Source organism: Schistocerca serialis, chromosome 1 (genome assembly GCF_023864345.2).
Source record: "Schistocerca serialis cubense isolate TAMUIC-IGC-003099 chromosome 1, iqSchSeri2.2, whole genome shotgun sequence".
In the NCBI taxonomy this organism is placed as follows: domain Eukaryota; kingdom Metazoa; phylum Arthropoda; class Insecta; order Orthoptera; family Acrididae; genus Schistocerca; species Schistocerca serialis.
The window spans coordinates 10,786,166-10,858,254 of record NC_064638.1 but is presented as its reverse complement, the minus strand read 5'-3'; the positions used below and the strand labels follow the sequence as shown (position 1 = coordinate 10,858,254).

At 39.9% G+C, this 72,089-nt stretch overlaps 1 protein-coding gene across 1 annotated transcript; it reads left to right on the top strand.

The window, feature by feature from the left end:
• Positions 1 to 19,852: 19,852 nt before the first annotated feature.
• On the top strand, positions 19,853 to 38,130 carry LOC126460300 (molybdenum cofactor biosynthesis protein 1-like). The gene is made up of 3 exons (XM_050095910.1): positions 19,853 to 20,062; positions 29,265 to 29,410; positions 38,046 to 38,130. The coding sequence occupies exons 1-3, from the start codon at positions 19,853 to 19,855 to the stop codon at positions 38,128 to 38,130; spliced, it is 441 nt and encodes a 146-aa protein (XP_049951867.1).
• The last annotated feature ends 33,959 nt before the right edge of the window (positions 38,131 to 72,089 follow it).

Below are 72,089 nucleotides of genomic sequence, written 5' to 3'. Positions count from 1 at the left end.
CTCTCTCTCTCTCTCTCTCTCTCTCTCTCTCTCTCTCTCTCTCTCTCCCTCTCATTTGTAATAACTTACCGCTGTTATTTTGTATTGGTATTGCAGTCATTACATTAAAATTGGCTATATTGATTCTGCAATTTATACTATTATGTTATTGCTAAGAATTGATTTAAAGAATAAACGTATATATTTAATTGTAAGATATTGTAAATTTATACCACTGGAACTCTTTCAAAATATTTGAATGCGTAATACTGCCAATAAATACAATGACTTTCTTTCATCTGTTTATAATTGTAATAGATGTTGGACACTTTGACTCCAAGTATGTTATACAGAAACGCAGTAATTTTTTACAAAAGGCAAAACTATGTGTTCGAAGAATTGTGGAGAGGAGGGTACGTGATGTATTTTAAGTAGGTTATAAAGAGTAACTATAACAACAAAAACAATAAATTATTGATAAATTTATTTAATTGAATAGATAAAAAATCTACTCACCAAGCGGCAGCAGAACATACACATAAAAGACAGTGGCTCTTCCAGACAGAAGCATTGAAGGGGAAGGAAGAAGGGTAAAGGAAAAGGCCGGGAGAGTTCCAGGAAAAGGTGTAGATTTTGGGAAAGTCACACAGAACTGCGGATCAGGCAAGAAATAGATACGACACATGTCATATACCAGCTATTATGTAACCACTTTTAAGCTTTCTACATCTGCATGACTACCACTAAATTATCAGTTAGGATAAATGGGCATAGGCGTAGTGTATATACTGGGAACTTGCAATATCCTGTTGCAGAGCATGCTCTTCAACATGGCATACGTGACCTCGGCACTTGTTTCACCATACATGCCACCTGTATTCTTCCGCCAGACACCAGTTTCTCAGAACTCCGCAGGTGGGAACTAGCACTAAAACATGTCCTTGGTTCTCACCACCCACCTCGCCTTAATTTACGTTAATTTCTCCTGTCTCAGCTATTCTTCACTGTAATTACTCTTTGCTTCACTCCGTTTTAACTTTCTACATCTTTCATTGTCTTTCCCGTCTGTTTTCACTGCCCCCTCCCACAGCTGTTGCATACAATACACTTAGCTTCTCACTCTTATTAACTCATGTACAGTTTTAGTAGTAATCTCTGTCTTGCATATTACCCTGTCTTCCACCTTTAAGCTCTCAGGTTTCCGAATCTTGCCCGATGCAGTCCCCAACAATTAGTCTCTCCTTCTCATCCTGTACGGTAAGTCACCCATGACCCATGTTTCTGGGTAACTTTACCAAAACCTACCCCTTTTTTTAGACCTCTCCAGTCCTTTTCCTTCACCCTTCTTGCTTCCCCTGCAACCCTTCAGCCTGAAGAAGGAGTCACTGGCTCCAAACTCTTGCCTATCACAACAGTGTTTTATGTGTGTGTTCTGCCATTGCTTGGTGAGTAGATTTTTTATCTATCGAATTAAATGATTTTATAAAGAGTACCTGTGTGTGATGTTTTTATTGGTATACAACTTGTTATAAACAAAACTTATTTTTACCATTTAATATGTTTCCAGATATTTACCAGTGGTGAAGATGAAATTGGGTTGATTGTACTTGGTTCTGACAAGACACAGAATCCACTTGGTTACCCAAATGTGAGTGTGGAATTTCCTCTTGCACTGCCTACATGGCAGATGATATCCTTTGTGGAGAAAGCTTTACATGAAAGTGAAATAAAAACAGATTGGATAGATGGTGTTGTTGTTGGCATGCAAGTCTTGAAAGATGAGCTAGAGTAAGTATTTAAAGCTGTCTGTTTCATGGCATTCCTGGAACATGTTCCAGAATGTGTGTTACACAAATCACAGTGACATAGTTGTGACTTTATAAACTTGAATCAATATGTTTTTGTAATGAAAAAGAAACAGAAGGCACAATACCTGCAGAAATAGGAATTTTTTTTGTGTGCATTTACTGTATGATGTTTTTTACAGTTTTTCAGCTCAATAATTAAGGAGGTATTGATACAAGGCTTTGCCAAAAACCCGTCTGTCACCTACAATTCCAGCCCTGTCACTGGCATTCCGTACCCCACAATATGACTGGGCCACTATGAAAGCAGCCACATCGTTGTCAAATTCACTGAAACTACTGCATATCAATTTGCTTGAGTATGGCTGCAGTTGTGGTCTTCTGTTTGGTTTAAGCACTGCATCAATACCTTCTCTTTATAGCACTCAGAGGTCGCGATCTGCTACTGTTTTTACAAGTGGCAAGAGAACTTTTCCTCTAGTTGCTTGTTTTGTCACTGAAAGATGCAAATATTTTAGAATGTAGTGCCCTATGTATATCTGTTAGAATAGCCACAAGGTCTGAAAGTTATTTTCAAATGATTGAGCTCTTCTACAGAGTATTGAAATTCACAGATACTTCCAACCTGGTCCACCAATGTCTTACATACTTCTCTTCCTCCATGGATTGTTTCCAGCATTTGGAGATGAAACATTAGGAAGCAAAACGTGCCTTATAACCAAAATCTAATGAACATATAATTAAATTAACCAAAGATGTAATGTTGCACTCTCAGGTAAGACTGATCTTGAATGCAAAGCCAAAGTGGAAATTAAATGTACGCTACAACATTCATCTCAGTTTTTGTTATTGAAATTATTCACAGTGCCATAGGGAGAACTGAGTTTATGTGTTTTATAGAGTCAGATACACACTGTGGCACAGGGTGCTGTCCGTTATTCTCCTGACTATGATGTCCAGGAATGGTAGTCTTCCTTCTTCTTTGGTCTCCATAGTGAATTTGATTTTGTGGCGTGTGGAGTTCAGATGTACAAAGAAGTCAAGAAGTTTGTCTCTTCCATGAGGCCAGATGACAAGTGTGTTATCCACATAACAGAAGAAGAAGAAGAAGAAGATGGATTTCCATTTGGATGACATCAGGGCCTCTTCCTCGAAGTGCACCGTAAACATATTCACAATCTCTGGTCAGAGTGGGCTGCCTATTGCGACTCCATCTGTTAGCGGGAGGGGGGTGTGCCACGAGTCAGTGAAGTGGGAAAGTTGACCAAGTAATATGCGTGACGTGTCATACCTTGACCGATATTGAGAACAGAATAAAAAATTCAGAGGCATTACTTTTCAGCACTCCCATGCATATTCTGAATGCAAGAAAGCAGGTTTCTCATTCAGAAATTCTATTTCAGTGTTGGTTGTGTACACAAAGATCGTGTTAAGCATAATGGAAGAAGGAGAAATGTTTATCAGCATTCCAGATTTGGTAGTGGCAGGCTCATGGTCTGGTGAGACTCTGGGTTATTGTTTCACTATATTGCTGCTTGCATTGCTCAGATCCTCATTTTGTGCGAACATAGAATTGGTAGGTTCAGGAGGGCCATGCTAAATGCCTTGCAGGGCCTCCATAGTGCCATCCAACTAGCACCTGAGAGGGCAGACAAGTGTTCGCTCATGCGTACATGATCCTGCAGTGAAGTTGTGTACATTTAGTCAGGAAGCGGGCTTGTATACAGTGAGACAAGTATCCACACATACAATGTGATGGCATCTGGAGCAGCACAGACTGTCAAGCCATTAATGCAGCTTTAGAGAGAGTTGAACTGACAGCGGTGCAACAGACAACAATGCCAGACACAGGAATGGCACTGTGTCATTGTATCAGATGAGTCTCGGTTCTGCAACATCGTCACAATTGATGTACTTGTGTGTGGAGGCTCTGATGCCAACAGACCTGGCCAGATTGTACCTGTCATTCACATGCAGGTCCAGCATGTGATGTGATGGTATGGGGTGCAACTGGATACATGTCACAACCTCTGGTTCACATAGCCAGTAATTTGGACAGCAGCCATTGCATTTGTGTTTTGTTAAGGCCTATCGCTGTACCCTATTTTCAAGGGCTCCGTGATGTTATCTTTTAACAGGATAATGCAAGACTTTACATCACCTGAGCTGTACTGAGCTACCTCGATACAGAGAGTGTTCCACTGTTGCCGTATCCAGCATTTTCTTCAAATCTGTCACCTGTGGAGAACGTCTGTTCACAGGATGCCAAGAGATGGGTATGCCACCAGTCGCCAGCCACCAGTCACCAGCCACTACAGTTGAAGAACTCTGACATATGACATACAGTTGAGTAGCATGAAATGATGTACCCACGGCTGTAATCCAACCTCGATTTGATATCCAGTGTGATGAGAGCTGTTCTGCTGTTCCAGTTTCAATAATGAAATTCTTATATTATTTTTGTGCTGTCCTAACCAGACTGGACTGTGGTGTCATACAGCATGAAATATCTTACAATGTGTTGAATCAGTGATGAGAAGTGTAGAACAGCCAGCAGGGGAAAGATGTTGACAATGAGACAGCTTTTATGTAGAACAGCAGTACAGTGTTTCACAGTGCATAATGCTTCCGCAGATTGAGAACAAAATGTGTGGTTTGCTTTCATCCATTTTCACAAACATAGCCTTGAAAAATAATGTTGACATTACTGTGCATTTCACTCTGAGGCATATTGCACTCTGAGAATGTTCATCGAATTCAGTTACTTTGTATTATATTTCAGCAACAGTGACATAATAGCAAATTGGACTGTATGAGTTTTTATGGATTATTTTTCCAGAGACACACTACCATTTCTTCAGATTTATTTAATTTGGGTATAAATCCTTTCCAGCATATATCCTGTACACAAAATGTTGAACATAAAATGTAGCTATCTGCTGATTTAACATCTTGCTGAGTATACCAGTACAATGTTTTGTTGTAACAAATAGTTCAATGTATTTTACACACTTATAAACTTATTTATACAGTTATAGTAATTTATACTATTACATTAATGTTGTACCTTAATGTTCTGGAAGATGGTATTATAAGGAATGTCATACTTTTCCTGGATGATAGAGTTGTCTATAATGAATTATTGCCTGAAAAAAATCTGCACAAATTTGAGTCAGATCATAACATTTCAAATTGCTCCAAAGATAGGCAACTGAGTTTAAGTTTTCAGAAATGTAAATTGGAGCACATCACAAAACAAATAAAAGACAGTATTGTATGACTACATTATCAAATAATCACAGTTTTAATTGGTCAACTCATACAAATATCTGGATGAAATGAAATGGTGACATAGACTCACTTGTAGGCAAAGCAGAATGCAGACTTCAATTCATTGGTAAGATACTGGAAAATGCAATCAGTCTATAGAGGACATTGCTTACAAAATACTTGTGTGGCCCATTCTAGAATATTGCTTAAGTACGACCCATAACAAATAAGGCTAATGGCAGACATTGAATGTATACAAAATAGTGTAGCATGATTGATCATAGATTTATTTGATGCATGGGAGAGCATCAAGAAGCTACTAAAAATTGGAAATGCCAGACAAGTGAAGATAGACGCTAAATATATGACAAAACCCAACTTATGAAATTTCAGGAACCTGTATTAAGCAAGGTATTTAGGGATTATACAATAACTACATATGTATCACTCCTATAGGGACCATGAAGGCAAGATTAATTACAGCATGCACAGAACCATTTAAAGAATCATTCTTCCCACACTCCACATGAGCATTGAATGGGGATAAACCATAATGTGTGGTACAACAATGTACTTTGTCGGACAAACCCACAGTGGTTTATACGGTGTGCATGGAGACATGGAATCAGTTGACAGTAGCTGGGCAATGGTTCATATTGATTCCCATTTCCCTGTTGCAGTAGGTGATCTTATGCCTCTAATTATTTTTTCATTGCTATCTTAACTTGCATTCTCCAATTCAGTTTATTAACCCTTCTTATCTCTTTGTATTAGGGCAAATGTACAGTTAACTTTTAAGGAATTTGTATTTTCAATTTATCAACTGGAGTTTTGTTTCATATGCAGCAACAATGTTACAAATTATTTGTTTCAGTTTCTTTAGAATAATTTGCTGTTTCAAGGGTGCCTTGAAGAAAATAAAAGATCTCGAAAGTGTCTTAATGACAACCGATGGCCTCATGTTGACAAGACAGCTGGTTGCCTTGCAGAGGGCAGGGCTTGACGGTCTGAACATCAGCTTAGACACCCTGCAGTCCCAACGCTACAACCAGATCATGAGGAGGAAAGGCTGGGAGCGTGTCATGGCTGGCATAGAGCTAGCCTTGCAACTTGAATACGAACCTGTGAAGGTATTACTAGTGCAGCTGTCATCGCATGCAGACTTTCATAAACAAAAGATATAAATCTGTTGTTAAGAATATCAATACAAGAATCTTCATTTTAAAGCAGTACGCCCTCACCCTCACCCCCATCCCCGCTCCCACCCTCACCGCTGTCTCCACACTGCAGCTGTAAGTGAAGGAAGGTATATTAAGACAGAAGAAGTAAATTTTAGCTGACGATGCTAACAGTTTCGTAGTTTATACAACATAAAAAAGTATGGCTTGCAAGTTTACCAATTATTGTCAACATGAGGCCATCGGTTGTGATTAAGACACTTTTGAGATCTTTTATTTTCTTCAAGGCACCTGTGAAACAGGAAATTATTCTAAAGGAACTGAAACAAATAATTTGTAATTGGTATCTTATATTTTACTCCCAAGAGAGCATTATGAAACTCAAGATCTTTACAGTTTCTCTTTTTGTCTTTTGTGTCTTTAGTTTAAAATAAGTATCCTCTATTGTGGTGCCATTTTGAAAAAAATACTCGATTGTTTGGAAAAATTATTCTTAATTCTATAGTCACACTTTTGTTGTATCTAAGTACTACTGGTTTCAGTAGCAAGTACCAGCATCAGTTCATCTTATTATCAAAAATTTCTTTGCAAAATAAAAGCTGACCACTGTGGCCAAGCGGTTCTAGGCACTTCAGTCCGGAACCGTGCTGCTGCTACAGTCGCAGGTTCGAATCCTGCCTCAGGCAGGGATGTCCTTAGGTTAGTTAGGTTTAAGTAGTTCTAAGTTTGGGGGACTGATGATCTCAGATGTTAAGTCCCATATTGCTTAGAGCCATTTGAACCATTTTGCAAAATAAAAAGCTTCTGTACAACTGCAAACTAGACATACCATTTTCAGGGTGCAGTTCACATCTATTGAAAGCACAACAGTGACCTTTACTTTTAGTAGATAAGACACCTACTGGGGTAAGTGACTTGATGACTGCACACAAGAAGTTGTCATTTATTCCATATGTAGCTACCATGTAGACTCATATATTGTATTTGTTTGTCCTTACTCTTCCAAAAGGTTAAACCTTGTCTCTGCAGCCACAGCTTCCTCTCTTCAGCAGTTGTCTTCATCTCCATGTGTGAAGAAAATCCCATTCATTGATCACATTGTTTAAGTAGGATGTTCTCAGTCATCCCCTTGTTTTCTTACCTACGATCTTGCCTTCAGAAATGTTTTTTAAAAGATTATCGTCTCCAGTTAAGTGTCCAGTGTGTTTTGCTTTGCCCTGGCCTATAACTTTCAGTGGTTTTTTCTTCTCTCCTATTTCCTTTAATTTTTCTGTCAATGCAGCTAGTTCTTGTACTTCTCCTCCAGAACCACATTTCAGCAGGTTTGAGGCAAGCGTCCTTTGGCTTTTCTAATGTACAGATTTTGCATCTGTGTGTCAGAACACTCCACACAAAGGTCTTTACAAATATTTTGTTAATGTGGAAGCTGATATGTTTATTCAGTTGCAGCTTCTTCTTATTTTGGAAGGAACTCTTCACCTGTGCTATTCTTTTCTTGAATGCCTTGAAATATTGATTGTTTTCTTGCAAAAAGCTACTGAGATATTGAATTTCAGTTGCTTTCTTGAGTTGCTCATTGCCTGTTCTTGTGTCAGTCCTACCTCCACCTCCTTTCTTGTCTGTAGCCATAACTTTTGTCTTCTTTGTATTCATTTTTATCTTTAGTTTTACCATTTCTAGATTTAAGGCCTGAAACATTTTATTTAGTTCCTACTTTGATTTACTATTGTGATGTCATCAATCTGCAGTGTATATGCATGCAATTAAGTTTCCATATCGACATCATGCTCCAAAAACCACCTAACTGTGTGTGGCAGGGGGTACGTCTCATGCCACCAACTGGTCCCCTCTGCCTTGTTCCACTTGTGAACAGTGCTTGAGAAGAATGACTGTCAGTACGCTTCTGTATTATCTCTAACTTCTCAAATTTTCTTCTCGTGATCATTTCGTGAATTGTATATGAGAGAAACTATTATGTTGTCAGACTCTTCTCGGAAACTACTCTCTCGAAATTTGGGTAGTAAATCTTTCCGTGATGCACAACTGCTCTCTTATGGCATCTACCACTGGAGTTGCTGAGCATCTCTGTAATGATCTCACAGTGACTAAATGATCCTGTGACAAAACACTCCGCACTTCGTTGGATCTTCTTTCTCTCTTCTGTCAGTCCTACTGGGTAAGGACACAGGGGTAATTTACATTCACTTAAGATTCTTCCTGTGGATGTTAGTCTGGCATCTGCTTTTCTATTGCAGTTTTATGTGGTCATTCCACTTTAAGGTTGCTCTGGATAGTTACTTCTAGATATTTTATGGTAGATTCTGTTTCCAGCAATTTGTCATTAATAGTGTAGTTGTACAGTATTGGATTTCTTTTCCTGTGTGTGTGTGTGTGTGTGTGTGTGTGTGTGTGTGTGTGTGTGTGTGTGTGTGAGTGATATGTTACATTTATTTATGTGCAGGGTCAACTGCCAGAGCCTGCATCATTCACCAATCCTCTGCAGGTCATTGTGCAAATTGATACTGCCTTCTGTTGTTGCTACTTTCTGATGGACAAGTGAGAGTACCTGTGAACAATATTAAGGAGCCTCTGACACTTTCTACTGGATCATTTATATTCATTGTAAATGTAATGGTCCTATCACATTTCCTTGGCGTATTCCAGAAATTACCTTTTGATTCTGGTCATCTTTTCTTTGTTGTTGTTATTACTTCCTTGATGAAAATATTAAGGAAGTAAGGCGATAGAAGGCACCCGTCTCTCACTGCCCTTCTGGTTTTCCTTCTTTCATATCCGGTTCAGTACTCTGACTTTTGTATATACTCAAAATTAATCATCTGTCCTTCCACTTTGGACATTACTTTAAGGAATGATGATATAATGGTAATCTGTTTAATAAACAATATTTTAACGATACACTATGCTTTCCAATCATATAGTGGCTTGATGATGGAATTTGATACTGAAATTAGTAATCATTAGACAAAATAAAAGTGAAGCTATAATAAAAAAAGTAATATTTTGGATCATGTCAGTTGTTGTTCCAAACAACAGCATGTCAGGAATAGGTTAAAATGGCTCTGAGCACTATGCGACTTAACTTCTGAGGTCATCAGTCACCTAGAACTTAGAACTAATTAAACCTAACTAACCTAAGGACATCAGACACATCCATGCCCGAGGCAGGATTCGAACCTGCGAACGTAGCGGTCACTCAGTTCCAGACTGTAGCGCCTAGAACCACACGGCCACTCCAGCTGTCCAGGAATAGGTACTAAATTATTTGTCCGCTGATAACTTCACAGCTTAGAACACTAAAACGCAAATGTTAATTGTTTGTTATGTGCCCTGGTAGAGTTCACAACTGTTTACAGTTCACGATTGGTTGTTGGAGTTTGGGCGTTACTCACATAGTGTATTTAGTGCACAGTGCAGAAAAAGGCAGTGTCCAGAAAAAAAAAAACAAGTGTAAAGGCAAAAGTTTCATGACAGGATGTTGTGTCACCATACTTGGAAGACAATTATAGCCAAAGACAGAAATTTAAAAGAAACTGGCTCATTTGAGCTGCGGAGACCTAGTCGAGGATTCTCAGTAGATAATTGTTAGCACAGTAGAATTTATAAAGAGACAATGTCAGTTCATGTGAGGGAAGGTTGATTGGTAAGTACCTATCAGCTTTCTCATAAAACTCACAATTTGAAGAATACACATCAAGGAAAAGGTAGAAGTCCAACAGTGTCAAATCTAGACAATAATATCGATCATCCAGCAGTTTTGCAAAATCCCCAGTTGTACTTACTTTACTTACTTACTTACTTACTTACTAACTTACTCAGATTTGCTGTGTACCATACAAGGAACTGGTTTCACAGAGTTCACTCAATCAGCTGCCAAGTTCTCACCTTCCTCCAAGTTTGTGTCCATGCATTGAAGATTCATTGCAAAAGTTCCAGGTGTTAAAAGGTCTTCCTGTACATCTGTATCTGTCCATTGATTTCCACAACAGTGTTGATTTTGGGATTCTTCCACCTTACATGCGTAGAACATAACCTGCAATATTCAGTCTTCTTTCAACATTAATTTTGTGCAGGCTGTGTAGACCTCGTATTCTCAGCACTTCATCGTTTGTAACTTGGTTGGGTTAACATCTTCAGAATTCATCTCTAGCATTGTTGGTGAAAAATATGGAGACTGTGTGCTGATTTTACTGATATTTTCCAAGTCTCACACATATAAATGATAAAGGAGTACAGTCAAAGCTTTGTTGACATATTACAGACCTAATTACCATATGGACTGATTTTCCAGTTCTGCTGGTGATTTCTACATCTGTGACCTCATTATTACATATAAAGCTACCGAGATATGGCAGTCTGTCAACATCTTGTAGTATCTTCTATTGCACTGTAATCAGGGAAGAGACGAGTAATTTCCACTTACTTTGCACATTCTGTTTGTGCAATTGAAAGGATACCAAATAAATTAAAAGGGTGGTGCACAAAATATGTCAAAACTCAGCTGCAGAAGCAATGAAAAAAAGCATGTCAAAATTTAAAAGAATGCAAAATCTCCAAGATTAGCAATGTTTTACGGAAGCTCGAAACTTAGGGTGGGTTTCAGTGTAAGATGTGTTTAATAGTTCCCATAGTGAAACTTCATTTTGAAATCTGGAAGAAAATCCAAAGAGGTTCTGGTTGCATGTGTAGTACACCAATGGCAAGACACAACCAATACCTTCACTGCTCAATAGCTGTGGTAATGTTACTGATGACAGTGCTACTAAAGCAGGGTTACTAAACATGGATTTCTGAAATTTCTTCACCAAAGACAACAAAGTAAATATTGCAGTATTCAAATCAAGAACAACTGCAACTGTGAGTAACTTAGTAGTAGCTCTCCTCAGTGTAATAAAGCAGTTATGTTTCTTTCAGAGAATGCTGACACAATAGCTCCATTAGAAATCATATATAGCCGCTCATTTGATAAAGATCCATACTTAGAGACTGAAAAGTTGCACAGGTCACACCAATGCTCAAGAAAGAAAAGAGGAGTAATCTATTAAATAACAGACTCATATCACAAATGTTGATTTGCATTAGGATTTTGGAACATATATTGTGTTTGAATATTATGAATTATCTCAAAGATAATGATTCATTGATAAATAGCCAAGATAGATTCAGAAATATCGACCTTTTAAAACACAGCTAGCTCTTTAGTCACACAAAGTAATAAGTGCTGTCGACTGGGAATCTCAAATTTATTCCATATTTGTAGATTTCCAGAAGACTTCTTGAAACAGTTCCTCACAAGCATTTTCTAATCATATTGTGTGCCTATGGCGTATTGTCTCAGTTGTGCAACTGGATGTGTGGTTTCCTGTCAGAAAGGTCACAGTTCATAGTAATTGATGGAAAATCATCAAGTAAAACAGAAGTGATATCTGAAATTCCTCAAGGAAGTGTTATAGACCACCTGCTGTTGCCGATCTACATTAACAATTTAAGAGAGAATCTGAGCAGTCCTCTTAGATGATGCTATCATTTACAGTCTTGCAAATCATTAACTGTCTTGTAAAGTGATCAGATGATCAAAATGAACTGCAAAATGATTTAGGCTACGTATCCATATGATGCAAAAAGTGGTAACTGACCTTAAATAATAAAAATTGTTATGTCATCCGCATGAGTAGTAAAAGGCATCTACTAAATTTTGGTTACATGATAATTCACGCAGATCTAAAGGCTGTGAAGTCTACTGAATACTTAGGAATTACATTTACAAATAACTTAAATTGGAATGCTTACATAGATAATGCGGTGGGAAAGCAAACAAAAGACTGTGATTTAATAGTAAAACATTTAGAAGATTAGGATTACTAAAGAGACTATCTACAACTATACTTGTCTGTCCTCTTTTGGAGTATTCTGCATGGTGTGGGATCCTTACCAGATAGGACTGACAGAGGACATCATTTAAAAGTTCAAAGAAGGGCAGCTCATTTTGTATTATTGGCAAACAGGAAAGTGCATGCCACAGATATCGCATGTGAATTGGGGTAGCAGTCATTAAAGCAAAAGCATTTTGCTGGAGCAGGTTCTTAAAATTTCAATCATCAACTTTCTCCTCCGAATGTGAAAATATTTTGTTAGAGCCCTCTTACATAGGGAGAAATGATCATTGTAATAAAATAGAGAAATCAGAGCTTGTACCGAAATATTGAAGTGTTTGTTTTTCCTCAAATGCTGTAGGGGAGTGGAATGGTAGATAAAGAGGTTGAGGGTGGTTCTCTGAACCCTCTGCCAGCATTTAATTGTGAATTACAGACTAGTCATGCAGATATAGATTATGTGCATAGGTTTTCAATGTTGTGCACTGATTCTCTAATTTTATACATTGCTCAAATACTTTCGTGGCGCTTTGGAGTGACCCCTTTAAAATAACACTTTACCAGTGTTCTTAATATGTATTTTGGTAACCAGGTTGATAAGAAGTTACAACAATACTCTCTTATTACTCCCCAGTTTCGGGTTTTATTAATGAACAAAATCGCCACAGTGTTCCATAACAATTACGGGCTGAAGTTTCCTGCTGATGGAACCAATATGATTTTCTGTGTTTCTGAGCATACAGGTTGTGTACGCTGTTTGGAGTCTGGTGTATGCTGAATCAAATGTTTTTATTGTTGTGATCTTCCATCTGAAGATTGGTTTCATGGAGTTGACCATGCTAGCCTATCCTGTGTGACCCTCTTCCCCTCTGCATAACTACTGCAGCGTACAATAACTTGAACTTGCTTACTGCAGTCAGTTTTTGGTCTCCTACAGTTGTTACCCCCATTATATTCACAGAGGACCACATATTGTGGAAATTGCGTATTGTAATGTAGGATGCAATAATAACGTACGGAAAGTTTCTGTTGAAAATTACGAATTATTTAGAAATAAAGGAGATGGCTCACCAAAAGGCAGAAGCACTGTCTCATCGATAGGCACATGAACAAAAGGTATGTAGAATGAGATTTTCACTGTGCAGTGGAGTGTGCACTGATATGAAAATTTCCTGGCAGATTAAAACTGTGTGCCGGACCAAGAGTCGAACTTGGGACCTTTGCCTTTCATGGGCAAGTGCTCTACCATCTGAGCTATCCATGCACGACTCACGACCCGTACTCACAGCTTTACTTCCACCAGTACCTCGTCTTCTACATTCCAAACTAAAAGGTACGTTGCTTGGCGAGCTTCCAGAATGCACTCTCTTTTTCTAGCTGTAGGGAAAACATGCGCACGCGCACACACACACACACACACACACACACACACACACACACACACACACACTCACATGCGCATGCACGTCTCCTTATTTTGTGACCGCTCAACTGCCAGCTCTTTACTGGCCCACGGTGAGTGTTCTGGAGTGGGGTGGGGCTTTAGAGTGGGGTAGGATGGGGTGGGTTGAGGCAATGTGAGGGATGGAGAGAGATGGGAGGGGTTTGGAGGGAAGCATTTAGTGGCTCGTGGGAGAGTGGGGAGCCATCTGTGGGCTAGCTAGGGGTGCAGGTAGAGGGGTCAGGTGACAGACAGCTGGGTACTCATAGACTAGGGTGTGACGTGAGATAACAGCACACAATTAGCTGATTGGGAGGGGGGGGGGGGAGAGGGGGGGAGGGGCGTGTGTGTGTGTGGGGGGGGGGGGGGGAGGGGGCTGGGAGTTAACTTGGATTTAGACCAGGAAGCAAAGGATGTGCTGTAAGTATGGCTACGAAAGTTGAGTATTCTTAAATAAGATCAGCTGGTGCCAATGTATTGGAAAGTAACTGGCACACAAAGTGCAATTGTGGCTCCTTTTTCTTTATGTATTTTAAATAGTCTGCAGAGCAAATTGAATTAGGAGGATCAGGCATTTGTGTGGGTCTAGGAAAGTAAATTGTAGGGCCAGATAAAAGGCGCGCAAGACAGGAGGGGTACTACTGCTCATCACTGCTGTATCGTGCTACTAGTACGTGTCTGTGTGAGTGCACCGAGAGTGGTGTTGCCGTACTTGCGTCTTTAAATTGGTCACCGACTGATCATTGCAGGCTGGCTGCTGGAGGCCGTCTCTGGGAGCCAAGCGTGCCGTGCGGTCCCTGCCATGCCATCTCCTGGCGACTTGCACATATGTAAGTGTGGAACAGTGCTGACTGACTCTCTGTGTGATTCTAGTTTGTAATGTGCACATCAGCGTTCTGTGTCTTGTTGAGTCCTTAGAGGCATATTGTTCGGAGGTTATTATTAAAGCCATATTTGTGCGACTTGGATCACACTTCAGTATTACTTGGTTAGTACATCACCACAAACATAAGGACCGGGGATGTACATGCTTTGACAGTTTGCTACGTCTCTTTCTTCTAGGACTGACATGGTAGCTGCCTTGCATTTCTTAATGACTCTGACCTTGTCAACCACAAACCGAATCTTAGTACAGTCATGATTTCCCTGAAGAGATTATATGACAGCAGAGACTTGTAAAATTGTGTTACCCATTTCTCTAGCCAGTGAAGATTCATTCTATACCTTCAGATACAGTGTCATGTAGGAGTAGAACAGCAAGAAATACGTAGCTCCTCTAACAGTAATGACAGTTTATCACCTCCCAACACTACATGTGCCAATGTTTCAGTGCATTTTTGAATATGTTTGTTAACAGATTCATCAACACAAGAAAAATTTATGATCTCAGTAGCATCTTATTTCTTAACTCATACTTTACTATTCATCAGAATCTTCAACGCTGCTCTTTGTTTCATCAGAGCTCCCTGCTGTACTTTGTTTTATTTCATAGTCAGAATTAGTTGAAATACCACCTATCTTATTTACTCAAATCTAAGCCGCACTCAAACCTGAAAAATGAGACTCGAAATAAAGGAAGGAAAAAAAAAAATTCCCGAATCTAAGCCGCACCTGAAATTTGAGACTCGAAGTTCAAGGGGAGAGAAAAGTTTTAGGCCGCACCTCCAAATCGAAACAAAGTCAGTCCATTGTAATATGAGACACAATTTAGTTCGAGTGAATGACGATACAGCTACAGTAGTTTGGTTCAAGTCGTAAGCGTAGCACTTAAGCTTTACCAGGTAGCCATTGCTATGCGTCAGGCGCTCCGTCCGTATTTATACTGGTACCCTTCCTTTTTCACGTGCTTCATCTGGTTGGAATCGATTGCTTATTTTGCTTTGATCTGATAAGTGCCATTTTCCTTGTTATAGGCGTTTATGTCACTCTAAGCTGAAAATGCATTACTGTACTGTGTCATGCATTGTTTGTCGCATTCTGATAGTGCGTGTTTGCAGCCTTTCGTCGCTCGCGGCATGGCTTGCTTTTGTGCACGCTACCGCCGCTTACAATTTAAAAAAAAAAAAAAAAAAAAAAAAAGAAGAGAGAGAGAGAGAGAAATTGTAAGAACCAAATAATAGACTGCGTATGATAGAACATGTTCTGAACGAGAGTTAGGCGAAAATTTTTCTCCATTTGAAAATCTTTGCGGCCGCTTCTTTAGTACATCAAATTCTGCACAGAAATTAGAGTCATCTTAGATATAAAAATCTAGTCAGTTGCCATGCTTCATTTCTGACTGTATCACTATTAGGCATAAGAATAATACGAATATAAACATGACACGATACGTATATTCTTCCGCATTTGCTGTTGTCTCACTCTAGTTTCGTAGTTTATTAGGCAGACAGGATTTAAATAAGATAGCAGCAAACACGAAAGAATACGTGGCAAAATGTTTATATTTGTATTACTCTTATGATGAAGAGAATACTGCATGTGATTCACATTTCATCAGGTTCCTATTAGCAACCATCTCTTCTCACAGGTAGGAAAACATTCAGAACGTAGAGTTGGCCATATTGACAAACATCCCAAACAGTCTTGCCAGTCGGATTTTCGTAATACATTGAAGTTCTGCTACATTCGAAGATGAACAATACGGAATTTGTATTTACTTCTTTGGATAATGTATGAAAATTGTCTTCCACCTTTTTTTTTTTAATTTATTTACTGACGCAGAGGTTTTGGCGCCAGTATTTATCTTTGTGCCTATGAAGCATGCCTGTGTAGCGCTACATATATTCGACGGCAGAAGTTAGTTGTTTCAGCACCTACTGACATTTTTCAGAACTTCCACTTGCTTTGCACTCGATTCTAAGCCGCAGGCGGTTTTTTGGATTACAAAAACCGGAAAAAAGTGCGGCTTGGATTTGAGTAAATACTTCTTAAGTATTATCTTTCAAGTCAACACCTGCTAATCTGTGAGACCGAAATGATGAGCCATACTACTCTATTTCACTGTGCCTGTTTGTTTCATTTGTATAACATTTTATTCCATCATAGATGCTGCACTTACAGTTTCATATATGCATTGCAGCAGCAGACACAATAAAAGTAACAATCAGCAGTGCTTAGTTTGTTGAATGGGTAAAAAATATGCCATTGTTCCAGTTCCACATATCCCCAAAATTTGATTCTGCCAAATTCTGTACTCTCTGATATCGAATGTTTAATCCAAAGATGAAAGTGAACAAGTTTGATGCAGTATTGCTAATATTGTTTATTACACATCTTGCTGAATGAAGAGCATACCGTGTCTTTTCTGAAAGGTTTGGAGAAGTATTGCACATACCAGTTTTCTAAAAACTTACATTGAGATTGTGCTCTCCTTCCTCTTGTACAAATTAGTAGAGCCCTTCGGATTACTCCACAATATGCCTCTTGGCAAGGTGGTAACGACAGTATTATGAAAAGGATAGATTGGCACTCACTGTATAGTGTAGATGTTGTGTTGCTGGCAGGGTGGGGGTGGGGGGGGGAAACACCACCTATTGAGCACGTAAGCTTTTGGTGCAAACCCCCCCCCCCCATTCCCACACACACACACACACACACACACACACACACACACACACACGCGCACACACGCGCAAATGCAGATCACACATACATGACCACTGTCTCTGGCTGCTAGGGCCAGACTGGGAGCAACTGCGCATAATGGGAGAAACAACGGTCATGGGTGTGTGTGTGTGTGTGTGTGTGTGTGTGTGTGTGTGTGTGTGTGTGTGTGTGTGTGTTTTGTCCACTTTGGAAGAAGACTTTCTGATCGAAAGCTTACTTGTTTAGTAGTCTTTTTGTTGTGCTTGTCTGTGACCTAACATTTCCTGTATACAGTGAATAGCAATGTATCTTTTTTATAATATGGTCATTATTCCAGCCTAGATTTTCTATTGTTTGTTTCCTTTTAAGACCTTATAAAGACAGTTACTGACAATTTCTTTTTTTCTTATTGGAGAAAAGTAAAACCATATGGGGGCCAGACGTAGATTGTAAATGAATATGGAATAGAGTATTTTTATTCTCCCTGTATGCAGTGTCAATAACGTCACCTCACACACTTCATTTCTGGCAGCACCTCCTTCTCAACACATGACTGTCCCCCACCACCTCACCATAGTCTTCAAGTTATATCCTATAGCACTTCTGGGTGGACAAATAGATGAAGGATGTAGTTTAAAACAGTATAACTAAACTTAAAAGTCAAACTGCCCTTTTATAGAGACTGCCATCATTATTTAAACATACTAAACAACATCAAAACAGTCAAAAGAAATTTTTTTTCAAAAGAGCAGAAAATTGTAGTGAAATTCATGAAAGGATTGTTTTAAATTGTTATATCTTAAATCAATAAGTATGTCAGCATTTCCCAGGATTTTCTGGCTTAATTAAGACTAGGTCATGCCACCACAGTGGTCAGACAGTGGACTTGCCTTCGAGAGGACAACGGACCCGAGACCCATCGGGCCACCAAAATTTGGGTTTCCCTTGATTTCCCTAATTGATTTAAGGCAAATGCTGGGATGGTTCCTTTGAAAAAGATGACATTCGGTTGAGGAAGCTAATTTCTGTGGCAGGTCTGATGACACAGTGCTGGTGGAAGCACGAGTATTTCAGAGCACACCATTCATTGCACATTGTTAAACATAGGGCTCTGCTGTAGACAACCCCTGTATGTTCCCATGTTGACAACACTGTTGAATTACAATTTCTGTGGCTCAGGAGCATTGAGATTGGGCAGTGAATCAATAGAAATGTGTCATCTGGTTGAATCATTCGTGTTTCGCATTACACCTGCTTGACGGTTTTGTGCACATACACTGTCAACAGAGTGAATTGGTGCTTGAAAGGTGCACTTTGCTACAGACTTAGGCTAGTGGGAGCAATATTATGCTATGGAGGACATTCACCTGGTCTTCTATGGGTCCTGTGGTAGTAACTGAAGGCTCCATAACAGCTTTGTTCTGTGTGAACATTATTGTGCACTGTCCGCACTCTGTCCCTAATGAAGGTGACATGTTTCAACAATATGACTTTCAGTGTCACGAGGCCAGAATCAAATTCACCCCTTCTGAATCTGATGGAATACATCTGCGATGCTATCAGATACCAGTTCTGCACCCAGAAACCACTGATCTCCAATTTATGGGAATTACATGACCTGTGCTTAGACATGCGGTGCTGCATAATGCTGGGAACATACCTCACATAATGCTGGGAACATACCTGAAATTTATTGAACTTGTCCCACACAAAATCACTGCTGTATTGTGTTCCAACAGTGGACAAACACATTATCAAACAGGAGGTCATAGTGTTTTGTCTCATCAGTTTATATATTCAATGCTTGAATGAAAGGTGTGCTCTTTTCCTTTTTTCTGCCATTGCGTGTATGTGTAAAGCAGGATGTTCTACCATATGGGCTTGTTTATATGAAGGCTGTCAGTGTTACTACCTGCACAGATACTAAATGCTCCTTTTGTGAAGACCTTTTATCTTGAGAACACTTTTAACTTTGTTTCACAAATGGCAGCACAGTTTCAAGAAAGCTTCATAATTTAATGTAATAGTTAAAATAATACCTTCAGCAAAAGATGTGTGCGTTGGAGTGGAAAAAAGGATTGGAGATGTATGTAGTTTAATTTTCTTAAATTGTTAAGAAGGTTAACAGTTTGGCATGCTAAGATAAATTCCCACATTCTCTAAAAAGAGAGAAAAAGATTAATTTAACAGAATCAGTGAGGTATACAAATATAACAACAGACTTGTAGAACCATTATTTTGTAGGTTAGATTAGATTAGATTCAGCTTTTGTTCCAAGACCCAAAACATGAGATGATTCTCATGGGTGAGTAACATGCCAGAAAGTATAACATAAAAAATATAAAACATTTGAATACCCTGATCATTTGTCAGGAGATTGTCAAACTAGGTGAATACAATACAAACTGTAACAGCTAATATTTTCAGAATTGATACGCTGTCAGACCGAAACATTGTTATGCACTATTCATAAATTTATCAAACAAAAAGCACATAATCTTGACTGTTATGACAAAGTGCTCTCAGAACTGAAATCTAACAGACATTCTTATTTAAGCTGGCCTAACAGCCACTGTTAAGATATTCATGTATAGAGTAGGATGAGTTGCCTATCAAAAAGTCTTTCAAACTCTGTTTAAACCATGCTTTACCTGATACCAAGTTTTTAATGGTGTCTTTCTTCCACAGATAATTTGTGTTGTAATGCGAGGTTTTAATGAAGATGAAGTGTGCAGTTTTGTGGAGTTAACAAAAGAGAAAAATGTTGATGTAAGATTTATCGAGTGCATGCCTTTCAGCGGCAACAAATGGAATGATGGGAAGATGGTCTCCTTTAGTGAAATGCTCCAAATAATTAGAAAGCAGTGGCCTGATTTTGATCCTCTTCCCAATGGGCCCAATGATACCTCAAAGGTACGTACAGTATTACATATGAACATACATTGAAAATAATTTAATGTTTATGACTTACTACCGATCACAAGAATACTTCACATCTGCTGGTGGTATGAGAGATGGACTGGTTTAGTTACATATTTCTCATCCCATTCAGTAAGTCTGTCCTGGCCTGGGTTTCTCTGCAGCTTCTCTGCAACTCTCCCCATTTCCTAAACCTTGACAATCCTTTTATTTCTTCCCTTTTCCTTCCCCTTCATTGTTTCTGCCAGAAGAAGAAGCCACTGACTCCAAAAGCTTGCACATTTCCATAACTTTAAGGGGAGTTAGAAGGGGAAAACATTCTTTTTCACTTTTTTGGGTTTTTATCTGATTATAAAATTTGCAATTCTCCAACTAAAATGATATGTATATTACTTATAAACTTGTGTGGGAAGTATTTTATTTTATTTTCTAAAATATAATCTACACCAGTTGAAAATGTTAAAATTTTTACATGCATTACATCAAGACCTAATAAAATCGGTAATTTCTTATATACAGGGTAGTCCATTGATTGTGACCGGGCCAAATATCTCACGAAATAAGTGTCAAACGAGAAAACTACAAAGAAAGAAATTTGTCTAGCTCGAAGGGGGAAACCAGCTGGCGCAGTGGTTGGCCTGCTATAAGGCGCTGCCATAGCTCAAACTGATATCATCTGTGTTTTTTAAAAATAGGAACCCCATTTTTTATTACATATTCGTGTAATACGTAAAGAAATATGAATGTTTTAGTTGGACCACTTTCTTCGCTTTGTGATAGATGTCGCTGTAATAGTCACAAACATATGTTTCATAATTTTAGACGAACAGTTGGTAACAGGTAGGTTTTTTAAATTAAAATACAGAATGTAGGTACATTTGAACATTTTATTTCGGTTGTTCCAATGTGATACATGTACCTTTGTGAACTTATCATTTCTGAGAACGCATGCTGTTATGGCGTGATTACCTGTGAATACCACATTAATGCAATAAATGCTCAAAATGATTTCTGTCAACCTCAATGCCTTTGGCAATACGTGTAATGACATTCCTCTCAACAGTGAGTAGCTCGCCTTCCGTAATGTTCGCACATGCATTGACAATGCACTGACGCATGTTGTCAGGCATTGTCGGTGGATCACGATATCAAATATCCTTCAACTTTCCCCACAGAAAGAAATCCGGGGACGTCAGATCCAGTGAATGTGCGGGCCATGGTATGGTGCTTTGACGACCAATCCACCTTTCATGAAATATGCTATTCAATACTGCTTCAACCGCACGCAAACTATGTGCCGGACATCCATCATGTTGGAAGTACATCACCATTCTGTCATGCAGTGAAACATCTTGTAGTAACATTGGTAGAACATTACGCAGAAAATCAGCATACATTGCACCATTTAGATTGCCATCGATAAAATGGGGGCCAATTATCCTTCCTCTCTTAATGCCACACCATACATTAACCTGCCAAGGTCGCTGCTGTTCCACTTGTCGCTGCCATCGTAGATTTTCCGTTGCCCAATAGTGCATATTATGGCGGTTTAGGTTACCGCTGTTGGTGAATGATGCTTCATCGCTAAGTAGAACGCATGCAAAAAATCTTTCATCGTCCCGTAATTTCTCTTGTGCCCTGTGGCAGAACTGTATATGACGTTCAAAGTCATCGTCATGCAATTCATAGTGCATAGAAATATGGTACGGGTGCAATCGATGTTGATGTAGCATTCTCAACACCGACGTTTTTGAGATTCCCAATTCTCGCGCAATTTGTCTGCTACTGATGTGAGGATTAGCTGCCCCAGCAGCTAAGACATCTACTAGGGCATCATCATTTGTTGCAGGTTGTGGTTGGTGTTCCACATGTGGCTGGACACTTCCTGTTTCCTTAAATAATGTAACTATCCGGCGAATGGTTCGGACACTTCGATGATGTCGTCCAGGATACCGAGCAGCATACATAGCACACGCCCCTTGGGCATTTTGATCACAATAGCCATACATCAACATGATATCGACCTTTTCCGCAATTGGTAAACGGTCCATTTTAAAACGGGTAATGTATCATGAAGCAAATACCGTCCGCACTGGCGGAATGTTATGTGATACCACATACTTATATGTTTGTGACTATTACAGCAGCTGGCCAGAGTTGCCGAGCGGTGCTAGGCGCTACAGTCTGGAAACGTGCGACCGCTACGTTCGCAGGTTCGAATCCTGCCTCGGGCATGGATGTGTGTGATGTCCTTAGGTTAGTTAGGTTTAAGTAGTTCTAAGTTCTAGGGGACTGATGACCTCAGAAGTTAAGTCCCATAGTGCTCAGAGCCATTTGAACCATTTTTGACTATTACAGCCCCATCTATCACAAAGCGAAAAAAGTGGTCCAGCTAAAACATTCATATTTCTTTACGTACTACATGAATATGTAATAAAAAATGGGGGTTCCTATTTTTAAAAAATGCAGTTGATATGAGTTTGACCTATGGCAGTGCCATCTAGCAGGCCAACCATAGCGCTATCTGGTTTCTCCCTTCAAGCTAGACGAATTTCATTCTTTGTAGTTTTTTCATTTGATGCTTATTTCGTGAGATATTTGGCCCGGTCACTATCAATGGACCACCCTGTAGAAAGCTGTGGATTACTGTGTTATAAATGTTAAATTATGTGTTTGTATTGGTAGCACTGTCAAAAATAGTATCGTATCTTTTCATACTATAAACATGCTTTGTATATCGAAGTGCTAACGTTCTGCCGAGGAAAAGTGACGAATAGACTGGTAAATCTCTCAAAAAGTATGACTCCAAAATGAAGTGTTTTTAAGAAATGTGGGTTTCATGGCAATAAATTTTTGTATAAAGAGAAACTTTGCGTTCAGCATGTGGTGTGTGAAGTTACAGACAACGAAATACTGGCAAACTCATGAGTATCTAGCGAAACACCCATTAGTGCTTCGAAGATTGAAATGAAACGTAGTGATAACACAGTTATCTCAAAACAAAACTCATGTAAACGGTAGGTTAGGTTATATTCTGATACATTTACACAACCTAACAGGGGTGTTATGTGAATGTGTGTGCTGTATGTATGTGGAGGGCCAGTTAGTTTACATGAAGACATTGAGGTATCAAATGGACTAGCCAGGAAACGTATCATTAATTCTGCCAGTTGTAAATATACTCATTCATTTTGGAATTCTGATAAGTGTAAAGATAATTATTTTGAAATAAATGTTAGGTGGTTTTATGGATTGAGAGCTATTGGCAAAGGTTACACTGCAGCAGAAACAATGTGTGTCATGATGTATATGCCACGCCCACTTTGTAAAATGGACAAGTATGCAGGATTTATTGGAGCTGCTGTGAAATCTGCTGCATGTGAGTCAATTAAGGGTGCTGCAAATGAAGCTGCTGAAATAAACGATGGTATGATTGACATATCCGTAGCTTTTGGGGCACTTGGTAGAAGCGCAGCTGCATTTCTAAGAATTCTGTTGCTACAGTGACCAGTGTGGATACTGGAAAGCTAATAGATTTCCAGATTTTAACCAAACATTGTTATAAGTATAAATCAGGGCATGAAGAAGGGCATATCTGTGACCGAAATTATGAAGGACAACTAGTCGTACGGAGGCCTGTGCAGCTGTTGAAATTTATAATCGATCTGTAAACTAAAGGCGAGTGTGTTACACTAAGTTCTTAGGTTATGCAGACTCAAATGCATATAACAGTGTAGTAGCCACTCAGCCTTATGGTGAGAAGCTTATCACAGAACTGGAATGTGTTGGTCATGTCCAGAAGAGGATGGGTACCAGATTGAGGAAGTTGAAACAAAGTTTGAGAGACAAGAAACTTTCAGGTGGTAAGACCATAAGAAGCAGGCTGACAGACAAAATGATTGATGAACTACAACAGTATTATGAGATTGCCATTAGAAATAATACTGAGGATTTGTTGAAATTGAAGCAGGCAGTACGGGCTACCTTCTTCCAGAGACTGTCAGCTGATGATAAACCAGTACACCATCTTTGCCCTCCTGGATCTGGTTCATGGTGCAATTACCGCAATGCCCAGTACTCAAACAGGTCATACAGCCATAAACATTCTATCCCAGCAGCAGTTGTGGATATCATAAAACCTGTTTACAGAGACCTGGCAATCTTGAATTATTGAAGAAGTGTCTGCATTGTCAGACTCAAAATCCCAATGAGTCGTTCAATAATCTTATAGTGTCAGTGTTGTCGTAACTGCCGTCTGCGTCATGTCTGCTGTGCAGCGAGCTACGCTAATTTAAGTATTAACTCTATTTTTCTTACTTGTCACTTCTTCTTCCATGTGTTTTTGCTTTTAGGAAGCTTTAATTGTCGAGTGCTAGTAATAGTGTTCCATAGATTTTGTGTTTGTTTTGAATACAGTCAGAGAGAGTCCGTTTAGTAAGCCATAGTGCCAGTAGTGCTAGTGTTTGTTTTCAATACAGTCCAGAGACAGGTAGTGCTATTTTCATTGTTTTCTACAGGAAGTGTCTAGTAACCACAGTTTAGTCAACTATCAGCCACCTTTAGTGAATTAGCAGTCTAGTTATAAGTTGATTAACTCTCTACAGTAAATTGATTTCTTAGGATGGATAGGATGTGTGACTGCTGTGTATGGACACAGGTGGAGCTGGCCACTGTTCGCGAACAGCTGAACGTGTTGATGGCCGCGGTTACCCGTCTTCAGGCTGCTGCCTTGGAGTGTAGCGGCAGTGGGGAGTCTGGTGCTTTGCATGGTACACCCCAGGTGATACATGCTTCACCCACTGACCCTTCTGTCAACACATCTTTGCGGGTACCGGGCGCGGTTGGGCCACCCTCTTCCCAAGGGGAGTGGCGGGTTCAGCAGCATTCGCGGCGCACGAGGCGGAGGGTCAGTGTGGAGGCTGGCTGTGTGGCATCGCCCGTTCTGCCTGTGAGTGGACATGTGGCCACTCCTTCAGCAAGGTCTGAGCAGGCACATGGGGGGAGGGGTTTATTAGTTATTGGGAGCTCCAACGTTAGGCGGGTGATGGAGCACCTTAGGGAAATAGCGGAAAGGTCGGGGAAGAAGGACAGTGTTCACTCTGTCTGCTTGCCGGGGGTCTCATCCGAGATGTGGAGGAGGCCGTGCCGGCAGTGATAGAGAGCACTGGGTGCACCCGACTGCAAATTGTTGCTCATGTCGGCACCAATGACTCCTGCCGTCTGGGTTCAGAGGTCATCCTCAGTTCATACAGGCGGTTAGTGGAGTTGGTGAAGGCGGAAAGCCTCGCGGGGTGGAATCTGAGCTAGCTATTTGTAGTATCGTTCCGAGAACCGATAGTGGTCCTCTGGTTTGGAGCCGAGTGGAAGGCTTAAACCAGGGGCTCAGACGATTCTGCGGAGATCAGGGGTGCAAATTTCTCGACATCCGCTATCGGGTGGAGAAATGTAGGGTCCCCCTGAATAGGTCACGCGTGCACTACATGCAGGAAGTGGCTACAAGTGTAGCGGAGTATGTGTGGAGTGCACATGTGGGTTTTTTAGGTTAGAGAATTCCCTCTCTAGGCCCGACAAGACACCTCCTGAGATGCGGCAAGGTAGGAGTAGACAAAATGCAACAGGGAATAACAATATTAATGTGCTAATAGTAAACTGCAGGAGCGTCTATAGAAAGGTCCCAGAACTGCTCTCATTAATAAACGGTCACAATGCCCACATAGTACTAGGGACAGAAAGTTGGCTGAAACCCGATGTAAACAGTAATAAATTCTAAACTCAGATTGGAATGTATACCGCAGAGACAGGCTGGAAAGTGAAGGGGGAGGCATGTTTAAAGTGATAAGAAGTGCAATAGTATCGAAGGAAATTGACTGAGATCCGAAATGTGAAATAATTTAGGTGAAGGTCACGGTTAAACCAGGCTCAGACATGGTAATTGGATGTCTCTATAGGCCCCCTGGCTCAGCAGCTGTTGTGGCTGAGCACCTGAAGGATAATTTGGAAAATATTTTGATTAGATTTGCGCAACATGTTATAGTTCTGGGTGGAGATTTTAATTTGCCCAATATGGACTGGGAGACTCAAACTTTCATAATGGGTGGCAGGGACAAAGAATCCAGTGAAATTTTTTAAGAGCTTTATCTGAAAACTACCTTGAGCAGTTAAACAGAGAACTGACTCATGGCAATAACATATTAGTGACAAACAGACCCGAACTATTTGAAACGGTTAACGCAGAACAGGGAATCAGTGATCATAAAGTGGTTACTGCATCGATGATTTCAGCCATAAATAGAAATATTAAAAAAGGTACGAAAATCTTTCTGGTTAGCAAAAGTGACAAAAATCTGATTTCAGAGTACCTGATAGCTCAACACAAAAGTTTTGTTTTAAGTACAGATAGTGTTGAGGATCAGTGGACAAAGTTCAAAACCATCGTACAATATGCGTTAGATGAGTATGTGCCAATCAAGATCGTAAGAGATGGAAAAGAGCCAGTGTGGTACAACAACCGAGTTAGAAAACTGCTGAGGAAGCAAAGGGAACTTCACAGCAAACATAAACATAGCCAACACCTTGCAGGCAAACAAAAATTACGCGAAGCGAAATGTAATGTGAGGAGGGCCATGCGAGAGGCGTTAAATGAATTCGAAAGTAAAGTTCTATGTACTGACTTGGCAGAAAATCCTAAGAAATTTTGCTCTTATGTCAAAGCGGTAGGTGGATCAAAACAAAATGTCCAGACACTCTGTGACCAAAAAGGTACTGAAACAGAGGATGATGGACTAAAGCCGAAATACTAAATGTCTTTTTCCAAAGCTGTTTCACAGAGGAAGACTGCACTGTAGTTCCTTCTCTAGATTGTCGCACAGATGACAAAATGGTAGATATTGAAATAGAGGGATAGAGAAACAATTAAAATCACTCAAAAGAGGAAAGGCCGCTGGACCTGATGGGATACCAGTTCAGTTTTACACAGAGTATGTGAAGGAACTTCCCCCCTTCTTGCAGTAATGTGCCATAGGTCTCTACAAGAGTGTAGCATTCCAAAGAATTGGAAAAGGGCACAGGTCATCCCCGTTTTCAAGAAGGGACGTCGAACAGATGTGCAGAACTGTAGACCTATATCTCTAACATCGATCAGTTGTAGAATTTTAGAACATGTATTATGTTTGAATATTATGACTTTTCTGTAAACTAGAAATCTACTCTGTAGGAATCAGCATGGGTTTCGAAAAAGACGATCGTGTGAAACCCAGCTCGCGCTATTCGTCCACGAGAATCAGAGGGCCATGGACACGAGTTCCCAGGTAGATGCTGTGTTTCTTGACTTCCACAAGGCGTTCGATACAGTTCCCCGCAATCGTTTAATGAACAAAATAAGAGCATATGGACTATCAGACCAATTATGTGATTGGATTGAAGAGTTGCTAGATAACAGAACGTAGCATGTCATTCTCAATGGAGAGAAGTCTTCCGAAGTAAGAGTGATTTCAGGTGTGCTGCAGGGGAGTGTCGTAGGACCGTTGCTATTCACAATATACATAAATGACCTTGTGAATGACATCGGAAGTTCACTGAGGCTTTTTGCGGATGATGCTGTGGTATATCGAGAGGTTGCAACAATGGAAAATGGTACTGAAATGCAGGATGATCTGCAGCGAATTGATGCATGGTTTAGGGAATGGCAATTGAATCTCAATGTAGACAAGTGTAATGTGCTGCGAATACATAGAAAGAAAGATCCCATATCATTTAGCTACAATATAGCAGGTCAGCAATTGGAAGCAGTTAATTCCATAAATTATCTGGGGGTATGCATTAGGAGTGATTTAAAATGGAATGATCATATAAAGTTGATCGTGGGTAAATCAGATGCCAGACTGAGATTCATTGGAAGAATCCTAAGGAAATGCAATCCAAAAACAAAGGAATTAGGTTACAGTACACTTGTTCGCCCACTGTTTGAATACTGCTCAGCAGTGTGGGATCCGTACCAGATAGGGTTGATAGAAGAGATAGAGAAGATCCAACAGAGAGCAGCATGCTTCGTTATAGGATCATTTAGTAATCGCGAAAGAGTTACAGAGATGTTAGATAAACTCCAGTGGAAGACTCTGCAGGGGGGACGCTCAGTAGCTCGGTACGGGCTTTTGTTGAAGTTTCAAGAACATACCTTCACCGAGGAGTCAAGCAGTATATTGCTCCCTCCTACGTATATCTTGCAAAGAGACCATGAGGATAAAATGAGAGAGATTAGAGCCTGCACATAGGCATACCGACAATCCTTCTTTCCACGAACAATACGAGACTGGAATAGAAGGGAGAACCAATAGAGGTACTCAAGGTACCCTACACCATCAGGTGGCTTGAGGAGTATGGATGTAGATGTAGATGTAGACCAAAAAATGTTTTTCTTGTAATGAAGACACTAAAGTGGGGGTCAGTCATGCTGTTATTGATTTTAATGATGGCAACATTGGTAGCGTGAAAGTGCTACAACATATGGGAATTAATTCTGGAGCAAACTGCATCAGAGAATTTGAATGGATGGACAAGGTTTGCACTGGTAAAGCAGAGTATGCAGCACAGTTGGCCACTACGGAGTCCAGAAAGAAGAAAACAAGAAAAAACTTAAAAAAGATCAAGAGGATAATATACAGTATGGTGCAGGGTGCTTCTGAGTGACTAAAAATAAAATGTTAAGCATATATTGAGTTACAGTCTATTAAAACTTTAAAAACTCTTCCTAAAAATTTACATTTTGTCTTGCATTTTTCCCTAAATCTCAGTAACTAATTCGAATAGCGAATTCAAATTTTCAGTATGTATCCTGAGCCTTCTGAACTAAAAGAAGAACATAATGTTATGTATAAATAAAATTATTTAGAATAACATACAAAAAAGTACACAAAATTTTAACTGTGTAATTAAAAAATTGTATTTCCAAAAGCAGTGGCTGAAATGCAATTATTGTAAGACTCAGAACATATAGTTTAATGTCCTGTAAAAGTTTCTTGTCAATGGCTATAGTTGTTCCTGAAATACGGGGAAGTTAAGTCACTAAATGTAACATTGTCAGGATATGGCGTTCAAACTCCCCTTAATGCACATTTTCTCCTTCCTCCACTTGGTGAGCAACACATTTATAGTATTTTCACAACAGCAGTAGCTATTTTCTTACAATTTCTTTTTGCAGGCATACCATGTGCCGGGCTTCAAGGGACATGTGGGATTTATTACCTCAATGAGTGAACACTTCTGTGGCACGTGCAACCGTTTACGGATAACAGCTGATGGCAATTTGAAGGTGTGTCTCTTTGGGAATTCAGAGATATCTCTCAGGTGAGTGATGAAACATAGAATAATCGTGTCCAAGTGAAAATTCATGTGAGGAAACCATAAAATTACTAGAAGACTGACAGACTGATCAGTATTTTATCTCCAGGAGGTGAAATTCCAAAACTTCTTATAGACACATTTGTTCCTCTTGTCCTCACATTAGTCATGGAGTCCAAGTGACCTTTGAGACCTTCAGAAACTTATCCCTCTTTCCTCTCTCATTAAGGAACTGATAGTTCCAAATGCTGAGTATAGAATAATACTTTCAAACTGTTTGCCATGCACATTAGGTATGTGGTTGGTATATGGAAGAGATAAACTGCAGTTAAATCCAGCAGGTATGAAATGAGTAATCTTTTCTTGAAGTTTTCAGCTTGCACCCTCCTCCCTCCCAGACATACAAACCAGATACCTCTAGCTAAATAATTTGTGAGTATATATAATTTGCCTCTGTCAACATCATGTTACACTAACCTATTTGTGAGATTAAATTAAAGGAAATAATCAGAACTGGAAATTATGTAAAGACATTTTTAGTTATGTCCCTATGTTGTAATAAAGTTAACACAATATTTCTGTCCATGTGATGGTAACTATGATTCGTCAGCCACTGTTGCCGAGCGGTTCTAGGCGCTTCAGTCCAGAACTGCGCGACTGCTACGGTCGCAGGTTTGAATCCTGCCTTGGCTCAGATGTTAAGTCCTATAGTGCCCAGAGCCATTTGAACTGTGATTCATGATTATCAGAGTCTACATGTTCCAAATAAAAATTGGAACTTCATGTGTATAAATGTACAAATTATTAGACAATGGGACCAACAACTGACACTTTTAAATTGATGACTAGACTAAGAGATTAATAATAGGAAAAAAACTGCAAGATACTTGGCGATAAGTTTGCTTCAGGACAAGGTAAGGGGGGTGAGGGGTGGGAAGAATCAGCTCTCTCTTTGTGAGCATACCAGAAATCCTTTATCAACCGAAGGTAAAATAAGATATAAAAATACAGGGTCAAACAATTAATTTAAGTATCTTAAAAACCAAATGACTAATAAAATTGGAAGCTAAGAAAAGTAAGTTCGTAGTAAGTAGGGTGAAACACAAGGGGCTGCAACATATTGCCATTGTTGTTTGACTTGTCTATCAAAGAAAAAAGAAATGGATGAAAACAAAATAAAAGTGAGAATGGAAATGTATCAGAAGCAAATAGGAATAAGCAAGGAACATATTCTTTAATAAAAAAAAAAAAAAATGACCTGTGAGGCAGATGTTCCTACAATTTTATGTTCATAGCACAGCAGTCTGTGAAAGCAAAATATTTATGACATTGAAAAAAGAAAATCAGTGAGTGAAAAGTGTGTGTAGGTGAATTGTGGTGAAAGACTGGATATTGGAACTTCTGTTAGGCTGCCCAGTATTAGTTAACTTGGTAGTAAAGGAGCAAGTTTGCAAGGGCAGATAACTGTTTGACTACGTAAAATAGAGTGGGAGTATGGAAAAGCTAGTCCAAGATAGGATGAAAAAGATAACAGCAACTTAAAAAATGAATTGATAAGTTACCATGAACCCCATTCCAATCTAGTGAATGCAGTGGTTGACAATATCTTGTGACATTCGCCTATAAGGCTCAAACAATAATTGCTAAATAAAAATACAAAATGTTGACAAGACTGTATCGAAGCTGACACTCTTTTGAAACAAGGGTGTTTAAACCAACAAACACGCAGGAAAGCAGGGACAACTCGGACACTAGAGGAGGATAGGAAGTATCATTGAAGGAGTGAGCATAAACCGTGTGGAATATGTGTGGTACAAGTAATGATAGCAAAAAAAAAAAAAAAAAAAAAAAAAAAAAAAAAAAAAAAAAAAAAAAAAAAAAAAAAAAAAAAAAAAGAGAGAGAGAGAAGAAGAAGAAGAAGAAGAAGAAGAAGAAGAAGTCCTCTACTATATATCTATGGAGAGTTAGGGGGTCAGTATACAACTCTCCAGGCTGTTATCAACTTCCAGAAGTTGAAGACACTGCTTCTCACTTGAGTAGCTCCTCAGCTGGAACTACAAGCAGAGTGTACCCTATTCCAGTCCGTCCACCGAGCAGAATTTCCCGGCTCTACAAGGAATTGAACCTGATCCCTTTCTATGGCACCCCTGTGGCATACTGACTGCATAGCTGTGGCAAGAGTCATAATATACACTTGTGAACAATTGAGTTATAACTATTCTGTTTATTGGGGAGATAGTATGTATATTGCACCGTGAATGAAACAGTTTAGTGTATCGTAAATGGAATGTATTCAGACCTTGTACTTGTTGTGTGAGAGCGCGGTGTCTTAGACACTTGTAGTGTTTGTCTTAGCATGTACGGACCAGTGAGCCTTACTTTCTAGTATTTTTAATTATATATCATTACTGGTGCCTCTGGCACTTTTGTGCTGCAATAGCAATAGCTTGCAATAGCAAACATTGAGTCAACCATGGTTTTTGGATTAGAAGAAGAAGTCAACTGGGTTGACATTGGGAATAGAGTGATGGGAAGTGGACAATAAGCAGTTATATCGAAGGGTGCATTATTTGATATGTTAAGGTTAATTATAAAATGTGGATTGGAGAATTTTTCACGTTGAGCAGAAGTAAGTTTACAGGACCAGATGTCAAATTACACATGATCAGTGTGAATCCCTATAGTCAGCATGAACACTGGCACACAGAATAATTTACAGGTAGCCTTGCTGTATATAAAAAATCAGATTTGTGCTGAACTGTCATGAACAAACTGTCACTTCTCTGGAATAAATAGACTCTGATTTGTTAATTACATCTGTGTAAATGAAAAATATAGGAAAACATAGATTGCTGCTTACTGTAAAGGAGACATGTTACATTGTAGACAGGCACAATTAAAAAGGCACTTACACAAAGCTTTCGGTCACAGCCTTCATCAGCAAAAGAGATACAGAGAAACACACACATTCATACACACAGGCAAGCACATGTCACACACATATGACTGACAACTCCAGCAGCTTGCCCCTAGCTACTGGACTTGGCAGTTTTTTTTTCTCTGTGTGTGTGTGCGTGCGTGTGCGCGTGGAGTGCTTGCTTGTGTGTTGTGCCTGTGTGCAACTTTGTTTTCTTTACAGTAAATAGTGATCTATCTTTCCCTGCACTGTTGATATTCCTACCTGGAATTTCCATTGTTTAATCAGTGTAAATAAGAAGGACACAGTTACATATATTCTGTCACTTGAAGACTAATACATGAAGTAAGTGGACATTATTTTTTATTGCAGAGGATCTTTGTCACCACTAATTATTAATTTTGTGTTCCAGTTAATTAGACATGGTTTCATCCTTTCGTGGATGTGCTCTTTTTGTTAAATCTTCCTGCAAAAGATCTGATTTACTTCAAATTAATAAACCTGAGTATTCTGAAAAAGGAGGTGCAGCTTACAGCTGCAGTGTGACAGTTGATCACAGGGTGATTTTATCACTGCCATATCGTGGGTAACCATGGCTCGAGACACTTATTCTATAAGGGTGTGTAGTCATTGGGCTTTCTTGTACCACAGTGTCAAAGGTGTACTGTGAGCAGATTTATTCAAGGAAAATACTACCACAATGAGCAGAGTGAACTGCTATGGGCAACAGGATATCATTGACAGGGGTTACCACTGACTAGCATGGCTTTAGCAGCGAACAGGTGGGCCACAATGTAGCAAATGACTCACCAACTCAGTGACAGTCAATAAACAGTAACCATTCATGCCACTGGGAACTGTCACCTCTTTGTGGGATACAAAGATGCAATCTGCACACTGCTCGTCACAGTTACAAAGATTAGCATTGGTTCGGAACAGCACCAGGGGATGCTCGAAGCATGCAGGAAGGTCGTCTGTCTGATGATTTGCGGTACATATTGCCAAGGTGGCAGGGTGCAAAATAAGGAGTGATCAAAAAACTTCCATTTGAAGGCTGCATAGTTCAGACCAGTATGCCACACACACACACACACACACACACACACACACACACACTCGCACACACACACGCACACACACACATATCCATCCGCACATATACCCTGCTTGTGTCTGTATATGTGTGGATGTATATATGTGTGTGTGTGTGTGTGTGTGTGTGTGTGCGAGTGTATACCTGTCCTTTTTCCCCCCTAAGGTAAGTCTTTCCACTCCCAGGGTTGGAATGACTCCTTACCCTCTCCCTTAAAACCCACATCCTTTCGTCTTTCCCTCTCCTTCCCTCTTTCCTGATGAAGCAACTGTGGGTTGCGAAAGCTTGAATTTTGTGTGTGTGTTTGTTTGTGTGTCTATCAACATACCAACGCTTTCGTTTGGTAAGTTACATCATCTTTGTTTTTAGATATATTTTTCCCATTTGGAATGTTTCCCTGTATTATATTATATATCAGTGCTTTCCTCTCCCACAACTATCCTGCAGACCTTGTCCACAAACAGATCTCCCAAACAATACATTCCTCCCCACCCAACAACAATGTTACTACCCCCAGACCACACAGAAGCATCCCCCTTGTCACCCAATATTATCCTGGCCTCGAATACATCAACTAATTACTCCGCCACGGATATGAATTTCTCAAGTCAAGCCCTGAAGTGAGATCATCCCTTGACAATATTCTCCCCACACCACCCAGAGTTGCCTTTTGCCGACCCCCTAACCTCCGTAACATCCTTGTCAAACCCTACAATATTCCCAGACCACCTTCTCTACCGAGCGGTTCCTACCCCTGTAACCGACCCCGATGCAAAACCTGCCCCATGCATCCCCCCACAACCAACTACTCCAGCCCCGCTACTGGTATAACATACACAACTCAAGGCAGGGCCACATGTAAGACAACACATTTATCAGCTGACATGCCTGCACTGCACAGCCTTTTACATTGGTATGACGACAACTAAACTGGCTGAGCGCATGAATGGGCACAGACGAACTGTCCACCTAGGAGATGTCCAATACCCAGTAGCGGAGCATGCCCTCCAGCATAATTCTAGGGACCTAGGAACCTGCTACACCATATGTGCCATTTGGCTTCTCCCACCCAACACCAGTACCTCGGAACTGCGGAGATGGGAACTTGCACTCCAACACATCCTTTCATCCCGCCATCCCCCTGGACTGAACCTATGTTAACCAACCTCACTCCCATTTACTCTTTAGTCTTCTCCTCTTTCCCTTTCCTCTTTAGCCATTCACGCATCTTTTTATCCTACATAGTTGTGTTTATTTTTATACTATGTACCTCTTTACTTCTGTATTCATCCTCCTTGGTTTGAAGCTGGCACAGTAATTACAGTAGAATATCTTTGGCTTCCCTCTGACATCCATGCCTCCATCTTTGCTACCCTCCCTGTTTACCTTTCCCCTGTTGCTTCATAACCTGGGTTGTGAATAACTGAATCCACTTTCCCTTCTTCCCCTTTTTTCCCCTCTCTCCTCCCTGATGAAGGAACGAAGTTCTGAAAGCTAGGATACGTCAATTTTCTGTTCTGTTTTGTGTATCTATCGGCTGTACTGAGCTGAGGTAAGTACTCGCCAGGCCCTCTATCTCTTTGTTAGTATTTGTTTCATATATATAAACACACACATACACACACACACTCACACACACACACACACACACACACACACACACACACACAGGGTGATGCGTATTAACATTTAAAAACCTCCAAAGCACTATAGATGACCCTGAGACAAGTAATTTAATACAAGACACATGGGATCACAAATGTTGGATACGATACAAATGTTGGGAAATGTGTCAAAAGCGAATGACAAATGTCACCAGATGATGTACCTTGCCATGCTTGCAGTGGTTGAGCCTCTTGGTCTGTCACACTTGATCATCCCAACCCAAGTCAAGTATTCATATCATTGTGGCTACGGATACATGTGTGCGACTTTAGTGATGGCGTTCAGGATTTGCGTCTTGCATCTGGCAGGCAGTATTTTTTCATTGTGTTAAACAATTATGTATTTATATTGAAGTTTATTATTTTATTTACCGGTCTTGCAGTTTCCTTGATTTCTTGCAAAGTACAGTACAATGAAAACCTACCATATTGCATAACAAGTAGATGAGTGTAAACTTCAGAATAGCATCATCGCCATTAAATGACCTTTGTTTTCTTTACTAACTAATGTCTGTAAACAAAAAGAGAAGTGACAGAAGCAAAAAACACAAAATCAGAACTGCTTTTGCTTGATTACAGCAGGGACAGTAATTTTGTAACATCTACATTTACAACAGATCATATTTACAAAATGTTTTCGAAATTTGCTCTGTTTTCTCAAATGAAAGTATTGCACTGCTGAATCATTCCTTTACACTCAACCCCGACTGCTGCACATGCTGTGGGGTATGTCATCTGGTTACGTCATATGTTCAGTGTTTCTCACCAATTTTTGGGGTATTTTGAAATTTACAAAAAGGCAAATGCAGAAAGTTATCACATTTTGCTGCACAATACCTGCGTCACAGAAAAATAATGTATACAAATCTTCTCAGATTGGCCACTGAATAACTTTGTGCAAGCCTCGCAATATTTCACCAACACAACTGTTCGTCATCTTCAGGTAGTGGTGGGTCCTGTCATCACTGCTGCAAGATGTGACTGGTGATATTCACACAGCAGAATTGAAATTTGTCAGGCTAGAAGCAGGAGTACGAATGTGTGGACAGGCACTCCCAGTTGGATGGAAATGCCATTCATAGTAGCCTTCTGCTTATGTGTTGTGGGCAATGACTGCACTTCTGGACACTCGTGTGGTTAAAAGCTGAATTAACTCTCTGCAAGGTGCTGCATCAGGTCATACATCGGAGGATCTGGTTTCTACTGTTTTAATTTCATGGCAGTCAGTGCTGGATTCTGGGCAGTGCTTAGTCAAAATTCCATATTCCTGTTGGTAAGATTGCCCACCGTATGGCCTCTTGGGAAACGTGTGGTGCCCTGTATTCAGGCAGTGCTCTGCTACCACTAATTTACTGGGTGGCATTTTTGTCAGTGCTGTTGAACACAGAGTTCTTGCACAATGTGAGGTGTGTGCCCTATATAAGATTTCCCATAATGGCATCAGATCTTATATATGATCTATGTTTTCTAGGGTCAAGATTGTCTTTAACTGAACACAAACACTTCCTTAGTTTCGCTGGTAGACGAAAAACACACTTGATTCTGTTTCTCCTAGCGATTCTTTCTATTTTTGAAAACATGCCACTGAAATATGGCAAGAAAGCCATTTGCAGTGCTTGTCTAAGTATCTTCATTTACATCCCTACACTGAACTTGCTTTGCTCAGAACACATTGCAAATCTGTTTACAAGAATAAACATTCTGCTGCAACACTGTTCTTAGGTTTTACAGTTCACCAGACAGACTGTTGGTATCTGAGATCACGTGTGCTCTATGTGCCAGGGAGTGTAAGACACTACCACATTGTGCAGGGTGATGGCAACTTTTGGACCGCAAATATAACTCTGCATGTATCAGTTTGCAGTAGAGACTATGCCCCAGTGTTCTGTCAGCTTTTCTTCTAACTGTGACATCCAGGAATGGTAAGCTGCTATCTTTTTGTACTTCCACAGTGAACTGAATATTCAGATGGAGCGAGTGCAAATGCTGCAGGGACATAGGTAGTGTCTGTATTATGTGGGCCACACCACAAATGTCTCTTCAGCATTCTGCCAGAAGGAGGAATGTTGGATATTTACTAAGGGAAATAGAGGATCTACCATGGGAACACTGTCCACTTGATTAAAGTAGTTGGTGTTACATAAGAAATAGGATGAGGTATGCACATGTTTAAACAGCACCACAATTTCTTTCTCAAACTTGCTGTTAATAACCTCTAATGAGGGCTGCAGGGGCACTTTTGTAAGTAATGATATAACATTTGAGCTAACTAAAAGATCTGAAAGTTCTAGTTTAAGCATCTTCAGGTATTCTATGAAATCCTCTGAATTCTAAATATGATGGTCATAGTCATCCACATGATAAATTTCAAAGCTGTCATGTGGAAATTGCCAGTTGCATCTTGCAGCAGTGATGGTGGAAATCACCACCACCTGTAGATGCCAAAACGTTGTGTCACTGAAATATTGAGGGAGGGACTTGCATAATGTTATCTGGTGGGGAACCCAAAGTGTTTTTGCAACAGATCTATCAGGCAAGCCTGAAAAGTCACATATACTCCAAGCAGTAAGTACCTGTTGTAAAATGGTCACATTAGTGAGCTTGGCAATTAATTAAGAGTTTATCAATAAATTTGGCTTCATTTTGCAAGAAATTGTGCTGTGTTCCAGTACTCCCTCTTCAACAAAGCTAATGTCAGTTTCTGCTCCACCTCTTCAGAGCAAGATCCTATGTACACTCTTGAGCATTTGTGTAAGATACCTGTTTATTTATAAAAATAAAAGTAACTTCTATCATGACTTTCCCATTCTTGTCCAGTGGGTTTGTTATCCTGCTGTTGCCTACTGCAGACTACAAGATTACTGTTGAAGATTTCTGCAAAGTTTTTCTTCCTTTTTAGTGTACCAACATTTCACTGTGTGGTAATTGCCTGGTACTGTTTAACGGGTGTTTTAACAGTTGTTTCAGAGATGCAATACGAAGCAAATGCAGTGAGGATGACTTGCTTGCCATGATTGGGGCAGCAGTGAGAAGAAGGAAGAAACAACATTGAGGTAAGATACATTACAGCAAATGTAACTCTATAGATAGAAAGAAAATTTCTGTTTAACAAGTCATAGCAAACATAAGAGCAAAATAGAATGAAAAACAACAGTGATAGAACCTGTGTTTTTGTGTAAACTTGGATTTAATTTTTATTTAGTATTCATTCTGATTAATGCCCATTGGTCAACAAGATATTTCAGCCCTAGAATTTGGTTCTGCAAGGTCCACCAGATAACCATATATGGCTGTTGTAACTCCTTTATTGGACTTCAGAAGTTTTCCAGCAACAAATCTTTTTTTTTTTCTTCTTTTCTTTCTTTTTTTTTCTTTTTTTAAAAAAAAGCTAAAATGCAGAAAACATCATAAAGCAAACACTCACAGAAAAGCATCAGTGTCCTTGAAACAATGGAAACTCCAGTAGGAATATCAACAATATTGGAAAAGGCAGATTACTACTTACTGGTGAAGGCTGTGGCTGAAAGCTTTATGTAAGTGTCTTTTAATTCTGCCCATCTGCAGCCTAAGGTATCTTCTTTATGGTAAGTAACAGTCTGTCTTTTCCTTCATTATTCATTAGTGTTCTTTGTTTTTATTGCTGTTTAGCAAGCATCATGTGGTATATAAGGGATGCGAATAGCGTCAGATGAATCATCACTCTGGAGGATATGAAGGTGCTGCATATTGGTGTGAGACAGCATTATCTGATGAGAGTTTGAAAGAAACCTCATTGTGGATGTCCATTTGGTCGCCTGGTTAAACCTTGCAACATCTGTATTTTTGGAGTATTTGGATCTGACAGTGGCCTGATGTTGGAAAGTAAGGGCATACTCATCATCAATGTTCCAGTTGACTACATGAGACCACTACAAGGGAGCATCACTGTGTAGTGTACTGAGTACATTGTAACCTGTTCACATCTGTGACTGCCATCTGAGAACAAGTACAGTAAACTCTCGTGCAGCTACACTTTTGGCTAGCTAGATTGACACTTGACAAGTTTCAGTTTGCGTGCACCTGGAGCCAAGCATTTGCTGGTGTTTTTGGCAATCTACTGCTAATCAGTGCACTGGTGCGTGTCAAAAGTCCAAGTATCGTCAATTCGTGCGTGTGTTGGTTGAAGCTCTATTGTGTTTCTTATTCGTATTGCATGGTTTCATGCCACTGCCATCTATTGGAACTCCTTGGTAGTACAGTACATACAGTATTGTTCTATGCAGCGCAACGTAGCCCTGTCAAAACCGACAATTAGAGTGCGCCGCCTAAGACTTTCCACTTGTTGTCGGTACATCAAAGCTGAGTGTTTAACAGTGAATGTACAACACCCTGTTGTGTTGCCACGTGGGCTTGGGTAGAACAGAGGAAATGGCATAGACGTATCGAATGCTTTCATTTGATGGCTGCCACAGCCTGGTTTCAAAAGTCAAAAGTTTGTCTAGTGCATCTCGAGTGTTGTCAAGTTGTGCATCTGTGTGTTTCTGATTTGAGGTTTTGTGCTCCCACTATGTGCCTTAAAGTGTCCAGAGATAAAAGGGGCCAAAAACCATAAAGGACTCAGTCGAGTGTCTGTAGAAAGAACACTGAACGTGACTACAGGCACGAAACATAAAATGAATGTGATCTTGTTGGAAAAAGAGCTTCACACTTTGCAGAGAATTGATGCTGGTGAGCCACCCACAAAAGTTGCTGCAGAGTAGGAGTACAATTACTGATCGGAAGACAAATTGATCAGGAATTGAAAAATTTTGTTCCATCCAAGCATTGGGCAGCGCAGTGAAATCTTGAAAAACAATGAGAAAAGGTGCACATCCTCAGTTAGAAGAGGCATTATTTTTGTGGCACGAATAAATAAGAGCCAAAGGTGTGTCAGTTTCAGGTCCTCTACTTTGTCAAAATGAGCTGATGAGCTGATTGAAGGAAAGAAGCAAGAATTGCTCGGAAGTAATGGCCAGCAGGATCGTTTCAAGAAGCAGCATGGCATTCATGAAATTGCCATCAGTGCCAAATCATTATCTGGGGATGAAGCTGCTACACTGATTTTAAGAAGAAACTGCACACAATCATTGACAAAGGAGGTTATACTGGCAATCAACTTTACAAATGTGATGAAACTGGGTTGAATTACAAAATGCTGCCAATGAAAACCCTTGCCTCTAAAGAAGAAGAAATGGCTTCAGGATACAAAAAAATCAAAGAAAGATTTACTGTCCTTGCTTGCAGTAATGCCACTGGCAATCATAAACTGTGTCTTACTTTAATTGGCAAATCCAAAACACCAAGAGCATTTAGACACCAACCAACCAGTTTGCCACTGAGGTACACGAGTCAGTCTTAAGGCATGTATGAACAGTGCCATCTTCAGAGAGTGGTTCCAGGCAGAGTTTGTTCCAACTGTAGTAAATTACATGGAAGGAAAAGGACTTCCTTGAAAAGTGCTACTTCTTGTGGACAATGCTCCTTCTCACCCAGGTGATCTGCAAGATGGGGATATCAAAGTTGTATTTCTCCCACAAAATGTCACATCTCTATGTCAACCGATGGACCAAGGTATCCTTGAGGCGATGGAAAAACATTACAGACGCAAGATGCTGGAATAATTAATAGGTGTGATTGATGCTGCAGATGATTTTGTGGAAGCTCTTAAAAAAATCGATGTTTTAAGTGTCATTCATTGATTGCTGAAGCTTGGAATCTAATTCCTCCAGTTCCTCTTGTTAGGTCTTGGAAAAAACTCTTAGATCGTAAGGCAACCTAAGTGGTGGGAAGGAGGAGGCAACACCGAAACTCAAGCTGACATAATTTTGGTGAATTTACTGGAGAAGCTGGTTGTAAAGACACACACTTCGAAGACATTGAAGAGTGGATGGAAAATGGCATTTTTTCATGTGACTGAGGATGAAATCGTCCAAATTGTGACCGATCATAAAGTGTCAGAAGACTATGTTTCTGATGATGAATCAGAGAAAAATATTCCTCACACATTCTGTTACGAAGTGATCCAAACTGCCCTGGAGTACATCAGCCAACAGGCGGAGACGATTTATCTTGAAATAGTTTGATTTCAACGTTGGAGATGTATTGTTGCAGCAATAGTTTCTCAAGCAAAAAAACAAAAAAAAAAGACGTTTGTGACTTCGTTACCAAAAAATAAACTCTAATGAAGCATCCTAGAACTTCTATGTCCATAACTTAAAAAGTTTTTTTCTTTTAATTTTCTTGAAAGTTCCTCTAGACAGACTTTTTGTTCCTTTGAGTAATCTCTAGATTTGTTTCATAATTTTGTTCAGTAGTTTATTTTTTACTCAAAAGAGTAGGTAATAAAATTAAAACTCCTGTTATTTCCTGCTGCCAAATAAGGGAGATTTTTTCTGTAAGAATGCAAAATAAACGAGCTTTGTTATACAGCACTTAAGAACTTTGAGTTTTCAATCATAGTTTGGTGCCTTTTTAACATGTCAACACAATTTTTTCAGTAAAAAAGTGCAGGGTTATTTGCAACCATATCAGTAACGTTTTACATACCCTACGCACGTTTTACGATCGTATTTCGCAATATTGATGCAATTTGGAGTGTTCACATGTGAAAACAGGGGGACTTTGATTTATCTGAAATTTTTGTTATCGGAACCGGCCACCGTCCCGATCATTTAGGATAAACAGGAGTTCACTGTAATAGACTCCTTGCAACATGCTGTGTCATACAGCTAGGAGCAGCCAGACTATGGAATTGCCGTCCTGCACATAGGCTGCCATTAACACCCAAGAAAATGACTGCATGTGAAGTGGTGCCATGATCGAGAAGTACGGACTGCTAATGAATGGTGTCACATTATGTTCACTAATGAGTCCCAGTCCTGCACTGCTCCAAATGACTATCGTGGAGAAGTTCGACAGTGACCCGGGGAGATCGGGAGAGGTCCCATTCTTCCACATTTTTGGGGGGGGGGGGGGGGGTCACAAAGCAGTCCCATGGTGTGGGGAGCCATTGGGTATGACTTCAGGTCACGGCTTGTAATGGCCGAGGGAACTCTGATGGTACAGCGGTGTGTAATAGTATTGTGGTGCTATTTTTCAACAGGCCAGTGCTTGTCCACATGTAGTGTGTGTCTCTTTAAGTTGTCTGCGTGTTGTTGATATACTCCTGTGGCCAGCAAAATCCCCATATCTGTCCCCGATAGAACATTATGGGACCAACATGGACGTCAACTCCATCCCACTGCCTGTATCCATGATTGCAATGTCCAGTTACAACAGTTGTGGATCACCTTTCTCAGGAGGGTATGCAGCAGCTTTACGACATCCTCCCACACTGTCCAGGCCAGACAGGGTGCATTGCTGTATTGATAAGTGTGCTCAAACTGATAAGTTCTGTGTAAATTTGACTCTGTTTTGTTATCACTGAAATAACATCACATACCCTCTAAATTAGCTATGTTTCAATTTGTTTTCTCCCCACCTTCTGAGTGTCTCACTTTTTTTCAAGCAGTGTAATTTAAGACAGACATAAGTATATGAAAATGGGATGGCATAACACATTGCTATTCAACTATGCCCCTAAGAAAATTGTAAGATAATGGAGAAGAGCAGGTGCACTATTACACTGACTAGAACGTAAACTTAAAGATAGAATTATATTGTGTAACCTATACCAATGATGTAATACTAATTGACAAAAACATCACTGATGTGCTAAAGCAATTTGAAATATTAAGGGAGCAATCTAGGAAAATTGGACTAATAATTTCACCTGGATAAAAAATTAATGGACGATACCAAAATGGCACTGGGTGAACTTATATAGGCAACAACATAGTATTCGGTGATAAAGAGTTTAAATAATTAGGTGAAAAAGACCACTGAACATCATAATGAAAAGAAGGCCATAGAATCCAGACTTCAGAAAATACAAACTGTCTCTCAGTTAACTAAAAGTATTTTTCTGGAACTCTAAAATCTAACATTGCACAACAGTGATCAAATTAGAATTTCTTTATGCATGAGAGAGACTCTTTGTCCAACACAAGACATGAAAACAGCAAACTGAATTAGAAGAATGTAAAATTGTAGTAAAAATCTTAGGTCCAAGAATAAAAGATGGAATACATCACACAGAACCCAGTGTGAAATCTCCAGGCAAATTCCTAAAAACTCTTGTTACAATGTGTCTCCAAAGAATCCAACTTGTGGGACATACAGAAAGAATGTATCCAAACAGGCAGCTCATTGGATTCCCACATACTTGAAAAATAAGATCCAACTGATGAAAACAAACAGGAAGAGACCTTACGAAATTGGAATCACCACATTTACAGTATTCTGATGTAGTGATGAGTCACACAGAGTGCAGTTTCACAGTAGCTTGATCGATGCTTGTACTTGTGTATGTAGCATATGCAAGTGTGTACAGCGTCTCTTCTGGTGTACTCACAATATGCTAATTTAGTGGCCGAGCAGTAAACCGGATCCCTACTCAGTTCCAGTGTGCCGTGCTAATTATTCTTCTTCACTATACATTTATGCTTGGAGCTGCAAGAGAGGCCATTTTCCGGATAGTGCCACAAAAACAACAAATTCTCTGATATCAGTTTAACTTAAACTCTTCAACATCATAGACAACATTTCACATTAATATGTTGCAGAACACTAGATTAGTGTTAAAATTGCCAGAGTAAACATTGTTCTCCACGTGACAGATTGTCACCCGATGTCCAAAATCGATAAATTTTATATCTCTGCACAGAGAAGCAGCTGGTTGCTCATTGTCATCTGTGGTGCTAATCAATGGGTCGAGCTCGTTGCTGGCACAGCGCCACTTCAGAGTAAGTGGCCCCTTATCCCAGCAGGTGGCGATGTTTAAACACCCGTATAGCTCCCAAGACATACTGCGTCTGTGGATAACTCCGTCTCTGCACAGAACTTCCCACATTTCCCACACAGTGGGCCCTCGTGTCTCTTACACACAATAAATCTTCAAACTTTTTTCATTGGCTAAGTTAAATTTCGAGTGTGACGTGCTATTTCGTAAAAAATAGTAAACGGTAGACATGGATGTTATTGTGACACTTTCCTAAGGCAACATTTGTGTATTACACTTGTAGAAGTGCACTGCAACATAAAACAGTCGACCGTAAGTTCAAACAATGGAAACTACAGGTTGGAATATCAGCAGTGTAGGAAAAAATAGAGTGCTAATTACCATAAAGATGGCACGTTAAAATGCAGACAGGCACAGTTAAGACACTTACACATAAGCTTTTGGCCACAACCTTCATCAGAAAAAGAAATAGAAATACACACCATTCATTCACACAAGCAAGCACACCACACACACACATGACCACCAACTCAGACAGCTCAGGCCAGAATGCTAGCCTGTAAGTTTGCTACACAATAAAATAATTATTCTGAGCTAGAAGAAAAATGGATTCAAAGAACTAAATTGCTTGAAGAAAAAAAAGGGAAGCTCCCTGAAGCAATGTAGTTTCACGAGTGTGCATACCAGTGGTAAATTATGAGAGTCGGAACTCTCTGAAATGGATAAAAAGGTCACCAGATTGCATTAGCTTTGTTTGTGTCTCGGATTGTTACCGTGAATGGTAGGAGCTATAAGAGATGTGAAGAGCGTAAGATGTTGAGTGATCCCTGTTAAGGACACAGATGCCCTGTACTTCTGTGAGTCAGCATTATCAGCACGTAACAAAATTTGAAGGGGCCTAATTGTGTGTCTCCATTTGCCAGGCTGATTGAATTATGCAGTATGCAGATTTGTGAGACATTCAGATGTGGTAGTGTCCCCATGTTGGACTGCTTGGGTACGTAAGGGCGGCTTGCTTTTCAGCAAGCTTCCGGTTGACCGTGTCTGACGAGCCCATGGGAGAATTGCTGCAAGTACGCCGAGCACATTGTAACCCTTTCACACCTGCACCTGTCATGTGATCAGCAGTGAGTCACATTCTGCAAGACCCGCGATGACAGTTGTCAGTGAGTATGACAACGGCATAGGGAGAGGGCATTTGGGGCAGCATCGGATATGACTTCAGGTCACTCTGACAGCACAGCAGTATGTCATGGACATCCTACATCCTCATTTGCTACCTCCATGTCCAACGGAGTTACAAGAGACACAGCAGTGAAAACATATCCAGTTGTTGACTCACAAAACGGTTTTGAGCTGTGACGCATGTAGTCTTAAGTGAATCATTCATACAAAAAGAAAAGAAGAGGAAGCTTAAGTCAGAATGTGAAAAAATTGGAGAATGGAATAGATATTTGAAGACTTCACACTTGAAACTCCCAGTTTTCCTATTGTGAAAGTGCCTTTGTGACCATATGCATTTCACTGATGATAAACTTTTTTTTCCCCCTGGGTCTTGGCTCCATATTTTTTCATCCAGTTGAGTCAGAATACTTGCATAGTATTTGTGAGGTATTGTTTCAGTCTTGCAAGCTAATCTAAAATACAATCCCTTTTGCATCCTAGAAAACAATGACCACTCTTTCTCTCCGATTAAGTCACCTTGGCTATTTTTGTGCAACTGCTGTTTCATTTCATCCACGGGAACAGATTGGTGCATAGAATCAGTTGTGTGTCAGATTGTCCCAAATTGTTTTTCACATTAGGTTGTAGTCAGGCTTCAACAGACATGCCACTCATTTTCTGGTATGGCCACGGCATCAACTGTTTTGCACATCTTTTTAATTACTGATCTTGCAATATCACACTGTGTTCTTTCTCAGCATTTTCATATTTGATTGTAATTCTAGGAAGTAGTTCATGAGTCATCTTACAGAGACATATGCCACATATGAATTCAGCCACCCATTCCTTAACTGTTGACTATGAAGGAACTCCCCCCATGAACCATGGACCTTACCGTTGGTGGGGAGGCTTGCGTGCCTCAGCGATACAGATGGCCGTACCGTAGGTGCAACCACAACGGAGGGGTTTCTGTTGAGAGGCCAGATAAACATGTGGTTCCTGAAGAGGGGCAGCAGCCTTTTCAGTAGTTGCAGGGGCAACAGTCTGGATGATTGACTGATCTGGCCATGTAACATTAACCAAAACACCTTGCTGTGCTGGTACTGCGAACGGCTGAAAGCAAGGGGAAACTACAGCCATAATTTTTCCCGAGGACATGCAGCTCTTCAACTTGACTAGAAGAAGAGATCGGTTGGTTGGACATGTTTTGAGGCATCAAGGGATCACAAATTTAGCATTGGAGGGCAGCGTGGAGGGTAAAAATCGTAGAGGGAGACCAAGAGATGAATACACTAAGCAGATTCAGAAGGATGTAGGTTGCAGTAAGTACTGGGAGATGAAGAAGCTTGCACAGGATAGAGTAGCATGGAGAGCTGCATCAAACCAGTCTCAGGACTGAAGACCACAACAACAACAACAACATGAAGGAACTGACTCCTAATAAGTAAGATGATGCCTGTAGAAAAGTACAACAAAACAGTAATCTCAAAAAAGGACAGGATAGACAGTACATTCTGTAGGACATATTAAAAGTGATTGGTAAAAGAGACTTGGTGTGTTAAATGCAGCTTTTGATTACATGATAATTGAATTGGATAGATAAACAACCTACTTGCTAAGTGGCGGCAGAACACACACATAAAAGAAGATTATAATTAGGCGAGCTTCAGAGCCAGTAGCTCATTCTTCAGGCAGAAGGGTTGAAGTGGAAGGAAGAGGGGTGAAGGATAGGTCTAGGAAAAAGGGTAGATTTTGAGAAAGTTACCCAGAACTGCAGATCAGGGGAGACTTTCCAGATGGGATGAGAAGGAAAGACTGATTCCACATCTACATACATACTCCACTAGCCACCATATGGTGCATGGCAGAAGGTACCCTGTCTCACTACAATAGTCTGAATAAAATTACTTGATAGTTGACATCAATCACTTGCTGCAACAATGTTGCCACATTGGCTACCAGCTACCGTTTGGTTACAGGTGACAACAAACAAGCGGCTCACTTCACAAATTATGTTAAACGTTTAACACAGAGCAATTTTTCTAGTGGCTGGTGCAAGGTATGTCAGAAATGTTGGATACTCTGTCGACTATTGATTTAAAGTGACCAGTGACTGAACTGGGGCAGAGGACCCGTTTTGTATCCCTGACTGTAAACTTGTGTCCTAACCCAGCCGAGAAAATTGTGGTCAACAGTCTGCAGCAGTACTAATATCATGATCGCTTTGTTCATGGCAATTAAAGCTAACCCTTAAGGGTAAACTCACGACAACAAAAACTCAATTTCAGGGCTGAAAGCAAATTGAAATTTCTCCATGTCATTTGTTACCTGTAACTATCCTTACACTAGCTGCACATGCTGCCATGTTAGAAACCAGTGAACAGTCCATGTGGGCACTTGGTCGTGGATTATAGATGACTGAGGCAGATTCCAAATGAAGAAATAATGACAGGAAGAAAAATAAGACCAAATAGAACAGTCAAAACAATGATGAAAAATGATGCAGCAAATTATTAAAAATAAAAAAAAAATATATTTAAACCAATAAATTGAATGAAAATAGTAATCACACTCTTTTGGTTAGATTTAAAAATAAAAATTTTGCTACATTGATGAAATTCAAACCTACAACATGCTACATATTAGATTAATCTGCCAACCATTGTGCTATGCCACAGCACTGCATGAAGTATTTATATATGTGAATGTAGTGACCCAGTTGCAACTATGAATTGCAACCTTAAAAATTTCAGTTTCACGCAGTGTAGTGAAAAGCTTATCTAATGTAAGATGATCTCTGTGAATATGATAACTATATGTATGATACTGAATTACACCTTGTGCTGAGTTATTCAGTAGTGTTTGGTTAGTGCTATGAATGAAATGTGTGTCTTTCATTAGCATTGTTAATGTGTGTTGTTTTTGGTGTAGCTATCGCGTGTCATGAAATACATAATAAAAGTGTCGGGCTCGTAATTCGGGATACAAATACATCAAGAAAGAATGCTGAACCAGGAATTGGAAGTGACTGGCCAATTTTGGTGGAGTTTGGCAACAGCAGACAGTTCAAGTGTGACGCTGACTACTCTTATTGGCGTTTGAAGTGCCAACTATCAAGAAATTTTATTTCAACTGTAGTCAGTTCCTTTCCCGTTCCATCTGCCAATTGAGTGAGGAAAAAGTGAATGTCTATATGCCTCTCTATGAGTCCTAATTTGTTGTCTCTTATCTTTGTGGTCCTTACGCATAATGTATGTTGGTGCAAGCAGAATTGTTCTGCAGTCAGCACAGTGTTCCTCAAAATCCCTCCAGGGATTCCCATTTGAGTTCCAGAAACATCTCCATAATACTTGTATGTTGTTGTTTCAACCTACTGTTAACAAATCTAGTATCCTGCCTCTGAATTACCTCAATGTCTGCTTTAATTCGACCTCTTGCGGATACCAGACACTCAAACTGTACTCAAGAAGAGATCACACTAGCATCCTATATGTGATGTCCATCACAGCTGAGCCACACTGTAGTAAAATCCACCCAACAAACAAAAGATGATTATTCGCCTTCCCTACCATGACCCTCACACGTTTGTTCCATTTCATATCACATTGCAATGTTACGTCCAGATACTGAAACAATGTGACTTCTTCGTTCATGACACTACTAATGCTGGATTCTGGCATTATGGATTTGTTTTTCCAACTCATCTGCAGTAACTTATATTTTTCTACATTTGGGGTTAGCTGTCATTTATCACACCAACTGGGAACTTTGTCCAGGTCATCTTTTATCCTCCTAAATCACTCAACGATGACACCTTCCATACACCACAACATCATCAGCAAACAACCACAGATTACTGTCCACTTTGTCCATCAAATCAGTTATGCACATAGAAAATATGAGTAATAGCGGTCCTATCACACATCCCTGGAACGATCCTAATGATACCCCAGTCACTGATGGACACTCACCGTTGGGATAATGTAGTGGGTTCTATTACTTCAGAAGTCTTTGAGCCACTCACATGTCTGGGAATGTATTCCATGTGCTTGTACCTTTGTTAAAAGTCTGCAGTGAGGCATTATGTCAAATGCTTCTTGGAAATCAAGAAATATGGATTCTGGGTTTGTGAATTTTGTGATGGCAAAGTTAGAGGAGCAATGCATCTGCATTAAATTTTGTGTGAAACTCAAGAAAACCTTTACAGAGACACACCAAATTATGCTGGGAGCCTATAGCGATGAGTACTTAAGCCATACTCGGTGTTACATATTATTCACACGTTTTAAAAATGGCTTTACAAAAGTCAAACATGATCCTTGTTCAGGACGCTCTTAGATGTCCACTGATGATGCTTGTGTCAGGAACGTCAACGAAATTGTGTGTGCCAGTCGAAGATTCACTGTCCGAGAGATTGTAGAAGAATGTAACATTTCAATTGGATCATGTTATGAAATGACACAGCATCTTGGAATGCATTGTGTTGCCGTCAAGTTCATTCCACGCTCATGAGTCAAGACCAAAAAAACTTTTTGGATCTTACAAATGAGACTGAGATGTTCCTTGTGAGAATAGTATGACCCCTGCAGACTTCTTTTTATTTCCAAAGGTGAAAAGGATGAAGTTTTGCAATGGTAGATGAGATAGAAGAAAATTCGCAGACGGCACTTTATGCGACCCAGCAAGATGTGTGTCAAGACTGCTCCTGGAAGTGGAAATGATATTGGGAGCAGTGTATCAATTTTGGAGTAGAGTATTTTGAAGGAGACAATCTATAGTAACTAAAAGATAAGCATAGAAAATTTTGTGGACAAAGTTCTGGAATTTTTTGAACAGACATTGTATGACAAAAGGGCATGCTGAGTTGCCCATGAGTGATGCTTTGTACTGATTTGTGGACATAAACTTATTGGTCTCTATGAAACTGATTAGATTCAAACCCAGAATATGTTCAAGAATTCTGCAGCAAACTGATGTTACGGGTATTGGTCTGTAATTTCGCGGGTCTGTTCTTTCGCCCTTCGTATATACAGGAGACGCCTCTGTATTTTTTCCCCAGTTGCTTAGGTCTTTCTGCTGGGTGAGAGATTCACAATAAATACAAGCTAAGTAAGGGTCCAGTGCCATATAGCACTCTTTGTGAAACCAAATTGAGATTCCATCTGCAACTGGTGACTTATTTGTTTTTAATTATTTCAGGTGTCAGGGATGCTTACGAGGGTGGTTTGAAAAGTTCTTGAAACAGAATAGAAAAAAAGTACTTATGTCACTGAAACTTTTTTGTTTTTCAATGTACCCTGCTTGTAGATTAATTCACTTGGTCCAACAGTGTTGCAATACCTTGATCCCATCTCGACAATGATTTTCCTCCAGGCCTACAAAATAGTTGTCAACTCAGGCTATCAATTCTTAATTTAAGTGAATCTTCATCCACAAAGAAAAATTTTCAGTTTAGGGAAGAGGCACGTGTGGCAACAATTCATACCTTAGTTTGTGTAATTTTACCATGGCGATGGCACATGCGTGTGAGCGTGCATTGGCTTGATGCTAGATGACTTTCTTCCTTATTAAACCTGGCCTTTTTCTCATATCTTTTGTTGCAATTTGTCCAGAAGGTTAGCATAGTATTCTCCAGTATTGTTTGCCCAGTGGGGAGATAAAGTACAAACAGAATCCCCTTCTCATCCCAGAACACTGATGCCATGATCTTCCCCGCTGAAGGAATTTGGTGGCGCATCCCAGAACACTGACGCCATGTCCTTCCCCGCTGAAGGAGTTTGGCGGCGGAGATTCAGCATGTTTCCAATGCTTTGATTGTTGCTTTGTTTCTGGGGTATAGTAGTAAACCAAAGTTTCCTCGTGGTCACAAACCAGCACAAAAGTTCTTGTTTGTTTCTCCTAAAACAGGCCAAACATTGTTGTGATATGTCCATTCTCATGTGTTTTTGACCCAGCATCAAGAGTCGCGGCACCCATCTTGTGAATACCTTTCAGATGACATCTGGCAAGCATGAGCAATTTCATGCACTCTAAATTGGTGATCCTCCTTGATCATTATGTGCACTTTTGCAATGATTTCTAGAGTAGTGACACATCTTGGCTGACCTATTCATGGATGATCATCATCTAAGCTCTCCTGACCAAATTTAAATTCATTTATCCACTTGGCAACAGTTGAAGACAAAGGAGCAGAGCCCCTGGTGTATTCTGGGAATCGGCATGAATGTCCTTCGCTTTCATACCTATCTTTATGAAGTACTTCATCACTGCTTGAATCTCTACCCGTCCCCCCCCCCCCCCCCCCCCCCCCCCCCGTCTTTGCAGATCACTACACAGGAACAACAACAGAGCCGTGTCACTGCCACAGCTCTATTCCAAGAGCACTGACATGGCACATGTTTACAGGTGATTGTTGTTAGGTGTCTTTGTGCTATTGTCAAATGACAGTATGTTTATATGATTCTCTTGCATGAATTATTTCTTAAATGTAAAATTTAAAACATTTATCTCCTACTGCCACACCAGACTGGTCAAGTGACATGATGGAAACCTTTGACTCACTTAGTGATTTTACATAGGACAATAATTTCCCCTGCTTCTCAGCCAGATCTTTTGCTGAGGTATGACAGTGGTAGTAACCTTTCCTTGTTGCCATTTGGCATTCTCTTTTGAACCAAGAGTGCAGTAGCTTTTCCTTCCTCAGTATTTTCCGAATTTCATTGTTAAACCACAGTGGCTCTTTTGCATCCTTAATTCGTTTACTAGGTACAGACTTGTTGAGAGTGCAATTCACGATATGTTTAAGCTTTGACCATAATCTCTCTACGTCCATCTTAATGGAACTAAGTGATGTCAGTTCTGTCTAAGTGAGATGCTAACATCTGCTTATCTGCTCTTTCTGGCATGAACGTTTTCCTAGCCTTCTTGACTGATTTATTAATTTTTGTAACCTTAGTTATTATGATGTTATCATGATTATTAATCCCCATCTCTATGCTGAAGTCATTGATGATATCTGGCCTGTTCGTAACTACAAGGTCTAAGATATTTCCATTGCATGTGGCATGCCAAACAAGGTGCTCAAGACAATTTTTGAAAACCACATTCAAAAGTGCTTCACAAGATTGACTGCACCCCCTGCAATGAAGCCACAGGCTACCATCTATACTCAGTAGGCTAAATTAACCTCCAACTAGTATTGCATGATCTAGGTATTGACGTGCTACTGTCTGTAGACTTTCTGTGAATGGCTCCAAAACTGTCATAGCAGAACCGGGTGGCTGATTAAAACATTCATTAATTAACGTGATTTCACGTAGACTTGTTATATGCAACCAGATAACTTCACTGTCACAATCAGCTTTGACCTCAATAGAGACAATGGACACTCCCTCTCCTACAGTGTCTAACCTGCCTTTCCGATATATATTCCATTAATCACTAAATATGTCAGAGCTTTCTACTCTGGGTTTCAGCCAGCTCTCAGTCTCTGAGAATAATTTGAGTGCGTGACTTTCCTGGATGGCAGTAAATTCGAAAACTGTGTTACAAGTACTTTGACAACTGATAAAATTTTGACAATCTACACTGGAGTGAATTCAAAAGACAAACCTCAACCAACATTGAATGTATCTTGGTGATAAAGAGCCCAAATAAATAAATAGATGATTTTATTCCATTTCATCTGATTGAATGAAACACACACAGCATAACTACTCAGAAAACAACTATATTGCTGATTACATTTACTATCATACATGTAGCACTCTGAGAACATTTCACCTTGTCATAGTAGTCCTGTGTTTTGGAACTAGGCAGTGCTTCATTTCACAAAGCGAAAGGAATGGCTTGTGTAAAAAAAAAAAAAAGAAGAAGAGGAAATAGTGGTTGCTGGTGTTTTTAACACTATCATTCAATTTAGTTCCTATTGTGAACTTTGCAGCTAGGATATGTAAATGCTCTGAGACTGCTATTGATAATATCTTTATGAACAAATCTAGGGGAAAAATGTCATATCACAAAACCAATAGTAAATAGACTATCTGATCACAACGTGCAGCATCCTGTGTTAAATGTTGAAACTTGTCAGGATAAAAAAAATATTAAATCTGAGTACAGGAGGATAATAAATAAGCCAGAAATTGAGGAATTCAGGAAATTGCTCAAAGACATGAACTGGAGAGATGTTTACCTGACTCAAATGGAAAATACAAAGCATTTATTAATAAAGTTACCTCCTCTTTTGAAAATTGTTTTCCCCTAAAGGTAACTCAAATCACACAGAAGTCAAAAGATAAACCGTGGATTACACAAGGAATAAAGATATCATGTGGGGAAAAAGGAGACTGTATCTACTATCTAGGAACATTTCTGATATTAGCATTGTAATGCATTACAAAGAATACTGCAAAATATTGAATCAAGTAATCCAGAAATTGAAGTAGCTTTATTAAGAGAAAAAGATAATTGTATCAACAAAATAAGAACTGTATGGGATATAGTGAAGACAGAGAGAAGTGGGGCCAAAAAGGAAGTGGAACAGATAGCTCTAAAAGTAAATGAGGCTTTGGTAACAAGTGCATGTAGTGTTGTAAATCTCTTAAGCAAGACTTAATTTTTGTTACTGACGGCTCGGGGTTATCAGGTTCGGTGAATGGTGCAATGGAGTATCTGGGACCAGTCTTTGAAGAACATTGTGTAGAACCTATTCGAGGAACTTTGAATTCCGACCATTGCTTCTCAGTATACTTACTCCTTAATGAAATTTGTTGCAAGTTACATATCTATATTTCCAACAAATAGCTCAATACATATTATCAATACTAGGAATAAGAACAATCTACATAAAGACCTAAAATCACTTATGTTGGTCCAAAAGGGGGTCCAATATTCAGGAACACACATTTTCAATAAATTACCAGCACCCATTAAAAACTTGGTTTCAGATAAAGCACAGTTTAAACAGAGTTTGAATGACTTTTTGATAGGCAATGCCTTCTACTCTATAGATGAATATCCTAACAGAGACTGAAAAGCCAGCTTAAGTAAAAATATGTTAGATTTAAGTTTTGACAGCACTTGGTTGCAACAGTCAGTATTAAGTATTTTGTGTATGATAAATTTATTAATAGTGCATAACAATGTTTCATTCTGACAGCGTATTAATTCTGTAAATATTAGCTTTTCCAGTTTACTGTATTGTATTCACCTATTTTGACAATCTCGTGACAAATGATCAGGGAAGTATTCATTATATTAAATTGTTTTGTGTTATACATTCTGACATGTTCCACACCCTCGAGAATCATCTCATTTTTTCGGTGTATGTAACAAAAACTGAATCAAATCAAATCCAATCACCATCTCTCGTCATGTAATAACTTCACTTCTTCTTCTGCCCTTGTCGTCTCCTGTTTTTCCAGTACTCGTCCATCTCCTCCTCATGTTTTTCCCCCTTTATTCTATTCGTGTTGTTCTCAATCCCCTATTTCTTCTGCATTGAAAGCCTTTTATTTTTATTTACTTATTTTTTTTATTGAGGTGAGTCTCTACGGACTGCGTGGTAACAACCGACTTCACTCTAGTGTCCAGGTCTTGTTCTTGCTCCAGCTTTGACTTCCTGCCAGTATCTTCTGAGCCCCTCCAAGAAGTGCCTTTTTATGCTCTTCAGATAATGGTCCTCACTGTCTTTCGGATGTTGATGCCATGTTAAAACCTTGGTAGTTGGTCACCAGTCTTCTAAATTTGTTCCTTTCAGGAATTTCTCTCTGAGATACCAATCTGCTTAAGATCTTTTTCACATTCTTTGAACCATCTCGGCCTCGTTTTCTTAGATAGGATGAAACTCCGTATTCTTTTTGTTAGTCAATCACCGTCCATTTTCATGAGATGACCATAAAATAACAATCATTTCTTTGTAATGGATGCTGTGATAGGTTCTGTCTCACTGCACGTGTCCTCATTTGCTCTCATTCGTCATTGTCCATCGACCCATCTATTACCTTAGGATTTTCCTTAATATCCTACACTCACGCTTTTCCAGCCACTCAGCTTGACCTTGTCTATTCGTGGTCAAAGTTTTGGATGCTTATAAGCCCTCAGGTTGTACAACTGTATTATAATGTTGGAACTTGGCCCATATACTCATAGACTTTTTGTTATAAGTATTCTTTGTCAGTTGGTATGCTTGGTCTAACTTCCTCATCCCGACAATTGCTTCTTCTTTTAATCCATTCTCCTGGTGGATGACTTCACCGAGATACCTGAAATTCTTAACTCATCCGATTTTTTCCCAGGTTGGTTATCTTCCATTCAGGTCCGTCACAGATGTTCGTCATATATTTTGTCTTTTGAATAGAGATCTGGAGTCTAACTTTTTTCATCAATTTCTGACAGCCTATTTATCTTGTTGATTGCTGACTCTATGTTGTTAGCAAAAATGGCCAGGTCAGCCTCAAAATCTAAGCAGTCAATGCACACCCCTTTGTTCTTAGGACCAAGTCTGAACCACTCTTCATTTGTTTCTTCTTGGGCTAATAACTTTCTCCACTCTCGAATGACCTTTTCCAAGACACAATTGAAAAGGAGAGGGATAGTCCATCTCCTCGTCTTATGTCCGTTCTGATTGTAAAGGGTTCAGATACCTCACCCATAAGTTTAATTTTCGACACTGTGTTAGCAAGAGTTTGTTTGATCAGCTTTCTTGATGTATTATCCACCCCAAACTTTTCCACTGTTAATTAATGCATGTCAGTCGATGGAGTCATATACTTTCTGAAAATCAACAAACATGACCACATAGTTATTTCTTCCAATTTTTTTTTGTACCTCATGATGTTCTTCAGGTTAAAGATCTGTTCTGCGCAAGAATCACCCTTTTGGAAACCAGCTTGATAGTCCCCAATCAGTTGGTTACAATGATCTTCTATTCTATTCTGTATCACTTTTGAGAGAATCTTATATGGAACAGATACTAATGAGGTACCCCTATAGTTATTGACATTCTATTTATCACCTTTTTTGTGTAGACGATGGATTAAAGCTGACTGCCATTCAGTTGGTATCATCGTAGCTCTCCAGATCTCCTCAAAAAGTTGGACTAGTATATCTAGAGTTTCATTATTTGCCAGCTTCAGTAGTTCCACCACTATTGAATCCTCTCCAGCTGCCTTATTATTCTTAAAGTTGTTGATGATCTCTTTGGTCTCCTCTTTACTAGATGGAGATGAGGGGTAGTTTGTGGATTGGGGCACATACAGGGAATCTTTCTTTCGGTTCATCACAATTAAGTAGGTTTTCAAAGTAACGAGACATTATCTTGCAGTTTTTTTGTTGGTCAGGCCGAGTGTGGTGTGCGTACTGTAAGACCTTCAGTGCACACACCATCAGATTATTTGACTTGTTGCTCTAACAAAGTAAGCGAGTGTCAGCAATATGTCTCGTGGTCTTATCATGGCGTATTTATCTTCTGCCATTAGGTCAGACGATAGAAATGCCACTTGCACGCTGAGAGTAGCAGATTGACGGTGACCAACTTTAAACAGAACTTGATTAATTTTCACATACATTTATTAAAATAATAACAAATATAAAAATTACTTAACTTGGTTCTGGATGCTATTTACAATTGACAATCTGAAGTTCCTTTGGTATTGATACATTAATCTTATTCTCACATATATCTCGGGTACTTGACGAAAGTGTCTATACATTTATCTTCATGGTAATGTACAGGAATATGGTAATCTTATTAGGCGCAGACTGAATCTTGACTATGGACTGGTACAGACAATTGTAGAACTCGTACAGACTGGTACAGACTATGCAGACTGGTACAGACTAATGCAGACTGGTGCAGACAAATGCAGACTGACTGGTCGAAGGTCTTTACACTCGTTATAATACCTCGCACGTTCATGTATCACTGCGCGAGTGTGATGCGCGAGGAGAAAGTGTTCTATCTTAGCAGCAATCTCATTGGCTGTGTTACATATTAATACGCGGATCAGCGGAAGCAGAATTTGGTCCGTCTCTATGGCAGCGCCATCTTGTAGTGCGGAGATGGACGAGTGCTGCGCCTGCGCTGTTGTGCTTAGCGGGGCTCACTCTAGTGGGAAATTTGTGTACGCGCTGAATACGCGGAACTATGTACACAACACTGAGCTTTCCATTTTCGTCTCTAAAACAAAAACTAGGAGCTTGGTATCCTTTCAAATTCGATTTGAACGTCTGATAGAAGTCTCTGACATTGTTTATCTGGAAACGCTGATCGATCTGTTATAACTGCTGTTTCTCATGCAACTGCTTAGCCCTTCGTAGAGTTCTGGCTGCATATTTTCGAACTTCATGGAATACATCAAAATCATCAGGTCTCCTGGTAGAGTTCCACTTTTTCCATGCACTTGCTGTTTGGGCCACCACCTCACCACAAACCTCATTCCACCATGTATGATTCCTCTTTTTAGCTGTCAGGATTTTAGTATTAGCTGCTTGTTGGATCATGGAGTCAATGTCTGCCCATTTATGGGATTCAACTGTCAGTTACTGGTGGCATTGTTCCAATATGTTTTGATTGATTTTGAGCTTCGCAATATCATATTTATGAATTTTATTTCCGGTTTTCACGGTCTTATTGAGAGGGATGAAATTAATTTTGATCTTGGAGAGGTGATGATCCTTTTAAATTCAGTATTTTATCTGTAAAAAGGTTTCTTTCTATTATTTCTGATTGTTTGATGTTGTTTCTTTCTTATTTCTGTAATCCATGCTATCATTGATTCCTTCTTCCAGAACTACTCATTCAGTAGAGGTCTCTAAAAAAGATTAATCTTCTTTTAGCCATTACTTCTGATATTTTCTCAAAATTTTTGTAGATCTCCTCATTACTTCTCATTTTCCAGCCGTCTGTAGCTTGTATTGCAACCATTATTTTCTAATAATGCTCCTTTGAGGAACCTCTGTTCTGTCCAGCTTATAGTTCATCATTAGGCATCCTCATCCATATAAACATCCTGGTCATACCACTGTGGGATAGTGTCTTAGTTTTGTTTTTTTAGTTGTACATTTCTTGTTGTAAATATCCTTTGTCAAACGATTTGCTCTCTCCAGTTTGCTGACTCTTGCATCTACTGTTAATTCTTCTAGTCCATTTTGTTGTACAGTTTGTCCAATATATTTAAATCTACTTCCTAATGCTATTTTACATTTTTGTTTTTCTAAGAGTGTTGATGCATTGTTTGAAATTGTCATCAATGTTGTTTTTTTGGCTGAAATTTTGGGACCAGCTTCCTTTGCTATTTCTTCCAAAAGATTTCTTTCAATAACTGTCTGCCAGATTTTTTGAAAGTATATCAGAATCATCTGCAGAAGCCAGGCAGTTTACCTTAATTCCATTTGTTTTTCATCCTAAAATTATTGGTTCAATTTTGTGATTTTTTTTTCTCCAAATTCCAGATACTCTCTATTTTTTCTAGAATGCAGTGTACAGTAAAGGTGATAAACTGTCCCCTTGTCTAACATCAGTTTTTATTTCAAATGGTTGAGATACTTCTCCCATAAATTTAGCTTCTGCCATCCTATTTGCTAGTGTTTTGAGGATTATGTTTGCTTTAACACAAAATTCTTTGATGATTTTACCTATAATTTCTCTGCCTACCAAATCAAATGTTTTCTTGAAACCAATACATGATACTATTATAGGTTTGGTGATTAACAGTATGTGGAGAATTATCGATTTTCTAATAAACATCTGTTCTGTGCAGGGTATTCCCTTTCTAGAGCTCCTTGAGATTCTCCCAGTTATATGTCTAAAGTTTCTACAACTCTGTCCAGAGAATTTTTGATAATATTTTGTATACCACTGGCAGAAGTGAGGCATCTCTGCAATTGTTGACATTTTGTGTGTCCCTTTCTTTCATAGCTGTGGATTAATGCTTTCCATAATCTCTTCAGCTTTCCAAATGTTCTCAAACAGCAGTTGTAGATCATTTGTGTGTTCTGACTATTTCAATAATTTTGCTGTAGTGGAGTCTTCATTTGTTGCTTTGAAGTGTTGGAATGATTTGATGGCTTCGTGAATTTATTGTTCTGTTAGTGGAAAATCTTCCTCCAGATGTTGTGGGACTGCTATTATATATTGCTACAATGTGCTGTTATTATTATTGTTGTTGTTGTTGTGGTTGTTTGGTTGCCTGTTCTTCAGCACTATCTTTCGTTTATCTATTTGCCGCCATTTTAGCCCATTTACTGGTATTTTCAGCTTGTTTTTCACTTATTTGACCTTTTGGTGGCTCCTCTTGAAGAGATCTTATTTCTCAGCATTTAAAATTACATCATCTGCTGCTCTTTCGCAACTCAATTTCATCATGTCCAGTCTAGTTTTTTCATTCATTTAACCATCCATCTTCCTTGACTCAAGATCCTGAATTTTCATCCTTAATTCTTGAACAGTCTCATTTCTCTTTTTACATTTTCCAGATGAAGAAACTTTTGGTCCTCAATGCTAAGATTAGTATCAGTTTTTTTATTTGTTTCTGCCTATGGCTGCTATATCTCTTTAGTTAGAATATTTTCTCTCTCTGTATTTGATTATAGTCTAAGTCTGAATATTTTTATAAGTACATTTATTGCTGTAGCAATGAGTAAAATAAATTGTATTGCACTGCCTGTAGCATGTAGCACCATTTTGACTGTTAGTCCTCTTGCTGTACAAAAAGTAGCTTTGATGATTACTTAATGCAAGTATTTTGTAAGAGCTGTGGAATGGTTAGTATCTGTTTATATTTTTCTGATTAATTCAAGCTCGTCAATGCACATCCTCTGTTAAGGAAATATTTGAACTGAATTTACTGTGTGTTAAATATAAGCAGTGGATCGATTGGGGTAGTCTTTTTGATAGAAATATGTCAAGGTGAACAAAACAGGAGATGAAACTTCCTGGCAGATTAAAACTGTGTGCCCGACCGAGACTCGAACTCGGGACCTTTGCCTTTCGCAGGCAAGTGCTCTACCAAAGCACGACTCACGTCTGGTACTCACAGCTTTACTTCTGCCAGTACCTCGTTTCCGCTGCAGAGTGAAAATCTCATTCTGAAAACAGGAGATGGTGAAGGAAGAGAGGGAAAAGATCAACATTTGCTTCTCATCAGCAATATAACTGGGTTGCAACATTCAGTGAAAATTATCTGTGACAGGAAGTTGTCAGAAATACATTTTTTGAAGAAACTTTATGTTTGTATAAGCATTTATTAAATTTAAAAAGTTGGATTTCATCTGTTAATACAAAAGATAATGTTTTGCATTGCAGGCATGCTGAACCTGTCAAAGATGAAGAATCGGCCAATGATTCTTATTGGAGGATAACAGTATGTATAACTTAAACTTGAGATTCTTGAAAATAAAGCTAGTCAGTATTTCTTAACAGTACTGATTTAAATACATCTAAAGATCACTGTTACCTAAATGAAAGTTGACGAGCAAAGTCTTAGTGGACATTTGTATAAAATTGTCATAGGTGTTATTTACAAGAAGAGTAAATAGTTTCAATAGGAATGTGGTGAGACATTTAACAAATGTCATGACCACACATTAATAGGACCTTATAACACTACCATTATGATATTAGTATGCTTTTACGTAAATAACAGAAACCCTGTCTCTATGTTGCCACGTATAACCCTCTTACTAAAATTTAATTTAGTTTCCAAATAAAATACACTATGGAAGGATAGTCCTGTTTATAGGAAAAGATAATCAATAGAGTTATCCTTCTTACAGGATTTACCATGTGTTGCATCTAATGGATAAGAAAATTTGACTATTCACTTCTTTTCCTAAGATCTTACCCAGTGGCTAGATAGAAACACAGTATGAATAATAATATACTGAAGCTAGGACAACTCATTTCCAAGTTCATTTAGTGGTATGAAACATGTACTTAATGGTCACCAACCTATCCTGGCAATGAAATAGTGAAGTATTGGAGAAGCAGAAATGTGAATTTTGCCTACTTTCTTGCTACTGTTTAGTTTGGCTCTTCAAATAAATTACCCCACTTAAACAATTTTGGGCTACATCTTTATGCATTATGTTTTTAAAAAAGAAAAAGCCCAGTAGATAACTTCGAGGAAGGTAAAAAAAATTAGCCCGGGGGGGGGGGGACAACCTTTAGAAAAGCACTTTCCATAATCAAGAAACTTAAATACTTAGACACTAAAGCACACACTTTTTAACTGAACATTTCACTTAAAGAAAACCTCTTTCTTGGTGGAATTAACTTTCAAAAGCTATTATTCTTTGAACTAATTCTGTATAGCCATCTAACAGGTTTTAGTAACTTGGCTTCACTCTGATTGAATTTTATGTAACCAAACTACAACACTTTGCAATAGTTAAGAAAACATTTTTATTATTTACACTAAAGCAATTTAAATGGTGCCTCTTTATATTAACTTGGAACTTGATAAGTCTGTAAAACAGGACACTCGGATTAATCAAACACCAGGAAAGAACCCTATACAGATGTATGATTAGGATGAAATAACACGGTGAGCCAGTTTCCGTAAAGTTCAAGAATGATTATTAAAACACAGTTTAAATTAATGGTTCATGCCCTACAAAGGTAAAAATAGAAAAAAAATCTTATCTGTGGGCTGTAGGCTCGGGTGTGGCGAACAGTTATGATGGCTAAACTACCCACACTACAGCCTGCAAGTTTCTTGCTGTATGGGCTCAATTTCTCTACTTGGCTTCATTCAGTTTTACATACAGTAGCTCAACAACTCGCAGCTATGCTGCAAGCTGTTTGCAGTCTTCAACCGAGGCATTTTTATGAAAATTTGCAGGCAAAGCTTCTGCTCCACAAAGGAGTTACCTCAATCACTGCTGCCTACAGACTGTGTGACTTACTTCCCGCACTTGTTCAAGGTAGCACGCCAATTCGCCTTTCGAACCTCTTCCACTCTCCATAGCCATTTTCGTTTCAAACAAAAGCACACTGGCTTTTACATAACGCCTATTTCTTATATTGTTCCTAAGCATGACCATTTCTTAAATTGTCAAATTTACATCAACATGAACAATTTATACACACAAATATTTTTAAATACAAAATGTTATCAAAAAATTATTTAGACACTTGGTATCCTTTGTAGAGGACTTGGGCAGGTTTGCCATACCCTAGTACACATTATTTTGTTACTTCCCTTCAGATATTCCATTTAGCTACATCTACAATTATTCCCAATGTTCTGCCTTTTGAGGTGTCCAGTGCGGGTTCCTCTCCACTTCCTGGGTGTATTGTAACGAGTTAGCTCCCAGGAGCCTCTCAAACCACAAACTCTTGGAAGATTCACTCTTCTTGTACTTAAGTGAGCATTGTCACTTTTGTATTCAATCCCGATGCAATTTCTGTGTTTCATAGTCAATGTGAAGGTCCAAGGGATACAGAAAACCTGCACTGGTGCATCAGAATCCAATACTGGTCTCCCAGGAGCCACTGAAAGCACAAACTATAAGAAGATTCACTCTTCTTGTACTTAAGGCGGCATTGTCTCATTTGTATTCAATCCCGATGCAATTACTGTGTTTCATGGTCAATGTGAAGGTCCAAGTAATACAGTAAACCAGCACTGGTGCATCGGAATCTAATACTGGTCTCCCAGGAGCCGCTCAAAGCACAAACTCTTAGAAGATTCAATCTTCTTGTACGTAAGTCAGCATTGTGCATTAAGTATTCAATCCCGATGCAATTTCTGTGTTTCATGGTCAATGTGAAGGTCAAAGGGATACATTTTACGTGCACTGGTGCATCGGAATCTAATACTGGTCTCCCAGGAGCCGCTCAAACCACAAACGCTTAGAAGATTCACTCTTCTTTTACTTAATTGGCACTGTGCCTTTTGTATTCAATCCCGATGCAATTTCTATGTATCATGGTCAATGTGAAGGACCAAGGGATACAGCAAACCTGCACTGGTGCATCGGAAACTAATACTGGTCTCCCAGGAGCCGCTCAAACCACAAACTCTTAGAAAATTCACTCTTCTTGTACTTAAGTCGGCATTGTTCCTTTTGTATTCAATCCCGATGCAATTTCTGTGTTTCATGGTCAATGTGAAGGTCAAAGGGATACATTTAACGTGCACTGGTGCATCAGAATCTAATACTGGTCTCCCAGGAGCCGCTCAAACCACAAACTCTTAGAAGATTCACTCTCCTTGTACTTAAGTTGGCATTGTGCCTTTTGTACACAATCCCGATGCAATTTCTGTGTTTCATGGTCAATGTGAAGATCCAAGAGATACAGTAAACTTGCACTGGTGCATCGGAATCTAATACCATTCTCCCAGGAGCCGCTGAAAGCACAAATTCCTAGAAGATTCATTCTTCTTGTACTTAAATTGGCATTGTCCATGTTGTATTCAATCCCGATGCAATTACTGTGTTTCAAGGTCAATGTGAAGATCCAAATGATACAGTGAACCTGCACTGGTGCATCGGAATGTAATACCGGCCTCCCAGGAGCCGCTCAAAGCACAAACTCTTAGACGATCACTTTTCATGTACTTAAGTCGGCATTGTGCATTTTGTATTCAATCCCGTTGCAATTTCGGCGTTTCATGGTCAATGTGAAGGTCCAAGGGATGCAGTAAACCTGCACTGGAGCATCGGAATCTAATACTGGTCTCCCAGGGGCCACCCAGAACACAAACTCTTAGATGATTAACTCTTCTTGTACTTAAGTCGGCAGTCCCTTTTGTATTCAATCCCGGTGCAATTTTTGTGTTTCATGGTAATGTGAAGATCCAAGGGATACAGTAAACCCGCACTCCTGCATTGGAATTTGATACTGGTCTCCCAAGAGCGGCTCAAAGCACTAACTCTTAGAAGATTCACTCTTCTTGTACTTAAGTCGGCATTGTCCCTCTTGTATTCAATCACGATGCGAATTCTGTTTTTCATGGTCAATTTGAAGGTCCAAGGGATACGGTAAAGCTTCACTGGTGCATCGGAATCTAACACTGGTCTCCCAGGAGCCGCTCAAACCACAAATTCTTAGAAAATTCACTCCCCTTGTACTTAAGTGGGCATGGTCCCTTTTGTATCCAAACCCGCTGCAATTTCTGTGTTCATGGTCAATGTGAAGGTCAAAGGGATACAATAAACTTGCACTCGCGTATCGGAATCTAGAACAGGTCTCCCAGGAGCCGCTCAAGCCACAAACTCGTAGAAGATTCACTCTTCTATTACTTAAGTTTGCATTGTCCCTTTTGTAATCAATGCCGATGCAATTTCTGTGTTTCATGGTGAACGTGAAGGTCCAAAAGTTACAGTAAACCTGCACTGGTGCACCGGAATCTAATACTGGTCCCCAAGGAGCCGCTCAAAGTAGAAACTCTTAGAACATTAACTCTTCTTGTACTTCAGTCGCGATTGTGACATTTGGATTCAATCCCGATGCAATTTCTGAGCTCCATGGTCAATGTGAAGGACCAAGGGATACAGTAAACCTGCACTGGTGCATCGGAATCTAATACTGGTCTCCCAGCAGCCGCTCAAACCACAAATTCTTAGTGGGTTCACCCTTCTTGTACTTAAGTAATTAAGTCGGCTTTGTGCCTTTTGTATTCAACCGCGATGCAATTTCTGCGCTTCATGGTCAATGTGAAAGTCCAAGCGATACAGTAAACCTGCATTGGTACATCGGAATCTAATACTGGTCTCCCAAGCAGGCGCTCAAAGCACAAACTCTTAGAAGATTCACTCTTCTTGTACTTAAGTCGCTATTGTGCCTTTTGTATTCAATCCCGATGAAATTTCTATGTTTCATGGTCGATGTGAAGGTCCAAGATATACGTTAAAGCAGCACTGGTGCTATGGAATCTAATACTGGTATCCCAGGAGCCGCTCAAAGCACAAACTCGCAGAAGATTCACTCTTCTTGTACTGAAGTCGGCATTGTCCCTTTCGTATTCAATCTTGATGCATTTTCTGTGTTTCATGGTCAATGTGAAGGTCCAAGGGAAACGGTAAACCTGCGCTGGTGCATCGCAATCTGATACTGGTATCCCAGGAGCCGCTGAAAGCACAAACTCTTGGAAGACTCACTCATCTTGTACTTAAGTCGTCATTGTGCTCTTAGTATTCAATCTAGATGCAATGTGTTTGTTTCATGGTCAATGAGAAAGTCCAAGGGATACAGTAAAAATGCACTGGTGCATCGGAATCTAATACTCGTCTGCCAGGAGCCGCTCAAATCACAAACTCTTAGAAGATTCACTCTTCTTGTACTTTAGTCGGCATTGTGCCTTTTGTATTCAATCCCGATGCAATTTCTTTGTATCATGGTCAATGTGAAGGTTCAAGGGATACAGTAAACCTGCACTGGTGCATCGGAATTTAATACTGGTCTCCCAGGAGCCGCTCATAGCACAAACTCATAGAAAATTCACTCCTCTTGTACTTAAGTCGGCATTGTCCCTTTCGTATTCAATCCCGGTGCAATTTCTGTGTTTCATGGTCAATGTGAAGGTCCAAGGGATACAGTAAACCTTCGCTGGTGCATCAGAATCTAAGACAGTACTCCCAGGAGCCGCTCAAACCACAAACTCTTAGAAAATTCACTCTTCTTGTACTTAAGTCGGCATAGTCCCTTTCGTATTCGATCCCGATGCAATTTCCGTGTTTCATGGTCAAAGTGAAGGTCAAACGCATACAGAAAACCTGCACTGGTGCATCTGAGTCTGATACTGTTCTCCCATGTGCCGCTCAAAGCTCAAATTCTCAGAAGGTTCACTCTGCTTGTACATAAGTCGTCATTGTGCCTATCGTATTCAATCCCGATGCGATATCTGTGTTTCATGGTCAATTTGAAGGTCGAAGGGATACAGTCAATGTGCACTGGTGCATCGAAGTCTAATACTGGTCTCCCAGGAGCCGCTCAATCCACAAACTCTGAGAAAATTCACTCTCCTTGTACTTAAGTCGGCATTGTCCCTTTTGTATTCGTTACCGATGCAATTTCCGCATTTCATGGTCAAAGTGAAGGTCAAACGCATACAGAAAACCCGCACTGGTGCATATGATTCTGATACTGTTCTCCCATGAGCCGCTCAAATCTCAAATTCTCAGAAGATTCACTCATCTTGTACTTAGGTCGTCATTGTGCCTTTTGTATTCAATCCCGATGCAATTTCTATGTTTCATGGTCGATGTGTAGGGCCAAGGGATACAGTAAACCTGCACAGCTGCATCGCATTCAAATACTGGTTGCTCAGGAGCCGCTCGAAGCACAAACTCTTAGATGACTCACTCTTCTTGTACGTCGGTAGGCATTGTGCATTTTGTAATCAATCCCGATGCAATTTCTGTGTTTTATGGTCAATGTGAAGGTCAAAGGGATACAGAAAACCAGCACACGTGCATCTGAATCTAATACTGGTCTCCCATGAGCCGCTCAAGGCAAAAATTCTTGAAAGATTCACTCTTCTTGTACTTAAGTTGGCATTGTGCCTTTTGTATTCAATCCCGATGCGATTTCTGTTTTGCATGGTCAATATGAGGGTCCAAGGGATACAGTAAACCTGCACTGGTGCCTCGGAATATAATACTGGTCTCTCAGGAGCCGCTCAAAGCACAAACTCATAGAAGACTCACTCTTCTTGTATTTAAGTCGGCATTGTGCTTTTCTATACAATCCCGATGCAATATCTGTGTTTCATGGTCAATGTGAAGGTCCAAGGGATACAGTAAACCTGCACTGGTGCATCGGAATCTAATACTGGTCTCCCATGAGCCGCTCAAAGCACAAACTCTTAGAAGATTCACTCTTCTTGTACTTAAGTCGGCATTGTGCCTTTCGTATTCAATCCCGAAGCATTTTCTGTGTTTCATGGTCAATGTGAAGGTCCAAGGGAAACGGTAAACATGCACTGGTGCATCGGAATCTGATACTGGTATCCCAGGAGCCGCTGAAAGCACAAACTCTTGGGAGATTCACTCATCTTGTACTTAAGTCGTCATTGTGCTCTTAGTATACAATGCCGATGCAATTTAGTTGTTTCATGGACAATGTGAAAGTCCAAGGGATAAAGTAAAAATGCACTGGTGCATCGGAATTTAATACTCGTCTGCCAGGAGCCGCTCAAATCACAAACTCTTAGAAGATTCACTCTTCTTGTACTTTAGTTGGCATTGTGCCTTTTGTATTCAATCCCGATGCAATTTCTTTGTATCATGGTCAATGTGAAGGTCCAAGGGATACAGTAAACCTGCACTGGTGCATCGGAATTTATTACTGGTCACCCAGGAGACGCTCAAAGGACAAACTCATAGAAGATTCACTCTTCTTGTACTTAAGTCGGCATTGTCCCTTTCGTGTTCAATCCCGATGCAATTTCTGTGTTTCATGGTCAATGTGAAGGCCCAAGGGATACGGTAAACCTGCTCTGGTGCATCAGAATCTAATACAGGACTCCCAGGAGCCGCTCAAACCACAAACTCTTAGAAAATTCACTCTCCTTGTACTTATGTCGGCATTGTCCCTTTTGTACTCGTTACCGATGCAATTTCCGCGTTTCATGGTCAAATTGAAGGTCAAACGCATTTAGAAAACCTGCACTGGTGCATCTGAGTCTGATACTGTTCTCCCATGAGCCGCTCAAATCTCAAATTCTTAGAAGATTCACTCATCTTGTACCTAAGTCGTCATTGTGCCTTTTGTATTCAATCCCGATGCAATTTCTGTGCTTCATGGTCAATGAGAAAGTCCAAGGAATACAGTAAACCTGCATTGGTGCATCGGAATTTAATACTGGTCTCACAAGTGGCCGCTCAAAGCACGAACTCTTTGCAGATTCACTCTTCTTGTATTTAAGTCGCCCTTGTGCCTTTTGTATTCAATCCCGATGCAATTTCTATGTGTCATGGTCGATGTGAAGGTCCAAGGGATACGTTAAACCAGCACTAGTGCTACAGAATCTAATACTGGTCTCCCATGAGCCGCTCAAAACACAAACTCTTAGAAGATTCACTCTTCTTGTACTTAAGTCGGCATTGTGCCTTCTGTATTCATCCCGAAGCAATTTCTTTGTATTATGCTCAATGTGAAGGTCCAAGGGATACAGTAAACCTGCAGTGGTGCATCGGAAACTAATACTGGTTCCCCAGGAGCCGCTCAAAGCACAAACTCATAGATGATTCACTCTTCTTGTACTTAAGTCAGCATTGTCCCTTTCGTATTCAATCCCGATGCATTTTCTGTGTTTCATGGTCAATGTGAAGGTCCAAGGGGGACGGTAAACCTGCACTGGTGCATCGGAATCCGATACTGGTAACCCAGGAGCCGCTGAAAGCACAAACTCTTGGGAGAATCACTCATCTTGAACTTAAGTGATCATTGTGCTCTTAGTATTCAATCCCGATGCAATTTCTTTGTTTCATGGCCAATGTGAATGTCCAAGGGTTACAGTAAAAATGCACTGGTGCATCGGAATCTAATACTCGTCTGCCAGGAGCCGCTCAAAGCACAAACTCACAGAAGATTCACTCTTCTTGTATTTAAGTCGGCATTGTCCCTTTCGTATTCAATCCCAATGCAATTTCCGTGTTTCATGGTCAAAGTAAAGGTCAAACGCATACAGAAAACCTGCACTGGTGCATCTGAGTCTGATACTGTTCTCCCATGAGCCGCTCAAAGCTTAAATTCTTAGAAGATTCACTCTTCTTGTACTTAAGTCGTCATTGTGCCTATCGTATTCAATCCCTACGCGATATCTGTGTTTCATGGTCAATTTGAAGGTCCAAGGGATATAGTAAACGTACGCTGGTGCATCGGAGTCTCATACTGGTCTCCCAGGAGCCGCTCAATCCACAAACTCTTAGAAAATTCACTCTTCTTGTAATTAAGTTAGCTTTGTGCCTTATGTATTCAACCCCGATGCAATTTCTGTGCTTCATGGTCAATGAGAAAGTCCAAGGAATACAGTAAACCTGCATTGGTGCATCGGAATCTAATACTGGTCTCACAAGTAGCAGCTCAAATCACGAACTCTTAGAAGATTCACTCTTTTTGTGTTTAAGTCTCCTTTGTGCCTTTTGTATTCAATCCCGATGCAATTTCTATGTTTCATGGTCAATGTGAAGGTCCAAAGGACACGTTAAACCAGCACTGGTGCATCGGAATCTAATACTAGTATCCCAGGAGCCGCTCAAAGCACAAACTCTCAGAAGATTCACTCTTCTAGTACTAAAGTCTGCATTGTCCCTTTTGATTTATATCTCGATGCAAGTTCTGTCTTTCATGGCCAATGAGAAAGTCCAAGGGATGCAGTAAACCTGCACAGCTGCATCGGAGTCAAATACTGGTCTCCCAGGAGCCGCTCGAAGCACAAACTCTTAGAAGATTCACTCTTCTTGTACTTAAGTCGGCATTTTGCCTTCTGTATTGAATCCCGAAGCAATTTCTTTGTATCATGGTCAATGTGAAGGTCCAAGGGATACAGTAAACCAGCACTGGTGCATCGGAAACTAATACTGGTATCCCAGGAGCCGCTAAAAGAACAAACTCTTGGGAGATTCACTAATCTTGTACTTAAGTCTTCATTGTGCTCTTAGTAATCAATCCCGATGCAATTTCTGTGTTTCATGGTCAATGTGAAAGTCCAAGGGATACAATAAAAATGCACTGGTGCATCGGAATGTAATACTCGTCTGCCAGGAGCCGCTCAAATCACAAACTCTTAGAAGACTCCCTCTTCTTGTACTTAAGTCGGCATTGTGCCTTTTGTATGCAATCCAGATGGAATATCTGTGTTTCATGGTCAATATGAAGGTCCAAGGGATACAGTACACCTGCACTGGTGCATCGGAATCTAATACTGGTCTTCCATGAGCCGCTCAAATCACAAATTCTAAGAAGTTTCACTCTTCTTGTACTTAAGTCGTCATTGTGCTTATCGTATTCAATCCCGATGCGATACCTGTGTTTCATGGTCAATTTGAAGGTCCAAGGAATACAGTAAACCTGCATTGGTGCATCGGAATCTAATACTGGTCTCCCAAGTAGCCGCTCAAAGAACGAACTCTTAGAGAATTCACTCTTCTTGGATTTAAGTCGCTGTTGTGCCTTTTGTATTCAATCCCGATGCAATTTCTATGTTTCTTGGTCAATGTGAAGGTCCAAGGGATACTTTAAACCAGCACTGGGGCATCAGAATCTAATACTAGTATCCCAGGAGCCGCTCATAGCACAAACTCTCAGAAGATTCACTCTTCTAGTACTTAAGTCGGCATTGTCCCTTTTGGTTTCAATCCCGATGCAATTTCTATCTTTCATGGTCAACGTGAAGGTCCAAGGTACACAGTAAACCTGCACAGCTGCATTGCAATAAAATACTGGTCTCCCAGGAGCCGCTCGAAGCACAAATTCTTAGAAGAATCACTCTTCTTGTACTTCAGTCAGCATTGTGCATTTTGTATTCAATTCCGATGCAATGTCTGTGTTTCATCGTCAATGTGACGGTCCAAGGGATACAGTAAACCTGCACTGGTGCATCGGAATCTAATACTGGTCTCCCTGGAGCCGCTCAAAGCACAAAATCTCAGAAGATTCACTTTTCTAGTACTTAAGGCTTCATTGTCCCTTTTGTATTCCATCCCGATGCAATTTGTGTGTTTCATGGTCAATGTGAAAGTCCAAGGGATACAGTAAACCTGCAATAGTGCATCGGAATCTAATACTGGTCTCCCAGGAGCCTCTCAATGCACATACTCTTAGAAGATTCACTCTTCTTGTACGTCAGTTGGCATTGTGCATTTTGCAATCAATACCGATGCAATTTCTGTGTTTCATGGTCAATGTGAAGGTCAAAGGGATACTGAAAACCTGCACTGGTGCATCTGAATCCAATACTGGTCTCCCATGAGCCGCTCACGGCAGAAATTCTTAGAAGATTCACTCTTCTTGTACTTAAGTCGGCATTGTGCTTTTGTATTCAATCCCGATGTGATATCTGTGTGTCATGGTCAATGGGAAGGTCCGAGGGATACAGTAAACCTCCACTGGTGCATCGTATTCTGATACAGGTCTCAAAGGAGCCGCTCAAACCACAAACTCTTAGAAAATTCACTCTTCTTGTACTTCAGTCAGCATTGTCACTTTTGTTTTTAATCCCGATGCAATTTCCGTGTTTCATGGTCAAAGTGAAGGTCAAACGGATACAGAAAACCTTCACTGGTGCATCTGAATCTAATACTGGTCTCCCATGAGCCGCTCAAATCACAAATTCTTATTAGATTCACTCTTCTTGTACTTAAGTCGGCTTTGTGCCTTTTGTATTCAACCCCGATGCAATTTCTGTGCTTCATGGTCAATGAGAAAGTCCAAGGGATACAGTAAACCTGCATTGGTGCATCGGAATCTAATACTGGTCTCCCAAGTAGCAGCTCAAAGCACGAACTCTTAGAAGATTCACTCTTCTTGTATTTAAGTCGCCGTTGTGCCTTTTGTATTCAATCCTGATGCAATTTCTATGTTTCATGGTCAATGTGAAGGTCCTAGGGATACGTTAAACCAGCACTGGTGCATCTGAATCTAATACTAGAATCCCTGGAGCCGCTCAAAGCACAAACTCTCAAAAGATTCACAATTCTAGTACTTAAGTCGGCATTGTCCCTTTTGGTTTCAATCTCGATGCAATTTCTGTCTTTCATGGTCAATGTGAAGGGCCAAGGTATACAGTAAAAATGAACAGCTGCATCGGAAACAAATACTGGTCTCCCAGGAGCCGCTCGAAACACAAACTCTTAGAAGATTCTCTCCTCTTGTACTTCAGTCGGCATTGTGCATTTTGTATTCATTCTCGATGCAAACTCTGTGTTTCATCGTCAATGTGACGGTCCAAGGGATACAGTAAACCTGCACTGGTGCATCGGAATCTAATACTGGTATCCGAGTAGCCGTTCAAACCACAAACTCTCAGAAGATTCACTGT

Coding starts and splice junctions, on each gene's coding strand:
- LOC126460300 (XM_050095910.1), top strand. CDS start 19,853: ATGCGAGGTTTTAATGAAGATGAAGTGTGCAGTTTTGTGGAGTTAACA. Junction 20,063..29,264: donor GGCCCAATGATACCTCAAAG/GTACGTACAGTA, acceptor TTCTTTTTGCAG/GCATACCATGTGCCGGGCTT. Junction 29,411..38,045: donor AATTCAGAGATATCTCTCAG/GTGAGTGATGAA, acceptor CAGTTGTTTCAG/AGATGCAATACGAAGCAAAT.